The sequence below is a fragment of the Pinus tabuliformis genome, chromosome J, assembly GCF_031772625.1.
Source record: "Pinus tabuliformis cultivar Carrire ecotype Pingquan chromosome J, CPIR1, whole genome shotgun sequence".
Taxonomy (NCBI): Eukaryota; Viridiplantae; Streptophyta; class Pinopsida; order Pinales; family Pinaceae; genus Pinus; species Pinus tabuliformis.
The window spans coordinates 1,362,394,137-1,362,466,225 of NC_142295.1; positions in this window are offsets into that span (position 1 = coordinate 1,362,394,137).

Here is a 72,089-nt window from a genome sequence, read left to right on the forward strand (position 1 = left end):
TTCTGAGAAAACCCTTTTGCAACCAGTCTCGCTTTGTACCTGTCTTCCGTATCATTCACACCCCGTTTCAGCTTGAACACCCATTTACACCCCACAGTTTTCCTGTCTTTCGGAAGCTCAACCAGATCCCATGTGTCGTTCTTACCCAAGGCCATCATTTCGTCCTTCATGGCTACTTTCCACTTATCACTCTTCGAACCTTCTATTGCTTCTTGATAGCACAGAGGCTCATCGTCATTAGCAGTAAATGCAACAGAAGTGACATAATCATCATACCTTCTCGGTGGCCATTTGATTCTTGTCGACCTCCTTAATGATGTTTCTGGCGCTTCCTCGATTGGCTGACTACCATTTGTAGGAACTTCTTGATGACCAGTATCTGAAACCTGTTCATGATCTATACCTGAACCCTGTTCATGTTTTGATTCTGAAACCTGTTCATGAGTAGTATCTGAACTATGGTCATCATGACTATCATTAGAAATGCTATCAAATTGAATGTGCTGAAAATCAGATACATCATCCTGTTTCAATCTACTATCTACATCTAACCGTACAAGAGAGGATTCATTAAACTTTACATCTCTGTTGATGATGATTTTGCGGGTAGTAGCATCCCATAATCTATATCCCTTTGTTCCAACACCATACCCAACAAAGATATACCTTTTTGACTTTGGATCTAATTTATTTCGCTGATGTTTAGGCACTAGAGCATATGCATCACAACCAAACACTCTGAGTTTAGAATAGTCACAAGGGTGTCCTTTCCATACCTCTTGTGAAATCTTGCAGCCTATCGCCGTTGATGGAGATCGGTTTATCACATAACAAGCTGTTGCCACTGCTTCCGTCCACAACTCCTTTTGCAACCCGGCGTTACTCAGCATACTCCTTGCTCTCTCTAGAAGAGTCATGTTCATGCGTTCAGCAACTCCATTCTGCTGAGGAGTATAAACCGTGGTCTTATGTCTCTCGATACCTGCATCCTTGCAATAGCTGTCAAACTCCTTGGAAGTAAACTCACCACCATTGTCAGTTCTTAAACGTTTTATTGTTCTACCAGTGTTGTTTTCTACCAATGCTCTAAACTGCTTGAAAACTGAAAAAACATCAGACTTCCTTTTCAACATGTAGACCCACAGTTTCCTAGAAAAGTCATCAATGAATGATACAAAATAAGACGAACCACCATATGAAGTTGTAGGGGCTGGTCCCCAAACATCAGAATGGATATAATCAAGTATGCCTTTACTAGTATGTTTGCCTGTTTTAAACTTTTGTTTACTTTGTTTTCCAAACAGACAATGCTTACAGAAATCTAACTTTCCATATTTTAGATTTGGAAGTAATTTGCGATCAGCCAAAATTTTTAACCCTCTTTCACTCATATGCCCCAATCTTTGATGCCATAAGTGAATGGAACTACTGTCATGTTCAGACACCGTAGACACATAATCTGACCCTGTACTTCCTTCTAACTGAAATAGATTTCCTACCTTCTTAGCTTTCATAACTAGTAAAATACCTTTGTAAATTTTCATTACTCCACTTTGAATTACAGTTTCATATCCATTTGAATCAAGTGCTCCTAATGAAATCAATTTTTTCCTTAAATCTGGTACATGCCTCACATCAGTTAATATTCTAGTTGTCCCATCAAACATTTGTAGTTGTATGCTCCCAATCTCCACAATATTACATGTTACATCATTACGCATGTACACAACTCCATCATTAATTGATTTATATTCCTTAAACCATTCTTTATGGATACACATGTGGTTTGATGCACCGGAATCTAACAACTAATGTTGACCATGATTTGACACATTAACTGATAATACTTCATCACTCATACCTGAACCAGATGTCGAACCTGTATCTGTCGTATTTGCCTCCTTCTTTTCTGTCAAAGAATCTGCTTTAGAAGTTTGCTACTGTCGCTTCCAACAGTCCTTTAAATGCCCTGATTTGCCACAAAACCAACACTTTAGCTTACTCTTCTTCCCTTTTGACTTTGAACGTGAGTCGCTCGGCCTCCTGGAGTGTCTTTCTTTCGAACGACCTCTAACCATCATAGCTTCTGATGTAGAGGTTTCAGAATGCGACCTTCTCCTTGTTTCTTTCGATAATAAGGATGCAACTACATCATCAAACTCAATAGTTTCTGATGAACTAAGACTTATAGAAGTAACAAAATGATCCCATGATTCGGGCAACGAGCACAATAAAGTAATAGCTTTATCCTCGGATTGAATATTTACTTCTATACTTTGTAATTGCACAAGAAGAGTATTAAAAGCATTTAAATGATCAACAATCGATGTGCCTTCCTTCATTCGCAAACTGTACAATTGTCGCTTCAGGAGAATCCTATTGGTTAAGGATTTGGTCATGTACAGTTTCTCCAGTTTCGTCCACAAACCAGCAGCTGTTGTCTCTGACACGATATTAAACAGGACATCATCAGCTAGACACAGTCGAATAGCACTTATCGCTCTTTCATCCATCTCGGCCCACTCATTATCTGTGACGTTGTAAGGCTGTTTGGATTTGCCCAACAACGCCTTTGCCACACCATGTTGGACAAGCAAATCGTACATTTTCACCTTCCAGATCTCGAAATTATTCTTGCCATTAAACTTCTCAATTTCAAACTGGGCACTTTGAGTTTTCGCCATTTTGTATCAACAAAAAACACAATAATCTCCAAAATCAACTTTAAATAAATGAAGTTTGTGTTTGAAAAATGCCTCTGCCTTTAAAAAAACAAACAAATATCTGCCCTTTGTACTTCACATACAAATTTCTGCCATATGCACTTATATGCCTTTTCTTTCAAAAAACAAACTTTTTGCTGTGAATTACAATATATAAAACTCAATATCAAATTCTACCAATTTCGAAATTTGTGGCTGTCGAAATACCCTTTCGGTTTTCAACGCACAATGTTCAACACCACACCACAAAAAAAAAATAAACATACAGTTTAAAAAAAAAACTCTCAGCGAGCCATTCTTCAAAGTTATCGCATGATAGAATTTTCCTTATTATAAGATCTTTTAAAGGAACTCCATTTTCATCTTTAAATTCATGTGGAGTAATTAAAAACTGCGCTGGCAAATAAAAACGTTGTAGGTGTAAAAAGAAAGGTTTCAAACCACACTCACCAGCACCACGCAACAGCAGTGTTTAAGACACATTACCAGCAGTCTCCATGCAATACCACGCAACAGAAACATTACCAGCAGTCTCCACGCAATACCACGCAACAGCAGTGTTTAAGAAACATTACCAGCAGTCAGCAGTCAGCAGTCTCCACGCAATAACACGCAACAGAATACCACAGGTTCTGGAGTCCGTATGCTTCCCACGCAGCACCAACAACGCTCCACGCAGATGAACAACATCACCAGCGCTCTAAAATGCTTGCTAACGATCAGTTTGCTCCACCTCCAGTACGCAAATCAGTTTGCTCCACCTCCAGTGCGCAAATCCAACGCGACTAACAATCACACATCAAAGTTTTAGTTGCTGCAAATCGCCACGCAGGTGCAGCAATACAACAGTCTCTTATACTCCTCAGTGCTGTCTTATCTCATGTAAACCTCCACGCAGGCGGACAGCAACAGCAGTCCAACAAATGATCCACCACGCACGCACGCAGAGAATCCTCTCAGCACCAGCACCTCCACGCCTTTGCACTCCACCTCCAGCACGTGCTCCACCTCCAACTGCTCTGATACCACTTGTTGGAGATCAGATGCACAACAAATAATAAAACATATACACAGCCATAAAATCATGCACAGGCAACACAAGAATTTAACGTGGTTCACCCAACCAATCTAGGCTACGTCCACCAAACATAGGCATCGGCAATTCTTTATTAATTAAACAGGAAATTACATAAATCAAATCCTCACAAACTCTCACACTCACACACAATCCGTATGGATACCTGTTTTATAGCAAGGAGAATCTAACTGCCTCATAAATCCTCTCAACTCAAATTTAGGATGCATTAACTCCCTCCCAATAACCTGGAGCTAATCTAGCAACAAATTCCTATTGTTGTCACACATTAGAGATTTTTGCCTAATTTATGAAACAGAAAATCTCAATAGGATCTACACAACACAAGCCAATCACACACTTAGATACTTTTATTGATCACCATAGGTGCAAATATATAAGACATAAATTACATACTTCGACACATCTAGATCAAGACTCCAACTCATTACATAGGAATTAACACCTTCTAAATTGACACTTAGGGACTCACACTGACAACTACACATGACGTGGAAGCATTATACCCAACATACCCATCAATGTTCTCTATCCATAATTGTAATGAATAAGGGCGTCTTTGCTTATGAGTGGAAATATGTTTCACTTGCCTTTGAAATGGAAAATTATTTGTTGATAGTGTAAAACATTAAGTGAATACCATACTAGAGAGTTTATACAAAAGCTCCATGCATCCGCTCGTTCATTAGATGATGTAGAATTATAAAAGTTTGTGTCGTTGGCAATATAAGAACCATAATTTGAATAGTTGTCACATATTATATTGTAGGTGACAAGAAGATCTCATTTCTCATTGCTAAGTAAAGTGTGAATGTGGCACCAAGGCTTGTTTGATATGTATAGACAAACTATGGATATTTCAATTATTATTTTGATTCTTTATTACCAACTTAACAAAAATACATTAAAAAACCTAAATCTAATACAATAATTATTATTTCAAACCAAAGTCTAATTCAACAATTCAGATTTAACAATCCTATCTACCTCTCTTTACACCTTTTGAGACAATTGCTCTTTACACCTTTTGAGACAATTGCTAATTTAGATCTACCTCTCTTTGCACTTTTTGATACCATTGCTAATTTAGAAATATAGACCATACATATGAACTTTTGTGCTAGGTATTCATGGCTTCTGTGAGAGAGACACGCACGCAACACCTATTAATTAATCACACAGCCGAAACACAAAACTTTAAGACGTGTGGAGGAGTTTAGAAATCTGCAGCCATATCTTCTTGTAGAACCCTTTATATAAATCATGAAGCACCAAAATGGAATTTCTAATCACATGCAGTGTAAACCATCTCACAACATAACATGCCAAGGAAAATCATACACTTCCAGTTTCTTAATAACTTATTTAGGCAGTCAACGAATGAAATGTTAATGCGATAAACATATCGTGTCCTTGAGCCTACTAACAACTAATGTGGTTGCAGTTGATTCTTTGTGTATGAGCTACACATAATATTATGTCATTTTGAATATTGAAATATATCCTAAAAAGTAAGAAAAGATATAGAAGTTATATCCATACATTATTTGTGTTTCACACATTATTTGTCTTGGTAAAGAAAGTGGGCGATAAGTTATGTGTTTACGAATTAGTTATCTAAGTTTCCAAACTTTGTTAATATAATGTTAATTTCAATCATTCCATCATTACTATTTATATTTACATTGTATTTCAATGACATTGTATTTTAATGAGTCAACAATTGTTTAGATTGGACTTTTTCAACAATTTATTTTCGTTTGATGAACTATTATATCATATTTCTTTCCAAATTTTTATTCCTAAACAATAATTCTAATGTTAGATAAACCAATTTGACAAATAAACTTTTATATTTTCAATAAAAAACTTGGAATTTATAGCGATTGCTAAGTCATCAACATATACAATACATTTTATAGCTAGGGTTCAGTTTATGCAAAATACTCTTTTATTAGAAAATACTCAATTTCAGTGACTAGATGGCTACCTCTTTGGTGTCATCGTCATGCAAAGGATAGTCATATGGACAAAAGAAATTTAGTTATCAAGAAGGGGAAGGTTTTACATACACAACTATTCTCTTCCCAGAAAAAGGCCTTATGTTACCCCAACAAATCAAATATAAATGTGAATCAAACACTCCAATCTATTTTTGATCTAACAAAAAAAATACCAAAAACTCCAATCTATTTATGATCTAACAAAAAATTATACATTTCTCGAGGTTGAGTATTGAGACTGTTTATTGGATCATTTAACTTTTATGGTGTCGTCACTTGAAGGAAATTTCCATTGGAGCAATCACGAATGGACCCTGAAATATATTCATCCTTTCCAAATTAAAAGAATAACATATAACTCAAGATAAAAAAAACAAGTTACTTTAAAAACATATTATTACATATCATACAATTGAATATAAAAAAATATTAAGAGTATGTCAACACATATAAAGTCATAAGATACCAAGTTGAATTGACAAAATCAAAACATGGGCTTGCCCAACTAGGAACATCCCAATACATATAAATTCATAAGATACCAAGTTGAATTGACAAAATAAAAACATGAGCTTACCCAACTCCTTGTATAGGAAAAAAAACCGGTGGAGGAATATGTAGGTCACCTTTCTGCATGAATTACATGAATTCTAAATGACAAATGAAGGAGGTTGTTTAAAGATTAACTAAAAGCACACATTTTGCATTATTCCCATATAACTTTGGCAAATCAGTCTTTATGGAAAATTTTATCAATATGATCAATGGTTTACATATAACACTAGCTTAAGTTGAAAATGGTACAATCCATTTTATCGCTTGGATTGAGTGTCTCCAAAAGACTCTTTTTCCAAGAAATCATTAGTTTGGACATATTACAGACTTCACAAGATGATTACCTCATTAGTGTGATCCTGATGGTCAAGATTGTTGAATGCACAAAAGAAATTTATCTATCGGACATGTTTCACATACATAACTATCCTCTTACTAGAAATAGGCCTTATTTTTTCAAACTCTAATCTATTTATGATCTAACAAAAAAAATAACTTAGATGAGGTTTATTATTTAGATTCCATGGTGACATCGCTTGAAGGAAACTTCCGTTGGAGCAGTCACAAATGAACTCAACAGTCTCAAATATATGCATCATTTCCAAATTAAAAAAACAACATATAACTCAATATACACAAAAATAAGTTACTTCAAAAGCATATTACTACATATCAGTGAATTGAATATAAACAAACCTTAAGAACATTCTAGTACATATCAAATTATAAGATACAATGTTGAATTGACAAAATCAAAATACAAGCTTACCTAGCTATTCGTCTAAAAAAAACTAGTGGAGGAAGAGGTAGGTCGCTTTTCTTGATGAATTACATGAATTCTAAGTGACAAATGGAGGAGGTTGTTTAATCTTCATGAATTACATGAATTCTAAGTGAAAAATGGAGGAGGTTGTTTAAAAATTCACTAAAAGCCAAAATTTTGGGTTATTCTCATATCACTCCAACAAATGAGTGCTTCTCGACAATGCTATGAATTTTATCAATGTTATACATATACCACTAAAAAAAACTAGTGGAGGAACAGGTAGGTCACTTTTCTTCATGAATTACGTGCATTCTAAGTGAAAAATGGCAGAGGTTGTTTAATGTTCATGAATTACATGAATTCTAAGTGAAAAATGGAAGAGGTTGTTTAATCTTCATGAATTACATGAATTCTAAGTGAAAAATGGAGGAGGTGGTTTAAAAATTCACTAAAAGCACATATTTTGGGTTATTTGGGGTTATTCTCATTTAACTCCAACAAATGACTCCTTATGGACAATGTTATGAATAAGATCAATGTTATGCATATACCACAGTGTTGAAGTTGAAAATCGTACAATCCATTTTATCTCTTGGATTCAATTTAGACAAAAGCCTCTTTTTCCAAGAAAGCATCAATTTTGACATACTGGAGACTTCACAACATGATTGCCTCTTTGGTGGGATCTTGATGTAGTTACACGCAGAAAAAATTTATTTATCGAGTAGGTTTCACATACCTAACTATCCTCTTACTATAAATAGGCCTTATTTTTTCTACTTTCGCAAATCCTCCAAGTCATTTCCAATAAAAATACTATCATGACTAATCAAATGTAAACAAGGAGTGAAAACTCAAATCCATTTATGATCTAACAATAAGGAACTACCTTTTTCGAGGTTGAGATTTGAGATGAATGATTGTATCGTTTTAGGGTTGATCTTGCAAGCATTTTGAGACCAATATCCATTGGTGCAGTCACAAATTGACCCAAAGGTATGAAAATATTCATTATTTCCAAATCTAAGCAATAATTTGTAGGTGAATATAAACAATTTACTTAAAAATCATATTATCACAAGTGAATATAAACAAGTTATTTTAAGAACATGTTAAAATACATAGTCTTACCTAGCTCCTAATATGGGCACAAAGATGGTTTGTGGAGGAAGAGGTAGGTAGATTTTTTGGATGACTTACATGATTTATGAATCATAAATGCAGAAGATTTTTTAAAAATTCACTAAAGGAACAATTTTTAGATTATTCTCTTACAATGCTTGCAAATTAGTGTTATGTAAAGTGCTAGGGGATCTGTAACATGCACAATGCTAATGATTTTTGTGGTCATAGAACAAGAGGAAACAATTACCAACCCCACCATATCGAGTGATATTCAAATTGTATTCCCCCCCATTGGTGCTAGTTTCCATTGTGTTGGCATGGTGATTAAAGTCCTCGAAATTTTCAATGTGTAGAACTTGGAAATGGAATGGGCCAACAACAATTGTTTCTTCTCATCGGCTGTTGAATTGGTGAGAATTTTCTTTGGGAGAGAAGAGAATGCAGTATTAGATGTTACAAATATTGCAATACCTTTCCCTATGTTGTTTTATTATACTTGTAGAACTGTAAGCATGTTGTTGGATTCCAAGAAACTCAAGAAAGTCTTGAATGCCCTAACTAATGATAGAAAAGTTGTCATGTTGACGAAGACCACTGCCAACATCGGTGTTGGTGTTGGGGTTGGGTTCAATGTGGATGTTAATTTACTCACTAGAACTACAATGCCTCCATTCTCATTACAATGGCTACCTCCAAATTACCATGTTGAAGGATGTTATGCCAAGCGTCGCTTCAACCTTGTGAAAAAATCTAACAAGGTTGTCACAGAGGTTTGTATGGACTTCTAAGTCTTGTTACATTCAATATGTATTCTCAGAGTAATTCATTGGGCTGTAGTCATGCCAAGTTCTGAAAATATTTATTGCTTTTCACGTGAATCCAAAGCAAGTAAGATTAGATATAAGCTTGGGAGGAGATGTGTTCAATCTGATAATGAGCCATGTCTATGACCAAGCTTTCATTATGGGGTTTATTATGACTCTATATTAGATCATGTCGTCTATCTAAATTCCCATCCTTTATAAGGGATACTCGAAAGAAATAGAGAGAAGGATTATTTTTTTGGCATTCCTCCTCTCTCATGGTATTAGAAATTCCAAATCCCACTGAAGATGAATTAAATGTGCAACTTCCCACTTCAGAATATGAAAAAATTATGGAATCGAATCTTCTTTCAGACTGCGATGCCACGTGTGGTGTGTGTTATCTTATCCTTTTTGCATAGGTTTTTACAACACAAAGTGGAGTTTGTAGACTCCCTTCGTCCCAGGATAAGAATTCTTAACCCTCACCATCTACAATGTGTCTTCATTAATCACACCAGTGTAGCCATATTTTACCAAATACGACAAACATGGTGGCGCAATCCCATGTGAATAATGTAAATTGAAGAACTTGAACTTGATTCATCCCCATGTGATTTGAAATTGAAGTTTATGATGAAAATCGTACAATCCATTTTATCTCTTGGATTCAATTTCTACAAAAGCCTCTTTTTCCAAGAATGCATCAATTTTGACATATTTGAGACTTCATAAGATGATTACCTCTTTGGTGTGATCCTGATATAGTTACATACAGAAAATAAATGTATTTATCAAGTAGGTTTCACATACCTAACTATCCTCTTACTATAAATAGGCCTTATTTTTTCTACTTTCCCAAATCCTCCAAGTCATTTCCAATAAAAATACTATCATGACTAATCAAATGTAAACAAGGAGTGAAAACTCAAATCCATTTATGATCTAACAATAAGGAACTACCTTTTTCGAGGTTCAGTTTTGAGATTAATGATTGTATCGTTTCAGGGTTGATTTTGCAAGCATTTTGAGACCGATATCCAGTGGTGCAGTCACAAATGGACCCAAATGTATGAAAATATTCATTATTTCCAAATCTAAACAACAATGTATAGGTGAATATAAACAATTTACTTAAAAAGCATATTATCACAAGTGAATATAAACAAGTTATCTTAAGAACATTTTAAAATACATAGTCTTACCTAGCTCCTAGTATGGGCACAAAAATTGTTTGTGGAGGAAGAGGCTGGTAGATTTTTTGGATGACTTACATGATTTATGAATGATAAATGCAGAATATTCTGTAAAAAATCATTAAAGGAACAAATTTTAGATTATTCTCTTACAATGCTTGCAAATCAGTCTTATGTAAAGTGCCAGAGGATCTGTAACATGCATAGTGCTAATGATTGGTGCGGTCATAGAAATAGAGGACACAGTCACCAACCCCACCATCTCCAATCATATTCAAATTGTATTTCCCCCAATTGGTGTCATTTTCCATTGTGTTGGCATGGTTATTAAAGTCCTGGAAATTATCAATGCATAGAACTTGGAAATGCAATGGGCCAACAGCAATTCTTTCTTCTCATCGACTGTTGAATTAGTGAGCATTTTCTTTGGGAGAGAAGAGAATGCAGTATTAGATGTTACAAATATTGTAATTCCTTTCTCTATGTTGTTTTATTATGCTTGTAGAACAGTAAGCACGTTGTTGGATTCCAAGAAACTCAAGAAAGTCTTGAACGACAGATCTAATCATAGAAAAGTTGTCATATTAATGAAGACCACTACCAACATCGTTGTTGGTGTTGGGGTTGGGTTCAATGTGGCTGTTAGTTTAGTCACTAGAACTACAATGCCTCCATTCTCATTACAATGGCTTCCTCCAAATTACCATGTTGAAGGATGTTATGCCAAGCGTCGCTTCAACCTTGTGAACAAATCTAACAAGGTTGTCGCAGAGGTTTGTATGGTCTTCTAAGTCTTGTTACATTCAATATGTATTCTCAGAGTAATTCATTGGGCTATAGTCATGCCAAGTTCTAAAAATGTTTATTTCTTTTCGCAAGTAAGATCAAATATAAGTTTGGGAAGAGATGTGTTCAATCTAATAATGAGCCATGTCTATGACCAAGTTTTCATTATGGGATTTATTATGACTCTATATTAGATCATGTCATTTGTTTAAACACCCATCCTTTATAAGGGATACCCGAAAGAAACAGAAAGAAGGATTATTTTTTAGGAATTTCTCCTCTCTAATGGTATTAGAAATTCAAAATCGCACTGAAGATGAATTAAATGTTCAAAATTCCACTTCAGAATATGCAAAAATTATGGAATCAAATGTTCTTTCAGACTGTGATGCCATGTGTGGTGTGTGTTAGCTTATCCTTTTTGCACATGTTTTTGCAACACAAAGTGGAGTTTGTAGACTCCCTTCATCCCAAGATAATAATTCTTAGCCCTCACCATCTACAAGGTGTCTTAATTAATCACACCAGTGTAACCCTATTTTACCAAAGACGACAAACATGGTGGCGCATTCCCATGTAAATAATGTAAATTGAAGAACTTGAACATGGTTCATTCCCATGTGATTTGAAATTGAAGTTTATGATTTTTCTCATATAATTTTAGTGGCAATGTCGAATGAACCCCAAACTAATCTCCCAAATGATAGTAACCAATAAAAATCCAATAATTTATCTCTACATGCCTTAAAAAGGAAAAGACTACCTTATGTGTAATTGAAAATTTGAGCAGAACTCAATAGTGACCATCCCCTATTTTATGACTTAGTGATTAATAACGCTGGAAAGATTAATTCATTAATGAAATTTGGATCATTTTCAATTTAGAGTTCCTATGAAATCAGTGTAAGTCTTTTGTTTCATTTACTTGGAATATGATCTATATATATTTGTAGTTTTTGGCTGAGAGGACTCTCAATTGTTGTGTCACAAAATTGACACTATTTTCTCTTACCCTACACATTCTTATAGTTTCCACAACATTCTCACTTCTCCTAGAGTGTCTATTGAGTATGTCAACCATATCCACTTTGGCAGAGTCCTCTTAATTTTGTTTTTTTTTTAATTGAATCAATTGGCAGGATGCAAATCTCATGCACTTTCAAGTGATTGAAGGAGAGATTCCCCACATTTGACGAGTCTAGGTGTACAAACATCCACTAATAGAAATACATCTCCTCTCGTACAATGCACTTTTCACATGCGCCCAATTACAATACGTTGGCATGTCAATCTCAACTACAAAGAGTATTGGAGAGTGAAAATCCTATCACAGACTTCAATTACATGATGAATTACAGCGATTGTAATGTTTTTGCTCAACATCTAAACTTCAACAACTTGATGCAATCTTTTAGGTTCAACTACAAGCCACTTGATCCACGTACATCCTTGACTAAGTAACTCAATCCTTTTCCCCTATGTTTTCACACTTCATTGTTTCTAACAAAACCTTATCAATTTTTCATTTAAATGCTAAAAAGATAAGATACCCCCAATCTTGTTTATGTCTTGGATGGTGCCTTTACAGATGTCATTGCATTGTTTTGGGGAATCAAATACTACAATGATATGCTTTTGGAAGTTGAACTAATGGGGAATGTCTAGTCTGAAGCACTCCTTTAGAATGATACACAAGAATTGCCTCTAAAACAGTGGGTGTTCCCTCAAAAATTCTACTTCTATGGCGATGAATCACTCTACATCTATACTATTTTTTCATATGCATTTCTATTGCAACATTTGGTGCAATTGATGATTATTTCTATCCTTTAAACTAGAAACACTTCCTTTATTATTTATTTTGATTAAACAATTAGTTCGAGTAGAATCTATTTTAATTAAACAATTAGTTTGAATAGAATCTACGTAAACTATAGAAAATATTTTAACTAACTAAATAAATCTAGACAAACTTTCATAACATTTATCCCTTCTTAGATTTTATTTTTATTTACATGTTTGTCGACCGATCATTCAAAGTTGTTCTTTTTTTTATTTCTTTATTGGTATCTCATACAACTTGTGCGCCTCGCCAAATTTAATTATACAGCTTTAACAAATTATGTATATTTAAAAAATAATTTTTAAGTTAAAATAACTTCTAGATTTGTAAACGTATGTTTTTCCTAAGTTAATTAATGAATGGGTCATCAATAGAAATGCGAACTTTGTTATTGAAGGAAATATAATTTAAGGTAAGGTAAATATTCTTGTTAGTTTAATACAATTATGTATTTTAAACATAAATATGTTTATTTATTTTGATTTTAATTTTAATTTAAAAAAAAAAATTATTTAATAAAAGGTTTATTTAATAAATTGATGGTTAGATGTGTAATATAAGTCATATTGTTATAACTTTTTACCAATCTATTGGAAATAATAAGTAGAATAGTTGAATTATTTATATATATTTAGTTTGACAAGTAGTGAATGCATATTGTGTTTAATTAATGTCACATATTTTATTAAAGAGAGTTTACTAGTGTAGATTATAGTAAAATTAGTTTTATAATTGTGTGGATATGTATGTTTATTTAGAAATAGGGGTTTTATACTTTTAGTTTAGTTGTTAATAATTATTAGGTGGATAATAAAAATTTAAAGTTTTTGGAATATTTTAAAATATTTTTAGTAGTATTTACATATAAAAGATTTAGATTTATCTTCAAAGTTATTATGTTTTTTCTTTTTTCTTTTTTGATTAATTAAAACAAAATGAACAAGTATCATATGAAATGAGTAATGGTTTTTTGGACATGTGATATTGATATGTTATTGTATTGGCTCATTTTATTATAAAAAAACATATCTAGTTATTAAAAATTTCTATGATAAAGTGAGGTGAATCTCGATATTAAGAATCTTGCGACATGATTTGTTAAATGTATATATAGATATATTAACTTGTATATTAATTATTTTAATAATAATAATAATAATAATAATAATAATAATAATAGTATTATAAAATAAAGTTATGGTTTAATTATTTTAAATCATTTTCTAAATTTTAACACTTTGAGGACATCGGAGCGGCTCTCATGGCGATACTGTATGCCCTGGTAGCTCGTGGTTCCACAGTTTTAGCGGAATTTGACGTGGCTCACGGCAATGTGAAAACCATAGCGTGTCAAATTCTGGAGAAAATTCCAGCCGAAATAAGGAATGAATTAATTAGTACAGAGGAGAGCTCGCGGTGGAGGATGGAGAAGGGCGGCTGCATGGTGGGAGCTTGGGTTTTCGACCAAAAGCCCAAACGCGATGGGTGTCTTAGGACTTTGATGAATGGATCTTCCGCAAAGATTGGCCTTCCCCAGGAAGTCCTGTATCTCTTCCATCAGATGACAGAAACAGACGTCTTGCAGAATCTCTTCACCTTCGTCAATGTTCTTCCGGCTTGTATCGCTTGGCCATCTCTGCATCTTAGTATGGAGATCCATGGTCGAATCAGAAGAAGAGGGTGTAAGCTCCATGCGGCTGTGGAGAATGCCCTTCTGGACTTGTATATAAAATGTGGAAGGGTGAAGACTGCACGTGAACTGTTTGACGAAATGCATAAACGAAATGTCAAGAAAATGGCTTCATGGAACGCAATGATTTTGGGGCTCATGCGGAATAGGCATGCCGAGGAGGCAGTGATTACAGGATATGCACAGATTGGGCAAGCTGCGGAGGCAATGAAAATCTCTATCCAAATGCAGGCAGCTGGAGTGAAGCCAGTCATGAAGACATACCCAGTATGTTCCTGGCCTATGCCAACTTAGCAGCTCTGGAGCAAGAAATCGAGACAGCCCGCTTTTCTGTGGGGAAGATAAGCGATGGAAAGCAGCAGTCGGATCTCTCAGCCTCGTTCCAGATATAGACCGGGCTCCTTTCGGGAAAAACTCTGCTACAATGGGTAAGCGCTTCAGATCTGGTGCAGAACCTCAAGAAAATTCTGGAATTTAGGCTGGGGATTCCCTCCGCTTCTCAACGACTCCTCCACGAAGGTAAACAGCTTGAGGACCTTTATCCCCTTTCTTTTTACAGCATTAGGAGAAATGCCTCCATCATTCTTTACCTCCGTTTGAGAGGGGGAGCTGTTGGACAGTCATCTTCAGATGCGACTTTTTCTTACAAAGATGTAGTCGATGCTCAGAAACCCAAGAAAGATGCTCCACCAGCTCAGGCTCCTAAACCGTTTTTGGTTGACAAGCTGGAGGAAACCCCCTCCATTGAAATAATGCATCCTTCGCTGGATGACTAAATCCAAAAATATGCAGAGGATGCCATTATTTGCAGGTTCAATGGCCTATGGCCTCGCACAGCGGATCTCTACCAATGGATCCACTCTCACTGGACCAACAACTGCAAGGTTCTTCTTTGCTCAAAGGGTTTCTTCATTGTAGTTTTTGCTTTCAATGAAGATTACCAAAAAGCATTAACTGAAGGCCCATGGTTTTGGGGCTCAGCAGGACTATTCCTCACCACTTGGTTCCCATATTTTGATCCTTCTTCAGTGATCATCACCAAGCTTCCCATATGGGTCAGAATTCCTAACCTCTCGGCGCATCTATGGCACTTTGCTGTATTCCAAGGAATCGACGACTCTCTAGGCTACTTTCTAGCAACAGACACCTCTAGGGGGGAAAAAGGCATATATACCTTCGCCAGAATTTGTGCAGAAATAGACATGAGCAAAGGTCTACCGGATCAGATTAATCTCAAAATTGGAGACTTCCATTGGACCTAGTCTCTAGACTACGAGAACACAGCCTTTCGCTGCCGAAATTGCCATCACACAGGGCACCTTCAGATCTCTTGTCCCTCGCGGCCTGCCCAAAAGAAGAAAGCCAATCCCAAGCCGAAATCCAAAAGCTGGAAGCCTCATGATCCTCCTCCTATGGATGATTTTGATTCCAGCTCAGATGAAGAGGCAGGGGATGCAGAAGGAATGGAAACAAAGCAGGCACAGGATCCGCCTTCGACTGGTCATGAGGAATCTTCTGTCCCTCCTTACTCACAGAAAAGAACTCATGAATCCTCTCCCTCGGATTCAGACAAGGAGTCCTCTCCGTCAGCCCAGCTTAGTTTGCAAATCATGCCAGTTTAGCAGAGTCATCTTGATTGGGTCAAAGTTGGTAAAAAGAAAGGGAAAAAATGCCAAATAGTTGATCCTACCCACGCTGGGTAGAATCCTCTGTTTCTGTGCCTGTTTCTCTGTTCCTCTTGTTACTTCTTGTTAAGCAATGTTCTCTTCCTAGTTTCTCTCAGGGGCCGAGGTGGATAGTCAATCCTTTCTGGCTGCCCACTCTCTTGCTTCTCTTGGATGTAACTTCATATTGTACCATATTTCCTCTTAATAGAATTAGTTTTTACTGAGAATTTTTTTTTTTACACTTTGCGATGTATAATAAAATAAGTGTTTGATGTTTATGATGCCTTGATGTTTATGGTATTTAACCACCATTCACTGTGTATAGCTATGTTAGTTATGTCTAAATATATATTATTGTTATTTGATAATTTACATAATTTATTATTTGACCATTTTTATTTAAAACTTCATTAGTTAGATAATATATATAATTTTATTTATTTTTTGATAATTTCTATTATAATTTTTATATTAAGTAAATATGAAAAACTAAACACAAAACTGAAAATACAACAAAGTAATTATTTTTTTCAGTACTGAAAAGCCCTGGCATAGCCATACATAGAATCCATTTTTCAAGATTTTTTCAACATAGTCATGTCTTGTAAATGGAACCTGGGTGGGGAAGTACTAATTAAACCCTCCCAACCACCCTGGCTATATATCATTGACAAGTAGTTAACACTTCACAATTCCATTCGATTAATTAATGGAAAAGAAAATAAGTTAACAATATCAAGTTCTAAACATACAATAATTAAGTAATGACACAGCCGAAACACAAGACTTTAAGATGTGTTGAGGAATTTAGAAATCTGCAGTCATATATTCTTGTAGAACCCTCCATCCCATCTGCGTCTAGCGACGAGCGTTAACGTCTCCACTCATTATTCTATGTCATGCCACATCAAAACAAAAAAGAAATGTCATTGATAAACAATCATTTACATAAATCATGAAGCGCTGAAATGGAATTTATAATCACATTCAGTGTTAACCATATCAAATAACATGCCCAAGAAAATCACAAGCTTACAACAATTATAAAACTGACGTGTCCCATTTAAAAAAATTGCAAAATTCCTCTGCCTCGCTCTGCTTGTGTGATCTGATGTCTGAATAAGTTATTTAGTCAAAAAACCAACAAAATGTTAATGCGATAAAAAGAGTACAATATGCCATTGTTACATGTAATATTGTTGGAACTTACCAGGTACATAAATTAATGAAAGAGTTTCCTGAATGATTTGGGGTTGTGCATATCACCAGAAGCACCTGAACGAGAAGAGAGAGGGAACCTATATGTTCCTTCAAGTCAGCGTGCCAATATGATTTGGGAGGCGAACTATGGTTGGGTCACTGGACATTTCAAAGTAGAGAAAACAATGGAAATGTTGCAAAAGTATTTTTATTGGTAGAACCTTCTACAGGATGTTGGGAAGTACATCAGATCCTGCACTTCTTGCACCATTTCAAATATATACTTCTCTACCTACTCTTAGTCGTCCTTGGGAATACATGTCCAAATATTACATGTCAATCCTTCCTTATAGTAAGCATGGAAATGAATGTGTTTTCATGGTCTTTGAAAAATTCTCTAAGATGGCCATTCTGGTGGCCTAATAGAAGAGTATCATAGCAAAATCCGCTACTAAGATATTCTATGAATGAGTGCAGGTACACTTTGAGGTACCACAGTCGATTATTTGAGATCAGGACAATAGTCTCCTGAGTACATTTTAGTTAGTCCCCTGGTCAATGTTGGATACCAAAGTCACTAAGTCCACAACCTTCCACCCCCAAATTGATGCCCAAACATAGGTCATCAATAGGATGATCGTGCACATTATTTGCATGTACAACTCAAAGCATCCATGCACATCAAATCAAATCCTCCCCTATGTCTATCACAACTACAACCAAGCTCTCAATAGATCAACTAGCAACATCCCCTTTTAGGTGGGGTTGGGATTCTAGTCAGTATGACCCATTGATGTGGCCATACCATTTGTAGCTACTCAAACATATTTAGATCATTTCTAGTCTAAATATGACAAGGATGACAAATTCATTGAGCGCATTCATAACATATTCTAGTAGTTCCATGACATATTAGACAGATCCAATACTATGCACAATAAGTGTCATGATCAACATCAGGTGCCACACAAGTTCGAGTTGGGTGACAAAGTTTGGTTACATTTGTAGAAGGAGTGCGTTGTTAGGCCCTACTACAAGCTTTGTTTGCTTTGATATGGGTCATACCCCATGACCAAGATTTTAGGGTACAATTCGTTCAATCGCAACATTCCACCATTCCTTAGTCTCCACCTCATATTCAATGTGGATTGGTTGTGATCATACTTTCCCCCATTGTTGTACACATTCGACATTGTCGGGCAGCTAACACCAACATAGCTCAACCAAATTTGCATCAAACAAGACACAAATTACAAGATCATGGACACACGAATATATAACATTCACCATTATAGGATCCATCTATATCTAGTTGTCAAAGCAGGTCAACTCCTTCACTAGGGAAAGTGATTCACGAGGGACCAGGCTCAACAAAATTTTCCTAACGTCATGGAGGCTCTACACACAATGGGGACCATCACTTCCTAAGGGGGGAGGACTAATCCAAGTAGATATTGGTGGCCACCCGCCTATTCCACCTAGACCTCCAGTTGGTTTCATTAGTTTCCTTGATTATCACAACATTTACTATTTTTAGCAGTTTTTTGGGTCCTTAAATTCTAGAGTTATTTTGACCCTCTAAATGGTAGTATTTTGCAGTTCATAGTAGGTCGATAATAGTTGGGATGTTGGTTGCCCAACTAATCCCAATAGGGCCCACAAACTCATGGTGTTCCATCTCAAGGAATTAGTGTTTTGGTTGTGTAGGTTTCCCTTTGTTGGTCGATAATAAAAGGGCCCTTGAGCCTCATTGTAACACATTTGACAAGCATGTAGCAGCCACATCTCTTCTTAGAGATAAGCTACCATCACCAAAGCTAGTTTATTTCCAATTTGTATGTAAGCATATTCTGGTTCTTTGATGTTAATGCAATGAAGTACTTATGTTTCTGTATTTTTTTTATTGTGTTCTTGCATAAGTCTGGATTAATCTACATATGAGAAATAAATAATGGCCATATGACATGCATTAGAAACTTGGTGAGCATAATTATTGGGGTGTCATTTCCAAATCCACACTGAACATCATAGCCTAAAATATTTCCTAGAGCATCATCTATCGTCACCACAACAAAATAAATGGCTCACAAAAATGTTGGGATATGATTATGAAATAATTTACAAGAATGGGTATGACAATGTAGTGGTTGATGCCTTATCATGCCATTTTGACGAAGAGGGCACCCTATTATCCCTCTCTCTATCCATAATAGATTGGATTGAATCAACCCACCATGAATGGTTCTTCCACCCCTCTCTGTCCCAGCTCATTAACAGATTATCGGCAAATCCAAATTCCTCATAGGATTACTCTTGGAAGGATGATTTTCTTCGACATAAGGATCAAGTAGTGTTATCCCCAACCTCCACCCTCAAACCCGACATCTTGGAAGAACTTTACTCCTCTCTAGTTGTTGAACATTCATGCTTTTAGAAGACTTATGCACCAGCTCCCCACTCTTTTTTTTGGACTGGAATGAAGATTTTTTTAATTTTTTTTTGTAGTTGAATGTGAAGTATGCCAACCCAATAAAGGGGAAACAATCAAGCTATCAGGAACATTGCAACCCTTTCCCTCCCTTCTTTCATCTAGACAGATGTTTCCACAAATTTCATTACAAGTCTCCCAAAGTTAAGCAATAAATCGGTCATGATGGTGGTTGTGGAAAAACTTTCCAAATATGCTCATTTTTGCAATCTACTGCACACATTTACCCCAACATTCGTGGATTAGGTTTTCATGGACCAATTATTCAAACTTTATTGCATGCTGACTTCCATTGTGTCTGATCAAGATCTCACTTTCACCAACAGTTTTTGGCAGGAAACTTTTAATCTACAGGGCACGCAACTCCAACTAAGTTAAACTTATCATCCCCAAAATGATGGTCAAATAGAAGTAGCTAACAAATATTTCAAGACCTATCTGCGGTGCTTCACATTCGATAAGCAGAATTAATGTGTACAATGGTTTCATTTAGCAGAATTATGGTATAATATTAACTATCGTGAAGCCACCAAGATGATGTCATATGAGGAAGTGTATGGCAACTCCCATCTTCACTAGCTTATTATATCCCCGGATCTTCCAAAGTACAGGAAGTTAATCACCTCCTTTAGAACTGTTCCTTCATGATTGCTCATCTCAAATATAATCTACATCAAGCTTATAATTGAATGAAGCAAGAGGCAACCAACACCATTCAGAGAGGTCATTACAAGTAAGTGACCAGGTGTTCCTACGAATCCAACCATATAAGCAAACCTCTCTCAAAGAAAAGGGTTTCTAGAAACTAGCCCCAAAATTTTATGCGCCTTAATTGGTAGTTCACTGTATAGGAGCAGTTGATTACAAACTGGCCCTCCTAACTACTTAAAAAATGCACCTAGTCTTCCATGTATCCTGCCTCAAGAAATTTATGTGGAACAATTGTAGGGTTCAAACACGTCTCCCAAAATTGAATGAGGAAGGGTCGCTTTGGATTCAAACTAAAATGGTCCTTGATACTTGCGAAAGAAATATCTAGGGCCGCATGATCAAGGGAGTCCTCATAAAGTGGAAAGAAACCCCTCCAGAATATGCGACATGGGAAAAAACCACTATTCTTCAACAGATTCCACAAATTCCACCTCGAGGACAAGGATTCTTTTGATGGGGGAGGGCATGTTAAGGTCCAGCCATAACCGCTTATTTATGTAACAAGCCCAAGGGGCCTCATCATAGTCATAGTTAGTTAGTTGAGTCAATAAATCCCATAACTGGTTCGCATGTTATCGCTGCGATAAACACCCTCCAGAATTTTGTCTACACTTGAATTTTGGAGCCTAAAGAGGATCTTACAATTTGTCGCTCTATGGTTACTCCATGATTGTTTGATTTTTTTCAAAGTGTTTAAGTCTTGTTCCTAGTTTCAAATAGTCAAATCATTTGCACTCATATGCACAGTCTTCCATGAGTTCATGTGAACACCCCCTTTATGCAAGCTTGAACAGGGATAGCACCACCTGTTGCTTGCTACAGTGTTTGTGTGATGATCAAATCATGATGTCACCTTGGTTTCTTTTGTACCTTCATTTCGATGAGTTCTCTCGACAATCTCATTTGTGCACTTTCTGTTTCACAAGTGACGTTTTCACATTCACAATTCTCACTTTTTCTCCTTTTCAATTTTATAAGTGGAATTTTCATGTTATCTTCGCTTTGGAATGTGTTTCTTTCAAGGGCGTTCACATTTTTCAAGTGTTGTCTTATGTTTTCCTCATGTTGCACAAGTCACTCTTGTGATTTTCACTCGTACATGTGTCACACCTTTTCAAGTCTCCAATGTTAGTTATGGTGCACTATTCTACATTATTTGGTGCTATATATCATTAGAATATATGGTAGACACATTCCTACATCTTAGCACAACTTTTGGTTACAATTGTCATAGCTGTCATAACTTGTGTTCTAAGTGTCGTAATGTGGTGTTTCAACTTTCACAGTTAGACATAAGTGTTTCTTTGTTGTCGTTTCAATGTGTGATTGTAATTCATGAGTCTTGTGTATCTTTATGGCTTTTATTGGTGCTTTTGTTTGTGTGATCCAAGTTTGAGTCAGGTCCAGATGCATTTCCCTCTTTTACTCCATCTATCCCACACTTAGCCAATTTGGAGACCTTGTTGGTCCTTTAGCGTAGTGAAAGTTGTGAAGCCATAAGCCCTCTTACTGAGTGCATAGATCAACCTATCCATGGCCCTAAATTATGAAATCCCAATCCCAAATGTTGGTGCAATAAGTCCCTCTCAAGATCACCCCCAATGTTTTCCACATTATGATCCTCCCAAGGGCGGTCACTTGATCCTTCTTACTTATACTAACTCATAACACTAATTTTTGGTCATCTCTACCATGCATGGCACAAAGAGCGCCCTTAGATGATAGCATGGACCTCCTCCACCATTTTTTAGAGGCAAAACATGCAAAGGGGGAGATTGATTAATGATTAGTTTCTCATAAGAAAAGGGGGAGAGTGAAAAATAGTAGCATTGGAGAGTGAACAAATAGAAACAATGGAGACTGAGAAAACAACAAAAATCTCTTCAAAAACCTGATAGGGGGAGATTTTTCAAGTGGTAGTGTTTCCATTAATGACTAGCGATGTTTGGTGGTGTTTCCATCAATTCGAAAAGGAGACATTGTGGAGAAAGTTAAGAATTGGTCCTCATTGATGTTAAGTATAGCTGTTGATGTCAAGTGAATACAAGTTTAGGGGGAACTTGTTGATATTGATATTAAGGTTTCTTTGTGTTTTCTGAATACTACATGTGTAGCCTAATAACCTATATTTGAAGGAATTTTATCTATAAGTAACTTTTTCAAAACCACATGCAAATTTCTTTGTTGGATAGCAATCTAAGAGACATTTCCAATGTTATATGGAATTAGTTCAAACTCCCAAGGGATGAAGAGAAAATGTGGTTTGAATTGAAGGTAGTATATGTGAGTTAAATAAGGATTCAAGGAAATTGGGCATCTTGGCCATCTGGGGTGCAACCAAGTTGGCACTTAGAAGAAAATGTTGGATTCTAGATACATCCAAGTGTATTTGGGGGTTCAAATATCTAGGCCTTCATGTATTTGAGACTGGCATAGTTCTTAAGAAAAAGTAGATCATTTGTATAACTAGATATCTAGACATATGTGAATGCACAAGAGATATATTAATTCAAATAAAGTAGCTAGGGAAAGATTTCATTCAACAAAGTTCTCTATAGGAAGAAATATCCAGGCACACGGGCATCTAGGTGCTAAATAAGGAAACCACTTAATCAAAGACCCAGATTCATATTTATTTTGAAGGTTGTTGGGTCACAATTCCACTTTGGTTATGGTTCCATACTAAAAAACATATCTAGATATCTAGGTCTCTTGAATGTATAAGAAAGAATTACTTAAAAGATCAACTAGATAGTGGATTTTCTTGGATCAATGATGATGTGGAAACCACATAGAATAGATGGAAGATGGTAGATGTTGATTGGTTGACTCTAATGAATTAGAAATTGAGTAGGCTAGGTGACATCATAAGGAATTGGCTATGAGTGGTGAGCAGAAGGTGGTAGGGTGATAAGCCTACAATCACAACCCCTAGTCACAAGGCACTGATAGTTAGCACCCAAGAACCAAACAACATGCCAATCCAGTTGGTCTTCACTTGATGAAATGTCTCACAAGGATTGTGTGCTAACCAATGAGACTCCTAGTCATAGCCCCTTGTTATAGGGGGTTAGGTATAAGCACATAAGAACTTATCACATTGCCAATCCAATTAGTGATCATTCATTCAAATGGGTACCAAATGATGGTAATGAGGCTCGTAGCCATAGCAGGCTAGGTTTAAGAAAAAAAGTTCTTATATAACTACCAAGTCCAATGAAGTATACATAAGTAGTGAAGAGAAGTGAGTAGTGGGTGGAAACCATTTACACACTTTTTAATGTGACAAGTGGTAGCATGAGGTAGTAACCAAGTGGAAATGGGTGGTAGTTATGTAACAAAGGTGATGATGTGGCACTCTATCAGTGCGACATTTGGCAAGTGTATTTGTCCCTTTTAGGTGGCCAAATGGTGCCCCTTTGGGTGACACATGGAAATGACATGCAATGATAGATGGCAGAAAGTTGATGTGTAGGTGAGGTAGAAAAAAAAATGAGATTTGGAATAGATTTAGTTATGTATGACTTTATAGTGTTAAACAAATTAGCCATGTATATGCATTAGTGGCAGTTTAGTGGGATAGGCTAAGTGATATGGTGTCATTTTAGATTGGGGGCATATATGAAAAATTACGAATCCCCCTCGTCGAAGCTCAAAAAAGAAGCAAAAGCCCTAAAGTATTGTCCTATTCATTAGATCCAACTGGTCTATGGATGTTGTTTAGTGCATTCAAAGGAGATAGGGTGATTTAAGTACCATATGTGATAGGTCATGGATCAACCCCCCTATGTTAATCTTTTTATAGATGGGGGGGAGTTGTGGGGGGGGGGGGGGGGGGGGTGCGGGGCGTAATGAAGTTTCAACCATTAATCTCAATCGAAGAGCTTGACACACCTATGAAAGATTTTTGTTGCTTAATTATTTTATGAACTGCTCTCCTTAAATTTCCTTATGGTCTAGGATTGTGGTTCTAACCTATGGTTACATTCATCTAGGATCTATCTAGGATTGGTGTTCAAGTGCCAAATTATTTTGAAGAATTAAAGTCTTGTTAATGAAAAATCTAATTCTTTTGAAGAATTAAAGTCTTCTTAAAGAAAAATCTATTAATATCATGTATATAACTAGATTCATGGTGACACATGTTGATTGAGAACTTATCAAAAAACCAAGAGAGAGACAGACGTGTTCAATACACCATAGAGCAAGAAACATGTGTGGAATGAATAAATGAGCATTGAGTAATGGATAAATATACATATCACTGCAAAACTGGAGCTATAGTAATGCTCATAATGGAAAATTTGATGTGTGTATAATGTAGTAGATTCGAGATTCAGGGAGTTATGCTATGAAAGCATGACGTAGATGTAGTGTGAAAATGGCAACAAATATGAGCACCAAGGTTGAAATAAACACAATATAGAGATTTAAGGCTTTGTGTGAGAAGACAGATTGAAATTAAAGGGATATTTATGGCAAATTGTGTGTATTTGTGAGAGAGAAGGAATATATGCACAATGCTAAGCATACTTGAATAATAGGTGTAGGGATCCAATTAAGGATCGATTAAACAAAAGACCTAGAGATATAGAGTCTATTATTTAAAGGAAGAAAGTTTAATGCAAAGAAATAAAAGAAAAGAGAGAAGATATAAACGTTGATATCAAATTTTAGATTGAGGAGAAGAGATGTAGAGTAGATCTACATGTTATGTTCAAATTTGGTCCAAACGTGAAGTTCAAATATGAAGAACTAGTAAAGAGTTGGGTTGTAGAATAGATCTAAGAAGGAGTTGAATGTTAGAGCAATGTACGATTGGTATATATGAGGGCTATACAATTGGTTCAACGGTCGTTTATGTAAAGAGCTTATGGATTTGTTTTAAAATGAATAAAAGAGGGATAAAATGGTTGGAGAAAGTAGGTTCTTGTATATGACGGGTTTGGAACCTCCCAAGTTGGTGCCTGCAAAGAACAGGGGGTTAATGCCTTCAATGACTTGGTACTGGTAAACATTGGGAGTTAGTTCTTCTAGTAGGTTGGTGACTGCAAAGAAAAGGAGATTGAATTTTCTATTAGGTTGTGGCCTACATAACTTGTTGTAATATGAAGTTGGTTCTTTCATTTAAATCATAATGAACAAGAATTTATATTTTTATCTTGCATGGGTTTCCATGTAAATGTTGTGTGTTTAAATGTTGTGTTATTGGTACATTTCTATACTATTGATTGTGATTGTTTGAGTAAACAATTGTTAAAATATTTGAAATATTGGTTCACCCCTCCTCCCAATATTTCCCTAGTCTCCAACAACATTCACATGATAAATAATATGAAGAGTTGCAAATGAAGAGGAATAATCATCAAGATTCGAAAAGATGTTTTACAAGATGAATAGAAAGGTCATGGGTCATTTATTTATATGTGTATTGTATTATTCAAATGAATCATATGATTATGTCCATTTCATTCTACCATGATATATACATTATATTTCTATGCCTCCTTTGTCAACATTGATTCAAATCATTAGTAACACTCCAACATATCTACTTATCATTATGCTATAAGATATGGGACATAATTCTTGGAGTTTTATTTCTATTTCCCATTTGGACATTAATACAAACATAGAATTTTTTCTAGTCATCTATGAAAATATTATCTACTGCATCCATAATGACCTAATAGTAAAAGGAAACACGGTTTCATAAATATCTTAGATAATACACTCATTATTGATTATCCTAATTAAAAGTTTTTTTTAACATGTTGTATCATGTACAAGTTCTTTTATTCTAGCATTAGATGAACCCCTTAATCAAGATTTTGCACAACTTATATCGGTACTTAATGTAGATAGTTACAAACTCAAATTACAAAACAATACAAGTACTTAGATAACATCCTCTTTATTTGACAACTTGAAAGATATACATTTATAATATAACAATCATGGCTTCCAATGTCTATCTAGATCTAGGGCACTTGCAAAATTTGTATAATTCTACTATCTATGTTTAAAGGAAATCCAACTTAACCTTTACATTAAATAAAATACACATTGCTAACTTTTGCAAAGTAATTCAAAATACATCATTCTTTAGTCTATCCAGGTTGTCTATCATTGTTCTCTATTTTTCTACGTACCTCATATGTTTACTTCATCTCTACACCAAAGTATATCTTATGGCTGAATTTCTCACATTGTATATCAACATACATGTTCTAGCACACCCACATAACACTAGGTTCAACATTCTTCCATCATTAACTGCAATGCATAATGGCGAATGGATAGATCACCATGATGATAAATGCTCAATCTCTAGCACTAACATCAAAATCCGTCCTACTCCACATCTCATATTATATCACTAGTCAACATGGATGGAAATTCATTTTAATATTTTCCTAACTCAAGATCCACCCTAAACAAAAAAAAATAAGAAGGTAAAGGAACTTTTGAGCTATAACAAAATGGACTAATGAGATACATAATGCACTTTCAATTAGCATGCCTCTCTTAAAAAAATTATGCTACCATGCACTGTGTAAGAAATTTTATAATAAAATTGCTTGCATCTTTCATTCCTTAAGTTAGGTTCATTTATCAATTATTTAACATTTTAATGGTGTGGATTTACATTATTTATAATTATTTCCATCCTTTAATCTCAAACACTTCATTTGTTATTTATTTTACTGAAACAATTAGTTTGAGTGAAGTCTTTCCAAACTATAGAAAATCTTTTCACTAAATAAATAAATCTAACCATTTTTTCTAACATTTATCCCTTTTATGTTTTATATTTTTATTTATAGGTTTCTCAAAAAATTCATTTAAAGTTCTTCTCTATCTTTATTTTATATTGATATCGCATACAACTTGTAACTCCCCAAATTTAATTATCCAGCCTTAATATATAAATAATTAATTCGTTTATTTAATCAAATTATGCATACTTTGAAAAAAAATATTAACTACAAATGTTTATTAGATTAGTAAGCATATGTTTTTCTTAGTTAATTAGTGAATGGGTCATCAATATTATCTACAAATGTTTATTAGATTAGTAAGCATATCTTTTTCTTAGTTAATTAGTGAATGGGTCATCAATAGAAATGACAACTTTGTTATTGGATTTGTAAGAGTATTTTTTTCATTAAGTTAATTAATGAATGGGTCATAAATAGAAATGAAAAAATGAAAACTTTGTTACTGAATGAAATGTAAAATTTAGTGAATGAAATATAATTTAAGGTAAATATTTTTGTAGTTTAAGATATATAAAATTATGTATTTTAGATGTAAATATGTTTATTTATTTTGATTCTAATTAAGAAATTTAATAAATGAATTGTTAATAAAAATGATAATATGATGGTTAGATGTGTAATATAAGTCATATTGTTATAACTTTTCACCAACACATGGGAAATAATAAGAAATATAGTTGAATTATTTATATGTATTTCGATGCACAATAGTGAATGCATATTGTGTTTAATTAATGTTCGATATTTTATTGCATAGAGTTTATAAATGTAGATCATAGAAAAATTAGTTTAATAATTGTGTAGATATGTATGTTTATTTAGGAATAGAAGTTCTATAATTTTAATTTAGTTCTTAACATTTATTAGGTAAATAGTAAATATTTAAAGTTTATGGAATATTTTAAAGTATTTTTAATAGTATTTACAAATTAAAGATCCGTATATTTTCAAAATAATTATGTATTTTTTTATTGATTAAAAAAATGTTATATAAATCAGTATGATATAAAATGAGTAATGGTTTTTTGGATATGTGACATTGAAAAGTTATGGTATTCACTCATAATATTATAACAAAATATATTTAGCTATTAAAAATTTCTATGAAGGTGAATCTTTATCATCAAAAATCGTGGGACATGATCTCTCTCTCTCTATATATAATTAATTAATGATAATAATAATAATAATTAAAATAGAATATGGTTTAATTATTTTTAATTATTTTTTGAATTTTAGCAACTTGAGATGTATAATAAAGTAAGTATTTTGATGTTTACTGTATATGGTTTTGTTAATTATGTCTAAATATATATTATTGTTATTTGATAATTTGCATATTTTATTATTTGATAATTGTTATTTCAAACTTTTTTAGTTGCATAATATACATAATTTTATTTGGTATTTGATAATTTCTGTTAGAATTATTATAATTTTTATATTAATTAAATGTGAAAAATTTAACATAGAACTTAAACAATGACAAAGTAGTTAACACTTCAAAATTGCATTAATTAATGAAAAAAACAATATGTTAACATCTTTAAGTTTTAAATACACAATAATATTTTAAATTCAAATTATAAAATAATTAAAATGATAATCATACAATAATAATTTGAATTAAAACAAGTGCTTAGTACCTACATATTATGGAGAAAGTAATTGATAACAATTATTCAATGTATGGGCAAATTCATAAATCTAATAATGAAACAAATTTGATGAAACACATTTGAATACTACAAAGTAACGAACGTAATTAATGGACTAGATAAACCTTGGAGCAAATTAGAGAGAGGTGCATAGATAGTGTTGGATGAAACCTTGGCCCCAACATCATTTTTGTTACAAAACTTAGTTTATAGAAATGTGTTTGTGCATATTTCATTCCATCTTTAACTTATGGGATCAAATAACGAGGAGAAATTATAATGTCTAGTATATTTATATTAAACTGTGTTTATATATATTATAAATAAAATAAATAATTTTTTTAAAAGCTAATTATTATATCAGATTATTTATTTAACTTTAAGTTTATACTCATCCTGATTTAGGGGCAAATAAATAATCTATGGTAGTATTTCTACATCAAAAAAATCAAATTGATTTGAAGTATCCAATGTCCTCTTAATCACCTGGCAAATAATTCATATGTAATAAAGTGTCTATTATAAAAAATTAGAATGTCTAGTATATTGAAATAAAAAATTTAGTTTTGACTTAATTTTATTTTATTTTTATATAGCATCATGATTTAAAATTGAATTGTGAAAATATATAATATAGATAAGGTTTATTAAGGAAAATGATTGAACCAAGTCTATTCAATAATAAAAATTAGCAAGGGAAAAATATGAAGAAATGTGAGGGAAAAACCATTTCAATAAAATAAATAATTTCTTAAAAAACTAATTATTGTAACAATTTATTTATTTAACTTTAAATTTATACTCATCTAAATTTATAGAAAGAATCAAATTAATATGAAGCATCCCTTGACAAAGAATTCACATGTAATAAAATATCTAATATAAAAAATAACAATGTCTAGCATATTAAAATAAAAATACTAGTTGCACAAATTATTCCTATTTTTTTTTTTTAGATAATGATTAAAATTGTGTAGACAAAAGAGAAAAATCTGATTTATTGTAGTGTTCAATTAGATTTTATTTTCTATATTGTATCATGATTTAAAATTGAATTGTAAAAATAAATAATATAGGTAAGGATTATTGAGGAAAATGATTGAACCAAGTCCATTTCATAATACAAATCAAGGAGGACAAATTAGTATATTTTGTTGCTTTTGTTTTTTAAATTGGCCAATTTGCATGGTTAGAGAAAGCTCAAAACATAATGGCAACATTTTTTTTTGGAAAATAAAATGTTAATTATGTAAAAATCCATAAATTTAGATTGTTTTGAAAATTAATTTATGATGAAACTTGGCAATTAGAGGTTTTTTTTCTTATTTTTAATATTTTAAAACAACTTTTAATTATGAGAATTTCATTTAAACCATATAAATTTTAAATTTTAAAATTTCAAACCACTGTTTTTAATTTGATTGAATTTAGGCTTGTGTCATCCAAATCTAGTATTAGAGAAAAAAATTAGGTGAAAATCACATAAAGTTGCATTTATGGTCCAGTGTGGTTCTGGTCATGACAAGATGATTTTGTATGGTTCATCCTCCGGACATATCAAGGCAGCAAGTTAAATAGAGGTAAATTCTTTCAACCTCAAAATTTTTCATTGGAAGAATTTACCTCTCTATTTAGCTTGATCATGTCTTGGCCATGAACCCCACATCCTGGTTAGAAAGATATCCACAAATAAATCTTTATGTTATTTTTACATAAATGTTTTTTTCTCTAGTATTCAATTTCTAAAAAATTAAGTTTAATATTTAACTTTTCAAAAAGTTTAATAAATGTTGAAAATAATTTCTAAAAAATTTCAAATTATTCAAGATCCAAATCAAAATCTTTTTAGCAAGTATAAAAATAAAATAATTATTTTTTAGCGAGTATAAAAATAAAATAATAAATAAATTTTTTATTCTCAATGATGTGATTAATCAATTTCATTTAATAAAAAAAAGGAAGAAGAAGAAGTCTAAAATCTACTTTATAACTTATAAAAAGTAAAAATAAAATATATGTGGACGAAATGGGTAGTGCATATAAACTGATGACTGATGGCTCCTGTGAGAGCAGCACTCAAGGGAAACCTATCTTCTCATAGAACCCTCCATCCCATCTGCGTCTAGTGATAAGCGTTAACGTCTCCACTCATTATCCTCTGTAATGCCACATAAAAACAGAAGAATAAATGCGACTGATCAACCATCCATTATATAAATCATGAAGCGCCAAAAGGGAATTTTTAATCACATGCAGTCGTAAACAATGTCAAATAACATGCCCAGGAAAATCATTCACTTATGTTGGAAATTCCAAACACACAAAAATAAATAACACAGAGAACAACGCTCTGGTTTTCTACAGGATCTTTATTATAAAACAATAATAAAAACTGTTACAGAATTTGTCTTCCTCAACTCAGAGGGATTTACAATAGGAACTACAGTTCCAGAATCTGATTCCACTATCAGAAAATTATATCTTCAGCACTGTTGTGCGTTGCAGAGAAGAAAGAGTTCTTCTTGGCTAATACTCTCTTTACGTCTCTACTCTTGCATATTTTTTTTTATATATACAATGAACAATACAAAATATCTTTTACAATACGTGTTGCTTTTCCCCACTTCCGTGAAAATAAAAAAATAGTAAAATTTAAGATTTCACCTACATTTACCAACCCTAGTAAATATCATTTATTACACGGTTGAAAATATCTTGCTGGAATTTAATGCATGGCTTATCACACCATCGCATCGCAAGAAGAGAAGGATGTGCCACCGCCTCTATAACTTTTAAATCATGCGATCTGCGATCTGCGATCATGCGATCGCATCGCAAATATCGCATCGCAGACAATCAAGCATGCAGCGAAGGGTGACGAGGGAAAAAATGCGATATGCGATCAGATCGCATCGCAGGGAAAGTCCAATCGTTGTTCAGCTGTCGGCAGATTAAAATTATCATTCCAACACTCCCCCTTAATTTTAACTGCTGGGTTTTTCTGCATACCCAGGCATTTCCTGAAATGATCAAAGCTTTTCTTTGCCAATGGTTTTGTCAGGATGTCAGCTAGCTGATCCTCTATTCTGCAGTGCTGCAAAACAATCTCACCATTGTTAACCAATTCACGTATGAAGTGAAATTTGGTGTCTATATGCTTTGTTCTTTTATGAAAAACAGAATTTTTAGACAATGCTATTGTTGAGCTATTGTCGCAGTAAATGGGTGTGCCGTTTTCTTGTTCATGACACAAATCTCTGAGAACTCTTCTCAGCCATACTGCTTGGCATGCTGCTGCTGTTGCTGCCACATATTCTGCCTCTGTTGTTGACAAAGCTACGACTGGTTGCTTCTTGGAAGCCCATGAGATGGCTCCCGATCCCATATGAAACACATATCCCGATGTGCTTTTCCTATCATCAACACTTCCAGCCCAATCACTGTCATTGTAACCTGTCAACATGAAACTTTCAGAAGAGGAGTATAAAATACCAAACCCCTTTGTTCCATTCACATACCTTAGAATCCTCTTGGCTGCCTGCCAATGAGTCTCTTTCGGTCTTTCCATGAATCTGGAGATTAAACTCACAGCATGCATAATGTCCGGCCTAGTTGTAGTCAAGTACATAAGGCTGCCAACTATGCTCTTGTACAATTTTGGATCAAAATCCTTGCTGCTGTCTTCTTTGGTCAATTTCAACCCCACTACAGTTGAAGTCACAGCTGCTTTGCTGTTCTGCATGTTAAATCTCTTTAACACTGCTTCTACATATTTATCTTGAGAAATGAAAACGCCATTTTCACTTTGGTCTACTTCAATTCCAAGAAAATATCTTAAGAAGCCCAAGTCAGTCATTTCAAATTCACTTTTCATGACTGCTTTAAAATCAACAATGAGAGAAGCATCATTGCTTGTAAAAATCAAATCATCTACATATAAAACAACGATAAGAATCTTACCGTTATTCTCCTTTATGTAGAGTGTGGGTTCACCATCACACTTGTCAAACCCATTCTCAATCAGATAAGCATCTATTCTGTTGTACCAAGCTCTTGGAGCTTGCTTCAACCCATAAAGAGCCTTCTTCAGTTTACAAACTTTATGCTCTTGGCCTTCAACTTCATAGCCTGGAGGTTGTTCAACATAAACCTCTTCTTTTAACACTCCATTCAGGAATGCAGATTTAACATCCATCTGATAAATCTGCCATTTCTGTTGTGCTACAATAGACAACATTGTTCTGACTGTTTCCATCCTTGCTACTGGTGCAAAGCTTTCATCATAGTCTTCGCCTTGTTGCCGCTTGTAGCGTTTCACAACAAGTCTAGCTTTGTGCCTGTCAATCTTGCCTTCAGCATTGCTTTTGGTCCTATAGACCCACTTAACTCCAATGGCATCTTTGCCTACAGGGAGGTCCACTAACTCCCATGTTTTACTCTTCTCAATTGCACCAATTTCTTCATTCATTGCTTCAATCCATTTATCTTCATTTACAACATCTTCAAAATGGACTGGGTCATCAACATGACAATATAAAGCGAATAATGAATTCATACCGGTATTGTTACTTACCTCTCCTTGTTCATAAATCTCATTCAGATTTCTGAATCTTGGTCTTCTTGGTGTGCTTGGAGTTCCATCCAAACTTGAGGGTATTTCTGATCCCCGTGGTGTGCTTGGAGAAGCACTTCCTTGACTTCTTGAGGCTGTTCGAATTCTAGATTGTGGTGTGGTTTGTTGTACTTGCTGTGGTGTAGGAGGAGCCATTAAGGAAGGATTATTTGCTGTTGTCCCTTCCTCTTCTTCTTCGTGAGACACAATTGTGTTCACATTCACTGTCTTCTCTAAGCTTCCATCCCAGGCTTCATCTTCAATGAACTGCAAATCTCTGCTTACTATTAATTTCTTGGTAGATGGATTATAGAGTTTGTATGCTTTTGACTCATCACAGTAGCCAATAAAGACACACTTCTCCCCCTTACTATCCAGCTTCTTCCTTAGTTGATCCGGTACATGTGCATATGCCACATAACCGAATACTCTCATGTGAGTGACAGTTTGCTTTTGACCACTCCATGCCTCTTCTGGTATTCTGTTCATGACAACTTTAGTTGGGCATCTATTCAAGATGTAAACTGCGCAAGTGACAGCTTCTGCCCAATACTCATGCGGCAAGTGCTTTGCCTTCAGCATACTTCTGACCATGTCAAGAATGGTCCTATTCTTTCTTTCAGCAACATCGTTTTGCTGAGGTGTATACCTTGCGGTGAACTGCTTTTGTATGCCATTTTCTCTGCAAAAACGCAGAAAGTCTTGGGAGATGTACTCTCCTCCTCTATCTGTTCTGAGCACTTTGATATAATGCCCACACTGCTTCTCAACAAGAGTTTTGAAGTGGCGGAATTTCTCGAACACTTCACTCTTCTGTTTCAGCATATACACCCATGTCTTTCTAGTGTAATCATCAATGAAAGTTAAAACATATTTATTTCCAGAAAATGATGGTGTTTGCATCGGTCCACACACATCGGAGTGAACAATTTCCAATGGTGCTTTTGCCCTTATACTCTTTCCTGCTGGAAAGCTTTCTTTGTGTTGCTTGCCCAAGATGCAGCCTTCACAAAGGCTGTCTGGTTTTTCAATCAATGGTAATCCCTTTACCATTCCCTTTCTGTGCAACAGATTCAGGCCTCCGAAATTGAGATGTCCAAATCTCAAATGCCACAACCAATTCACATCTTTCAATTGTTCCTGAAAGACTTCTTGTGTTACAGCCGCAATAGTTCTGCCTTCCTTCAAATCTGCCCTGAGTTTGAGAGGAAACATTCTATTGCTGGTCATCTGCACCTGTGCAATGATCTTCTTACTTGGAGGTATGTCTCTGATTGTACACAAATTATCTTTGAAGAACACATTGTAACCTTTGTTAATGAGTTGTCCAATGCTCAAAAGATTACATTTCAGACCAGGTACATAGTATACCTCTGGCACAATCATCTGTTCTCCATTTGTTGCTCGGATACTGACTCTGCCCTTACCCTTGACAGATATCGTATCATCAGTCCCTGTTGTTACCTCAGATTTCACATTTTCATCCAGATTGGCAGACATTGCAATATTTCCAGTCATGTGATTACTACAACCTGAGTCTAAGAACAAAAAATCTTCTTGTTTGTCTTGTGCCATGTTACATGTTAATAGCACGTTCTTTGGGTTCTTATCTTCCTCATTTGCAAAACTAGCATTCTGCCTATTATTCATGTCACTTTGTTTTTTCCTACATTCATTGGCATAGTGCCCATATTTCTTACAATAATGAAATTGGACTTGGGATTTGTCATACCTTTGTCCATGAGCTTGCTGTTTGCTTGAACCTTCATCTTGGTTCTGATTGCAGCTCCTTCCGCTTGTGCTTGCAGGATAATTTATGCCTCTGTTTTGGCTTCTTCCACGACCTCTGTTATTTGCTCTGCCTCGACCTCTACTTTGGCCAAAAGACATCTGAGTCTTGAATGCTTGCTCAAAAGAGGAATCTGTTCCTCTATTCAGTCTATGTTCATGAGACAACAGAGAAGCACTCAGCTCATCTACTGTGAACTGTGAGAGATCTTTTGTTTCTTCTATTGCTACCACAATAGATTCAAACCTTGAGGGTAAACATCTCAAGATTTTCTCTACAATCCTTCTTTCTTCAAGAATGTCACCATGAGATCTTATCTGGGTTATTAGGCCAATAACCTGAGTGAAGAATGAATCTATTGTTTCAGATTCCTTCATGCTGAGATTTTCAAAGTCTCTCCTCAGCATCTGTAACTTTGCAGTCTTCACCTTCTCCATGCCTTGATAGGCAGTTTTGAGAGTATCCCATGCCTCCTTGGATTTTGTTGCTACTGCAATCCGCGGAAAAACACTTTCATGTACTGATTGGAAGAGGAAAAAGAGGGCTTTAGCATCCTTCTTCTTGTCGCCCTTCAACTGGTCTCTTTCTGCTGCTGTCAAAGCAGCCAACGCTGTTGCATCTGCCGGTTCAGCATAGCCAGTTTCAACCAGCTCCCATATTCCTTGAGAAGCAAACAATGCTTTCATTGTTATGGACCAATAACTATAATTTTTCCCATTAAACTGTGGCAGTTGGGGATTTGTCAAACCAGTTCCAGCATCTGCCATCTTAACTTGTGAAAAATAAAGAAGAGATACTGAACTGTATAAATAAAAAAACAAGCAAAAACTTTCTCTGCTGGAGAAAATCTGCTCAGTAAGCTTCTTACAGCTCCTACAGTGAAAAAACCACCTCTGTTTTTTTTATTTATTCACTGAGTGCCTAGACTAGCTCTGATACCATGTTGGAAATTTCTGTTCATTTCAAACACACAAAAATAAATAACACAGAGAACAACGCTCTGGTTTTCTACAGGATCTTTATTATAAAACAATAATAAAAACTGTTACAGAATTTGTCTTCCTCAACTCAGAGAGATTTACAATAGGAACTACAGTTCCAGAATCTGATTCCACTATCAGAAAATTATATCTTCAGCACTGCTGTGCGTTGCAGAGAAGAAAGAGTTCTTCTTGGCTAATACTCTCTTTACGTCTCTACTCTTGCATATTTTTTTTTATATATACAATGAACAATACAAAATATCTTTTACAATACGTGTTGCTTTTCCCCACTTCCGTGAAAATAAAAAAATAGTAAAATTTAAGATTTCACCTACATTTACGAACCCTAGTAAATATCATTTATTACACGGTTGAAAATATCTTGCTAGAATTTAATGCATGGCTTATCACACCATCGCATCGTAAGAAGAGAAGGATGTGCCACCGCCTCTATAACTTTTAAATCATGCGATCTGCGATCTGCGATCATGCGATCGCATCGCAGACAATCAAGCATGCAGCGAAGGGTGACGAGGGAAAAAATGCGATATGCGATCAGATCGCATCACAGGGAAAGTCCAATCGTTGTTCAGCTGTCGGCAGATTAAAATTATCATTCCAACAACTTCTAGCCATTATAAAACGGACGTGTCCCATTTAACAAAAATGCAAAATTCCTCCGCCTCGCTGTGCTTGTGTGCTCCAATTTATGAATAAGTTATTTAGTTAGTCAACCAACAAAATGTTAATGCGATAAAAAGAGTACAATATACCATTGTTACATGTAACATTATTGAAGCTCACCAGGGACATAAATTAATGAAAAAGTTTCCTAAACGATTTGGGGTTGTGCATATCGCCAGAAACACCTGAACGAGAAGAGAGAGAGCACCTCCTCTTCCCCACTCCAAATATGAGAGATGGATCACTGAAGATTGAATATTAGAGGACGTGCTCTCTCTCTTCTGGTTCAGATTCTGGTGAGGCATCTATGATCTAATAGGCCAGGCCTATAGATCTATGAGGCATTTCAATTCAATGTGTGGAAATGGCAAAACAAGCCTCACGTATATATAGGACTTTAACTCACTGTATGGAATTGTTTAGGTCGAAATGAAATCCCTTTCGATTGTGTAATTGCGATGGTCAATTATTGTTTAATTCAAAAATTTCGGTTGCACGTCGACGTGTTCAGCCAATTGGAGTTTCTATCCTGCCACTTAATTCAATGTTTGTGATGAAATTTCTGGGCGATAGTGCCGTACACAAAGAATAATGGAGAACTTGTTGGCAGTTACTCAGATTAAAAATGAAAAAAGTGCCCAAATTGTTTCAACGATGACGTCAGCGCTGCTATACACCTAATTTGGAGAGGGCACCGACAAAATTTGTTTATGGTGGCTCTCAAATTTTCTCCCCCCGGACATATTGAATTTGCGGTCAACTAAATCAATGATGATCCACTGCATCTTAAAGTTAACTTAAGAATCCAGTCGCAGTTTTAACATTTGTGCGTGAATAGATTTACTTCTTTCACATAGATGGATCTCAAAAGCTTCATTACAATTTAGTTATTATATCAGTATTGAAAACTTATCCTAACACTTGTGCTAACATAGTTATCGAACCAACACTAGAATACTCATTAATAACATTTAATGTAAGCTAAGTTATTGAGGATAAATGGAAAAGGATAAGGGATTACATTTTTTTGCAAACTAACTCTTCCCCCAACAAAATCAGTTTAAACTTATAGACCAAAAGCTTCATTCCCTTGAAAATCAGTGAAAGTATTTTTATCATATTTTATTTTATATCCAAAATAAAAGATAAATATTATTTAAAAATATATCATATTATTATTATATTTTTAATCATTATTATTATTATTATTAAATTAGATATTTACATAAGATAGGTTATTATTATCGCTGTGGCATATTATTACTATCTCCTACTTGTTATTTTTGAAACCATCAAAGAAAGTAATAGAGTCAGATACTTGAGAATGTTAAAAGATATTGTTACTCCACTATGGGAAACTATTAGCAAGAAAAAAAGAGGAAGTCATTGGAAACTGCATAGTTTGAGGTAACAAGAAAAACAAACTAAACAAAATATATAGACATCCCAAAGGAGCAAGCAAGAAGAGCAAGAATTGAAAAGACAAAATGCATGACATTAAGGTTTAATTTGCTATTCCTCAACCTTGCATGGAGGTGGAATTAGAGAGTCTAAGGATTGATTCCTTCTTGAGCTTGGCATGTCAACCTTCCACATCAAGCATAAATAATCTAAGCTCATCGCGTTTATGCATGAGATTGACATGGGGTTATATCCTATAAACCATAATCTTCTCGAGCAACAACCTAACGTGCCAGCATAAATCAACACTATGCACATAGTGATTTTGGTGGCGTCACTAATTTCCTATCTCTCAAACAAAAGAGGTTATGCCAACCATGACATCTAAATATAGTGTGACCTTATACAAGACGGATTTCGTTTGGAGGTGTGTTGGCATGGAAGCCACAGGATGAAGACTCTTCTTGTAAGCATGCCCTAGAGCTCCATTAAGCACCATGACCTCCACTTCGATTCTGACAACGAGCTCATTGATGATTCATGATTCATGGATACTGGTGATACCAAGATTCCATAGAGACTAGGATAGATATGGGATGGGAGTTGCATAAGATGGCCATGAAAGTGGGAGGCCATTGAAACTTGTTAGGTAAGGTGCAACAACAACATGCTCGGGACTAGGCCTTCGCCATCAGAAAAGGTTGTTAGGGTAGGGGGGAAAGTCAACAAAGAAGATGGAAGGAAACCCACCTTATCATGTTGCATGGTGGGAAAAGGAAGCAATGGGAGGAGGCAATGAAGGATGAGACAGAGCTCAAGCTAGTATCCAAGGATAAGGAGTATATTGAAGTGATCCATATTCACATAGACATGTATACAAGAATCGTTCCAAGGGGCCTTTTCCTCCCTCCTTGGGAAGCAAGGTCCCATAAATTTTTCTTAAGGTGGTAGCGTGCATAGGGGAGAGGTAGCCATAAGGCATGTCATATCCATAGGCACATTAAATTCATGGGGAAAGTTAAGTTGTTTTTTAATTTTATAGTAAAAAACTAAATTAATTTATGAAAGACAATGTGAGATGTATTATGAGGTAAGTGTTTTAATTGTATCCACTTTTACCATCCATTTAACTTATATGGATCCCGTAGTAATTACACTAATAGGCATGCCTATTCTCCAATAATAATTACGTAATTGTAATTTAATTATCAATAATTACACAGATATGTGCATCTATTTTGGAACAGGGATTTCATAATTTTAATTTAATTATGAATAATTATTAGTTGAATGGTAGGGATTTAACAATGCTTGTTTACATATTAGGAATTTCCATGTTAAAGTGATGGTTTAAGGAGCTTGTTCCATGTTTTTTTTTAAATGTATATATGTCTAACTTATATATTAATTATTTGTATGATTAATAATAATTTAAAATAAATTTATAATTTAGTTATTTTTAATGATTTTTTTTAATTTTAACAACATGAGATGTGTCATGATGTAAGGGTTTAATTGCCATGAATATTCTAAAATATTCTTAGTAGTAGTCACAAGGTGAATGGGTGCACTATTAAGGCATGTGATAGGTCATTGGTTCAAATCCCCCTGTTTGATATTTATCTCCAAAGAAGTTTGATATTTATCTCCAAAGAAGTTATAAGCTTTTAATTAAAGTGATTCATTAAAATAATGTCACCAAAAAAAAGATTGATATTTATCTCAAAAGAAGTTATGTGCTTTTAATTAAAGTGATTCATTAAAATAATGTCATATAAGCACGAGTTATGACCTTTTTGGGCATGTGGTATTAATAATCTATGGTATTGTAACAAAACGTATTAAAAGTTAAGCATATTCATGTTAAAGCAAAGATAAATATCCATGGTTAAAAATATTGTTATATTAAAACACTTACCTCATGATACATCTCACATTGAGAGAGCGTATATTTCCACATCTATTCATATTGAGAGCAATTTTTTCGGATAGAATTGTGTGGAGGATGTTTAATCTTGTCAACCTTTCAAGTGGATACCCCACCCATCATGGATCTCAGAAATTTGATTGGGTAGACACTCCACCCATCATCATGGACCTCAAAAATTTGATTGATTGCAAAAGAGCATTGTGAATTAGCCATTAAAAAATACTAAAATAATCAAATAAATTAACTAATGAATAATAATAATAATAATAATATAATGATAATAAGATGTTAGGAAGAATATTTCAAGTTAAATTATTTAATACAAAATGAATTATTTAATTAATTAAAAGAAAGAAAAATAAAATATAGAAATTTGTAAGATTAAGAGGAAAATAAGAAAAAACAGTGAATGACATGTAAATTATATATATATATATATATATAAAACTTTATCTATTTTATTATTCACCTTTGTCCCTTAATTTCCTAATAGCCATCCTAATTTCTATATTTTATTTCTCTTTCTTAATTCATTATATACTAAATCATTTGACCTGGTATATATATATATATATATATATATATATATATATATATATATATATATATATATAGATAGATATTCTTTTTATTATTATTCTATTATTATGGTTCATTTGTTAATTTATTTTATTATTTTAATAGTATTCTTTAACTACTAATTTTATAAGATTTTTCTTATTAAATGATTCACAATGCTTATTTGTAATCAATTAAATTTCTGAGGTCCCTATGATGAGTGGAGTATACACTAGAAATGTTGAACATAATTAAACATCCTCCACAGAATTAAAAATCGTTGAAATGATCTAAATCATAACTTTATTTTAAATATTTTTATTAATATTAATTATGACTATACGTATTTGAATTTTCAATTTTAATTTAATTATCAATTATTAGGTTGATTGTAAGAATTTAACCTCCACAGAATACTCTAGAATATTGTTCAAAGCAGTTGTCTTTTTTTTTTCCTTTTAATTAAATTCATTAATTAAAAAATGGCATATGAACAAGTGTCATATAAAATGAGTTATGGTTTTCTGGCCATGTGGTGTTGGTAAGTCATGGTATTAACCTATGGTATTATAATAATGCTTATTTATAGATTAAGAATATTTATGATAAAAGGGGTGAATCTCCATGATTAGATCTCTTTACAGTAAGCATAAAGCAAATTATATTTCTTTACAGTAGGAGAAAAATTATTTGGATTAGCCCAAAGATATACATCTCACACAAGTTAGTTGGGTGAAACCCATTCCAGTTAAGATCAATGGTTGAGATCAATTGAAGGGTCCCCACATAGTTGATGTTTAATGAGCAATAGTAGGGCCATACCTGGGATTAGCACCAAACCATCGACCTTTGTTCTATGGTTGATATTCATTACGAGCCCCCTGTCTCCACATTTTAAGATACCATTGAGAGGCATACATTAATACTTGTATTCGGTTGAGGCGGAAGCATAACAATTAGGCACAAAAAAGAGGAGAGTGGGATGAGGGTGGAACCTTGTTTATCGAACCATGATATCAAACCATTGGAACTTTAGGAGATTCATGGAAGTTAACATGTGTAAAGGCATTATGTCGATGGGTCGATAACAAACCTCAACCATCAACCCAAAGCGATTGATCACAAAGAGGCAATGAACCTCGATTTCTAGATCTCACTAGATCTCGGACCTTGGGCCTCAACCTAAGTTTGCAGGAGAGGGAGTCGAGGGGGAAGATCCTTAATATGGAGGTGTTGAGATGATGTGGGTCAACAAGCTTCACTAGGCATATGTGGGTGTTACATGGCCTTTATTGATAGGCCAAAACTTCTAACAATTATAATTTTTGATTTAGATTAGATTAAGGTAAATTTTATATTATCGAAAAATTCTTAACAAGCTAGCCATCTTATCCATCATGGTGATATCAGAATTAAATTCTAAAAAATAGAAAAATGAAGCTTTTGATAACCCATCTCCTTAATAGAGCATGAGGAGGGTCAACTAGGTAATACCTTCCTCAACCCTTAAAGTTTTAAGGGGTAGAAGGGAAGTGGTATTAGAGAGATAATTCAACACTAAACATGAGGAAGTTCACACACATGCACAAAATTTAATATGAAAATTTAATTATTGTATATGTTCAATTCTCTTTATATCTTAAATGGTTATTAACTTGATAGAATAATGACATGTATTATTGTTCTAGCATCGATAACTAACATGAGTTTTGATTTTGTGAAAAACTTTATATTAGTATGTTTAGCATAGATAAATAACCTAGGTTTCAATTTTATGAAAAGGTTTATATTAGTATGTTTAGTGCTAACAGACCAAGGTGATGAATTACTATATTCATTCCATGTTTAAGTAATAACTCTGTGTGTATGAAAACAAATTAAGATAACCAAATATCTATATAAATTGCTAACATGACTGTCCAGCTTTCTCTCACGGTAATCTCAGATGCCATTGCGATTTGTTTTTTCTCCATGGAAAACAACATTTTACAATTTATTCTGTTCTTGTGGTACTCGAGGTGTCTTCTTACAATGTGAATGGCTCTAAATTATACTGTGGCAGAATGGGTATAATACAGTTGCAATAGATGCAAGTATTGTGGGCATGGCTGTTGTAATGACACTGAGCAGAGGAGATAAAACATTTTCACGGTCTGAAATGGTATGTCTTACATCTCTGCAACACGTGTTAATGTGAGTGGCGTCAACATAATTCTTCTGAGTTTTAAATTTCTGGTTCTTTCTTTCTCCCACTGTTTAGTTATGTTAGTAAACCCTCATTTGATTTTATTTGAGATAGTTGTATGTGATTAGAGTTTAGTTATGAATGTAGGGATAAGGTTTAGATGTGGCATTTAAAAAAAGTTGACCATCAGTTGAGCACCAAGTTTCACATAGTTCCATACGATGTCTACAAACCCTATTTCTAATGTACACTTTTGTAGTCATGGATGTCCCGGTGGATAGACATGGTGTTGATGTGCAAAAGTGTCTACAGGTGGAACTTTGGTAACATTAACATAGATCGAGGTATCTGTGACAATTTTATCTCGTGATTAAGGTTTCAATCTTACTTGTTGTAACAACTACCCTTACCGATGCGCTTATCTGCCACATATTCATTTTTGTTAACAATATTCCACCAAGCGTTTTTGTCAACAATATTCCACCAAAAGTTCTCTTATTGAGTTTTTCAGAATGGCATGAAGATGTTAAATTGAGAGCAGGAACTTAATTCTCTTCTTCATCAATTTATTAATGTGTGGCCAACGATTCAATATACAGTTTTGATCATTTATAAAAGGTGGATCATCTAGATAACCAAATATCTAGACTTATCTGAATGCATAAGAGATATTTGGATTCAATTCAAAATAGCCAGGTTAAGATTCCTTTCAGCAAATTTCTGCTTAGAAAGAGATATTTGGGCATCCAGGTATCTAAGGGTTGCATAAGGAAACCATTTAACCTAAGACTCAAATGCAAATTTATTTTGAAGGTTATTGTATCACAATTCCACATTGGTCATGGTTCTACACTAAAAAACGTATCCATGTACCTGGTCCTCTTGGAATTATAACAAAGAATTACTAAAGAAACTGACTGAATAATGGATTTTCTTAGGCCAATGGTGATGTGGCAACCACGTGGAAGAGATGAAAGGTAGCAGATCTTGATTTTTGACCGTGTTTACTTGGTAGTTGAGCTGGCTAGCTCATGTGGCAAGGAAATTGGGCGTGAGTGGTGACTGGCAGGAAGTAGGGTGGTAAGCCCATAATTGCAACCTTAGCTGCCTATCAGGTTGTTGGATGAATTGGTTTTCTCTCAATGAATGGATGGCGAGTAGTGGCTAGTGAGGTTCTCTTTCATAACGCCAATTCACATAGGGTTGGGTATAAGCACCCAAGCACTTGTTGAACTACCAATCCAATTGGTGTTCACTCAATGGAATGGGTGGCAAGAAATGAGCAGTGGTCAAAGGGGGATTGGTATAAAAACCTAACTGGTTATCGTACCGTCAAGTCCAATAAAGTGCACAAAACTAGCATAGAGTGCTGAGCGGCAGGTAGCAAACTTTGGCATACATTTTGAGGTTCCAAGTAGTAGCATGAGGTGGTAGCCAAGTTGCAACTTGGATAGTGACGTAGCAAAGGTGATGATGTGGAACTTTATGACCATGATACATGGTAGGAATATTTTTTTTAGATGGTCAAGAGGCAATTTTTTAGTGACACATGCTAGCATGTCACATGACATGCGGCAAAATGCTAATGTGGTAGGTGAGGTGGCAGAACCTCAATATTTTCACCAAGGTGAGGTCTATAAGGCTCCACAATGTTAAAAAAATCGGTCATGTATATGCCAAATAACAGTTTAGTGGGCTAACCTAGGTGATGTCATATGATGCTAGATTGGGGTCACATATGACAAATAATAGATCCGCCCCTCATTAAAACCCGGAAAAGAAGGGTCCCTGAAGTATTGTCCTCATTGTTAGATCAGATCAGTCTACTAATTTCCTTTGGCGCACATGGAGGAGGTAGGTGGGATTCACGTCACATATGTGACAAATCGTAAACTACCTAGGCCCCCCACTTCGTTAATTCTTGGATAGAGAGGGGGGCCACAATCAAGCTTCGAATGTGGATATCAATTGAAGAGTTTGTATAAAATTTGATGATGCACACTTATTCGTTTATTGATCATATATATATATATATAGATATAGATATAGATATATCTGAAGTATTGTTTCAAGATATGTAAACATATTTGGATGTGCAATCACGTGGTTGACAAAATATCTCAACCACACACCAATCTAGGAAACATCTAAATCTTAACAACTCCTAAGGAATAAGAACATAATTCTTCACATAGAAAGAGTCACAACTGAGACAAGTAGGAGTTAAATTTCCAAGTGACCCCTTTAATGACTACTTTTTTCAATCTCAATAGGCAAAGTTTAGTTGTGGTCAAACACGAAAAAATAATATGTCAATGTCCATATAAAGGAACAACCATCAACCAGAATGCATGGGTGCCCAACTGTTGCAACCACTAGTATACTAGGATGTCCTTCGTATATAGGGTTCTGTTAACCATTATCTGCATACATGTACATGTACTTGCAAATCCCCCTCCATCATCATCATCATGGGTTTTATCGGATTACCCTCAACCATGCCCATAAGGGCTCTCAGCGACCAAGGCTCGACACAACTACCAAGGCCCAACTTAGTAACCAAGTCTCACAATCTAGCCACCAAGCCTCACCACAGACCCAACTCAACTAGGCCCAGGTTTTCCTAGGCTCACCCTTAACCATGGAAAAGGTTTTTTCGGTTCATCCTAAATAATGCCTACAAGAATCCATGTCCACCTCACTCTCACGTGTGGTTTTTGTCTTACCACAAACTGACACCACATAGTGGTTTCCAACTTACCACAAACCTGCCTCATTGGGCTTCCCGTTTACACACTCCAAATCTTGGAGTTACCAGGTATATACATTACAAAGACCAGTACAAAACATCGTAGACTTTCTTACTAATAAAATGTGTGACTCATAATACAACATGCTAGTGAGTCTATCTCACAAACTCTAATTTCCATTGTCATTGTTGCACAAAATCAATATTTGATGCAATTCAACCTTATTATCCACCATAGAGTGTCTTTGCATCCTCTTTCTTTTTTTGGTTTAATTGTTGTCTTTGATTCAACTTTGCGATTTGTTAGAGTAACTAATTTTAACACAACCACTCGATTGAGTTAGCTAGGCTCAATGTAAATACTTCTAATTCCAAAACATTTTTAAACACCATTATTTACTTTTCTTTGGAATTTCTAAGCATACAATCATAATCATTTTAATAAATTACATTTCTACATTGAGTTGATCAGACTCAACCTATTTATCTTTCCAAACTCCAAAAAAAAGGGGCCAAAATAGTGAAATAATGTTCAAAACTGCAAAGATGCTCAAACTACCGAGTGGTTACATGCTCAACGCTTCACAGCTCCTCATGTGACTCATTCCAGTGGTGAGTCTACTCCCATAAACAAGACACAGGCAATTTTCCGACATATGTTTTCTACACACGTAGTTTCTGGTCCACTTAAAAAACAAAGAAAACTCGTGTGGAAATCTTCTCACCTTAGAAGACGAAAATCAATTTCTTTCTAACATGCCTGAAGATTGCATTTCATCTCATCTTGAGATGATTCTCTTTGTTTAATTTTTGCCACATATGGTTATGTTGCATAGTTGCTTGCAGTTTCAAACGATCCTTCGACTTGTCCGGCTTTCTCCTCTGTCTCGTCTTGAATAAAATCAAAAAAATATGGAGAAGAGAATTCATAGTTCGAGTCGATTTTGAAATCTGGAAGCCACTCTTCCATCACAACATTCTCTGCATCTGAAACCTCCATTTCAATCATAACCTTGAAAACCCAGAAAGAAAGCTTAAAAATCTACAATCTAAAACCATGCAACACTGCCTACTTCTCTATGCAACTATGTGCTACACAAAGGTCCTCTCCGTAGGCTGAGTCTCTGATGGTGACAAAGGACTCCGTTGACATAGTAATTAGCTCCCATCCATCATTCCAAAGCAACCTGCCAGTCAAAAACTTTTCTATGCGTTGTCCTCAATGATTAAAGGCAGGTTCAGTGGCACCTTTTACATCATAGAACTCCTTCTGCCAACCTCTTCACAGGTATACACAACACCAACAAATATTTTCTAAACATCATAAAATTATCATGGTCCGCAGAACTTCAAATGTTTTCACTGAGAAACACAATGGATCCACGGCTCCAGTAAACGCTCTTCAAATGGTTGCCCCAAGAAACACAACAAATCCACGACTCCAAGAGCTCAACGTATATAGCACGCCACAATCACCGTCAACCGATCTAGTTCACAAAACCCAGTCAAAGGTTCAATTCAAGAAAGTTGGTCTTAGCGTTTAAATATTCATGCATGCATCAAGACTGCAGCAGGATCCGTAGGAAGGCACCATCGATCCTTATCCAAGCACGCAATCACAGATCTCTTTAGTCAGCAAATAGGTCGATACACCACAGACATACTCAGCTAACACACATCGTCTCTAGCCACACAGCACCAACACACGATGGGCAAACAAACGAAAAAAGCAAACAAATACTCATCAATCTCTTTATTTCCCTTGGCCCTCTAAGCCCATACGGGCTTTGATACCAAGATAAAATGTGATGATGCACACTTGATTCGTTGATCAAATACAATTACAGATATACATGAAGTGTTGTCTCAAGATATGTAAACTAACTTGGAGACACAATCACTGGGTTGAGAGAATATCTCAACCACACACCAATCTAGGAAATATCTAGATTTTAACAACTCCTAAGGAATAGGAACAGACTCCTCTACATAGAAAGAGCCATAACTGAGACAAGTAGGAATTAAATTTCCAAGTGACATGCCCGTGGAACGTTTCCTCTATTTAATTATTTGGAGAATTACTCGAGTTAAAGCACCTTATGGTGTAATACTATGGTTATGTCCAATTTTAACATGCATCAGGAGCTAGCAAACAAGGTTATGAAATAGAAGATTGGTTTTTATGTGCCAAATTCTTTTGAAGAATTAAAGTTTCTCAATTAAAAATCTATCAAGGCAACAAATATAACCAGGTTTAAAGTGACATAGGTTGACTAAGCGTTGATGCAAAAGAAAGAGAGAGAGTATTCGTGAATACACCATAGAATAGGTAGCGTGCATGGAACAAAGAGATGAGTCTTGAGTAAAGGATAAATATATAAATCAATTAAGATGTAGAGTTGCAGTAATGTTGAGAATGGAAAATTTGAAGCTTCTCTTATATAGAAAATCTGAGAGGCCGAGAATTATATCTCAAACCTAAAATCAACGTTATATATCTCTCAAAGATAAACCCATCATGGAATCAACAAACCATATACTTAATTGCAGATTGTCCCGAGGTACTAAAATAATTTTTATGATAATCATTTTTCATGTACAAATTTTGGTCATAAATTTGTCCATTGTCAGGCTTGTCTAAGATAATTATGCTAGAAATGAGCTTTAACAATCCTTAAGAGTTATAGACAATAGATTTGATAATATCCATAAGAGATGTCTTAGAGGCAATAATTATTTTTCTCCGTTGATTACCTACACTGAATTTTATAATTGTAAGAGTGTGGATTTTCACTCTATCCTCGACATCAACGAAATCGATGGCATATTGACAATGGGTATTTGATGCACACGAAAAGAGATAAGTATACTAACAATAGAGATAAAGATCAAGCTAAGGACTAGGAATGATATATTAATATCTGTAGGAATTTACAGGGTAAGTTCCACAGAAGAATACCAAAAGGACACCGCTCACAACCAGATCTCAAATCAATACACCAGTATTTTTGACGTGGTTAAAACCCTCAGAGTGCAAGGAGGGAAACAGTCCACGGCCTGTCCCAACGTGGGTACAGACAATTTATTAATCAAAGAATGAAAATTTACATAAGCTTCTCTCATGCACGGATTACCCGAACAATGACCCTCCATGCGCTTTAAATAGAACTCATGGACCAATCGGGTGTCAAGCCACGGATCAAGTGTCGGTAATACCGAGGTGAGAGTGAACCGTCGGATCACTACATATCGTGACCGTCGGATTGTAAGTTACAAAATGTACAACGGTAAAGAAACACACTTTACCTAACTCTAACCTAACTCTATACTAGACCAAGTTGAACTTAACTATATCCTATGTGTCGGAATATCCTAACATCCCCCCTTAAGAACAACTTGGGATAGGATTGAAGGATTTACAAATATGACACAATAGGAGAAGGAAGGAGGCACTAGAGCCTATCCCCCCTTAGTGACAACTTCCTGAACTCCAAGCATATATCGAAGTTTAGTGAACTTCGCCTCTGTGAGAGCCTTTGTGAAGATGTCTGCAACCTGATCATCTGTTGGACAATATTGCACTTCAAGAACATGGTCATGAATGAGCTTTCTGATGAAGTGCATGTGTAGTTCAATGTGTTTGCTGCGCTGATGCTGGACTGGATCTTTGCATAGCTGAATGGCACTTTGATTATCACACCAAAGTGTGGTTGGATGCTGCTGCTCAAAGCCAAACTCTGATAGGATCTGACGAAGCCACAAGGCTTCCTTACTAGCTTCCACGGCACCACGATACTCTGCTTCTGCTGACGAAAGAGAAATGGCAGCCTGTTTCTTACAAGCCCATGTAATAGGTCCTGAACCAAGAGTGAAGACATAACCGGCAGTAGACTTCCGATCATCAAGGTCACCAGCCCAATCAGAATCAGTGAAACCAACTAACAGAGGAGCTGCTTTGGCACTGTAATGAATCCCAAACTGTACTGTACCTCGAACATAACGAAGTATTCTTTTAGCTGCTTTCCAATGACTTTCACGGGGGTTTTGCATAAAACGAGCAACAAGGCCAACAACAAAGGAAAGATCAGGACGAGTATGGGTTAAATACAAGAGTTTTCCGACAAGTTGACGGTATAAGGTAGCATCAACTTCAGGAGAAGTACAAGAGACTGAAAGTTTGACTCCAGACTGAAAGGGAGAAGGGGCTGGCTTACAGTCTTCCATGTGAAAATGACGAAGAATATCACAAGCATACTTGGACTGGGAAAGGAAAATACCCTCTTGGGATTGCAAGACTTGAAGACCGAGAAAATAGTGTAAGTGTCCTAAGTCTGTCATTTCAAATTTCTTTTTAAGGCTGGACTTCACATGGTTTATAAGGTTGGGATCACTACCAGTAAGAATAAGATCATCAACATAAAGAACAAGGATGATAAGAGAGTTGCCCACTTTCTTGGTGTAGACAGTATTGTCAGAATGACACCTAGAAAAGCCAGATTCTAAAAGAAAGCTATCCATTTTGGCATACCAAGCCCGAGGAGCTTGCTTGAGGCCATAAAGGGATTTCTTAAGTCGACAAACGAGGCTGGAGTCTGTTTGTATGAAGCCAATGGGTTGTTCCATATAGATTTCTTCCTGCAAGTCCCCATGCAAGAAGGCAGATTTAACATCCATTTGATGGACTTCCCATTTTAAAGAGGCAGCAAGGGAAAGAACAAGGCGGATAGAGTTCATTTTGGCAACTGGAGAGAAGGTTTCAGTGTAGTCAATGCCTTCAACCTGTGAAAAGCCCTTAGCAACTAGACGAGCTTTATGTTTATCAACTTTCCCATCTGGTCCATACTTGGTTCTGTAAACCCATTTGCATCTAACAAGTTTGCGTCCCTTTGGTAGAGGAACAAGATCCCATGTATCATTTGTCATCAATGAATGATATTCTTCATTCATAGCTGCTTCCCAATGTGGATGGCCTGAAGCTTCTGCAAAAGTGTCAGGATCATGATTTACTGGAGCTTGAGCCAGTAAAGAAGAGGCTCTTTCAAACTGAGAACGTGTACGTCGCTGATCTGTAGGATCACCGGCAAGATCACCTGCTGCATCCCGAGTAGCACGGACCCATCTTGGAAGTTGAGGATCCTGAGAAGGTGGGGGAGGATTATCATCCTCGCTTTCATCATCAGAAGAAGAAATGTTTTCAAAGATAGAAGAGATAGGAAGAGGTGGCACATCCGCCGGACTAGGCTCGCAGGCCGATTTATTTTCATCAAATTTTACATCTCTTCTAATGATAACATTTTTGGACTTAAATGGAATAAGTCTATAACCTTTTACATCTTCAGAATATCCAACAAAAGTACATTTCTCACTCTTAGGTTCTAAAGCTTTATGCTTTTCATCTGGAATATGGGCCCATGCTTCACTTCCAAACACACGAAAGTGACTTACATCTGGTTTAATGGAACTCCAAGCTTCTTCTGGAGTGATATTCTCTAGAACCTTAGTAGGAGTGCGATTGATTATATAATTTGCACAATTAATTGCTTCGGCCCAAAAACTAAGACTGAGTCCTTTAGATTGCAGCATACAATTAGCCATTTCCTTTAAGGTGCGATTTTTCCTTTCAGCTACACCATTTTGTTGTGGAGTGTATGGAACAGTATGTTGCATTTGAATTCCATTTTCGGTGCAAAAGTTGATGAATGTGTTTTTAACATATTCTCCACCATTATCAGTTCTTAGCTTAAGAATTTGATGTCCAGATTGTTTTTCAACAAATGCTTTGAAGGCCAAAAAGGTGGTAAATACTTCGCTCTTGAGTTTTAAGAAGTATACCCAAGTGCGTCTGGAGAAATCATCAATGAAAGTTAAGAAGTACTTGCAGCCAGAGAATGAAGCAACAGGAAGAGGACCACATAAATCACTGTGCACAAGCTGTAAAGGGGCTGAGGCGTGCCAAGAGGCACGTTTGTCAAAACTGTCCCGATGATGTTTTCCGAGTACACATCCGGAACAAACACCATCTTTGCAAGATACCATAGGAAGACCTGTCACCATATTTTCTTTACATAGATGCTGAAGGGAGCGATAGTTTAAGTGACCAAACCGCTCATGCCAAAGTTTGCTCACTTCATCATTATGAGCAACAAATACTGAGGGAAGATGGGATGACCCAAAGTTGTGAAACTTATACAACCTTTTGGAATCATCAGCAAGACCAGTAGCTAGAATCTGTTTAGGATCTTTTAGATCCTTGATTACAACATCATGAGGTGAAAATTCAACAATTTTACCTTCACCTGAATGAGTTATCTGATAGACAGATAGAAGGTTGCAGGATAAGTTTGGAACACATAATACATCATTGAACTGACCATTGTCTAGATGAACAGTTCCAGTCCCTACAACATTAAGAGATCTATCATCACCAACATATATATTTTTGGTGTTACAATCATTTAAAGAAGAAAACATGGCTTGGTTTTTGGCCATGTGACAAGAGGCTCCAGAATCAATGAGCCACTCATGAGAATGAGAAGAAGAAGAAGATACATTTAATGCATAACCAGACTGAGATGATTGACGATGACATGCAGAAAGTGCCATTCCGGAAGTTGAAGTTGAAGTAGGCTCCACATGGATGTTATGTTTCTTCATTGCGGCTTCCAAGGCTTCCATCTTCTTAAAGCATTTAGATTCTAAGTGGCCATCTCGATTACAAAAGTTACAATGTCTATCAGTCTTCTTCCATTTGTTTTTATTGGTCTTATCATTTTGCTGAAATGATCTTTCATCTTGAGGCTGAGTTGGTTTAGGACCATTCCTTTGAGGATAAGACTTCTTAGGATTCTTTGAATTTGGTTGCTGCTGGGCGGCTAACGCTTTCGTGGAAGAGTTTCCAAGATTAAGAAGACCAAGGTGTAAGAGTTTTTCTTGTTCTCTTATTAAGGAATCACAAAAGGAGTCAAAGGAAGGGGCTTGTAGTCTTTGCCTTGACAAATGAAAGCTTCCCTTGTAGAATGGAAAGTGGAAACAAATACAGAGTAGGCTGGTCCCAACTTAGTAAGGATGGAATAAATAAGGTTACCATCTTCTTTCTTAACTTTAACACCTTCCAAGAGATATCTAAGGGTCTTGAATTTGGACAAGAAATCTTCAATGCAAGAAAAATTATTAGGATCCAAAGTAAGCAGCTCATTTTCAAGTTGATGGGCTCTAATTTCATTTTTAATCCCAAAAACTTTAGCAAGTTTTTCTAATGCTTCATGAGGAGTTTCAATTTCTGCAATGTGGAATCTAAGATCAGGAGAAACAGACATTCCTATCAAACCACGTGCTTGATCTTGTCTATTTTCCCATTTTTCGGCCTTGTCTTCATCTTTGGGTTTCTTCTCTTGGTCTGTGGCTATTCTGAAGAGACCTTTACTTCTAAGTAAATCTCCCATGTAGGCTACCCATTGGAAGTAGTTAGTGCTGTCAAGAATGACTTGGCATGGACTTTCCATTTTTGAAAAAAACTGAAGCTGAAGATGCTGAAAGTAAGTGGTCCAATGGATAGATCTCGAAAAAATAGGCGGTTTTAAAAAAAACGGCTCTGAAAAAGGCTTCCGGATGAAGAAGTTATGGCTTTTTGAAAAAAAATTGTTGACGTTGCCGGCAAAGTGCGCGAATGTGCGGGAATGAAAAAATCCGCCCCCACAAAATGGAGACTTGAACCCAAGACCTCTACTCTCTTAAAAGGTCTTTGAACCAATTGATCTATACAAAAATTTGAGAGAGAGAGAGAGAGAGAGAGAGAGAGAGAGAGGGGGGGGGGGGGGGGCCTCGATTTGCGTGCTTGCCTTGGGAAAGCTCTTTTCCCCTACAAAACACAAAACACAAAACCCAACACGAATATGCAAAGAAAAACGAACCTTACGGCTCGAAGTTAGCTTTAGCCAAAAAACTAGAAATTTTAAAAAAAAATCTCAAAGTTAGCTTTTAGCCGAAAAACTAAATATTTTTCTCAATGTTTCTGATTTTCCGAGATCACACTAAGGTGCAGGGAAAAGAGCATACGCATGAGAAAAATCCTTTCTTTCTGTTTCTGATTTGCCCAGATCGCACAGAGTCGCAGGGCAAAGAGCATACGCAGAAATGAAAGGTATAGATCCGGAAAAAAAAAAGGCTAAATAAACCGAAACCGAAATAAGCAGAGAGAAAATGACAGTAAACTGCAAAAAAAACACTGTATACCTCCCGATCTGAAAAATGACGCAGCTAGGGCTACCGGAAACCTTTTCGCGTGAAACGAAAGGGGTTCCTCACTGAAACAGATGCTCCGAACGCAACAGAGCAGTCCTCTCGGCCCGAAAGCAGTCAGAAACAGCAGATCTAGGAAACGACAGCCGCATGCAGTTCTACCGGCTTCAGATTTGGATCACCAACGGACGCGGCCCTCAAATAGCTCTGATACCATGTAGGAATTTACAGGGTAAGTTCCACAGAAAGAATACCAAAAGGACACCGCTCACAACCAGATCTCAAATCAATACACCAGTATTTTTGACGTGGTTAAAACCCTCAGAGTGCAAGGAGGGAAACAGTCCACGGCCTGTCCCAACGTGGGTACAGACAATTTATTAATCAAAGAATGAAAATTTACATAAGCTTCTCTCATGCACGGATTACCCGAACAATGACCCTCCATGCGCTTTAAATAGAACTCATGGACCAATCGGGTGTCAAGCCACGGATCAAGTGTCGGTAATACCGAGGTGAGAGTGAACCGTCGGATCACTACATATCGTGACCGTCGGATTGTAAGTTACAAAATGTACAACGGTAAAGAAACACACTTTACCTAACTCTAACCTAACTCTATACTAGACCAAGTTGAACTTAACTATATCCTATGTGTCGGAATATCCTAACAATATCAACAATAAAGGATGCATGCTGAATATCATAATAAATAATAAATCAATAGAGATGTTATATTTCTCATAAGGACCATTATAATAAGGTTGGAAGAACAATTGGTAAGAGAACAAATTCCTCAACAAGGATCCCCTCATAGAGCTATGAAATGAATAAATCAAATAACTCTCATGAAGGTGGTATAAAAATTACAACTCTTTTTCTCCCTTAATGTATAACTAGGAATGCTTCCAGTATGATAATATTGGACACCGAGAAAATTATTTTAATAGTAGCTTAATAAGTCCTTCAAAGTGAAACAAGAAAGAATAAACCACAAGGATATGGAAAAAGAAACCAGAAATAAAGGAGAAATGAAATTAAGCTCCATGTAGTCAAGATAAAAAGTACCAATGGTATATAGATTGTAGAAGTTCAAGATCACATTATAGGAGGCAAAAAAAAATTATGACACTAAAAGAAGTCACAACTGGTAGTGTAATTCCTGGAGACAATACATTAGCTAGAATAATGGGAAAAGGACTATTTGGTCTTGACAATGAGAGGAGTAAGGAAAACTATGTGATGTTTGTTGAAGGTTTAAAGAAACTTCTTTTAATTATAATTCAAATGGTTGATCACATACATGAGGTCACATTCTTGTCTAAAGGATGTAAAATAAGGAAGGAAGAATTTGTTATACTAGAAGCAACAACAACCTGGAACTCAAGCAATGCATAGGTCCTTAATAAAGGTCAATCATAAGATTGGTGTATGTCAATATTAACTCACTTAGCATATTAGTAAAAGATGAGTGAGGGACATCTGCAGCTCAACTCACGTAAGGAAGATAGAAATCATTAAGGATGAGCTACAAGAAAAGAGTTGTGAGTTCAATACAAGAGACATATTAGGGGAAGTAAGTAAAATTCATTTTACTAGAAAGAAATATCAACAAGTGTTTTGAAGTAAAGATGGTGTGAAAAGTAAATACAAGTCCTTAGTCTAACAGGAAAAAGGAAAGAATGCAAATGACAAGTGTTGTCAAGGATAGTTATATGTTTGGATGTCATAGAAAAGAATAGTGAAAAACCTCAGGGGAAGCTATAATATCAACACTAGCATGCGTTCAAGGGGAGTTGAGTGCTAATGAAAAAATGAAATGAAAAGTTTTCAAATCATATGTATTATGTCTTATTTCATCTAGGTAAGTGGTTGAAACAATTAGGATTAGTGGTCATGAATATATGTAGCCCTTAATGTTAAGGAAACGAAAGAATTTATCTCTTGGAGCAATAATTTGTATGCTTTGGTTCGGTTGAGAAACAACTGAAATTCATCCAGGTCAATTGGTATAAAAAGGGACAACTCTTGGCATTTGGATCAACCATTTATATGAGAGTATATTTGATCCTGGATCATCTTTAAGTGTTGATTTATATAGTACTACAACTCTTTTATAATATATGTTAGCAAAAGAATTAAATCGAGAGGAGAAGCCCAAGATTAGGGGGAGAATAGTGTATTACATTGCACTATGAAATGGAAAGTTTGCATGTTTCTTAAGTCTATCGATTTTTGTTTTCAATGGGTATATGTTGACTTTAGAGGCAACACTAAGTATGTTGAGCAACAATTCATATCAAGAACCTGCTATATCTAGGGTAATGAATAAATCTCTTTAAAGGGGATAATTATCAAATGACAATATCAATCAAACATTGGCTTCTCAAATCCCATGCATCAATGAGGCATCACAAGGAAGAGTGGGTGGATCATGTAGCTCTAGTTGCTAGAACCCATTTCCATTGATGTTAAAGGGGGGGCGGGGGGGGGGAATTGGAGATGAAATGGAAAGGCTATAAGAGATTTTGAATATGGAGAGTGAGGAAGGGGAAGTGATAAACCATTAGTTTCTTAGAAGAAAATGGGGAGAGTTGAGAAAATAGTAGCATTGGAGAGTGAACAAATAACAATGATGACGAGTGAGAAAATAGAAATCTCTTCAACAACTTGATATGGGGAGAGTTGTTAAGTGGTTGTGTTTCCATCAATGACATGCAATGTTTGGTGGTGTTTCCATCAATTCCAAAAGGGGAGATTGTTGAGAAAGTTAACAATTGGTTTTCATTAATGTCAACTATAGTCATTAATGTCAAGTGAACACAATTTCAGGGGGAGCTTGTTGATGTTGATATTAAGGTTTGTTTGTGTTTTTTGGCTACTACATGTGTAGCCTAACAACCTATACTTAAAGGAATTTTATCTATAATTAACTTGTTCAAAACCACATGCAATTTTTTGGTTGGATAACACTCTATGGGACCTTTCCAATGCTATATGGCATAGGGTCAAACTCCCGAGGAATGAAGAGGAAATTAGATAAGGATTCAAGGAATTCGGACATCTTGGCCATCTACGGTGCAACCAAGTTGGCACATAGAAGAAAAAAATGGATTTTGATACATCTAAGTTTATTTGGGAATTCACATATCTAGGCCTCCATGTATCTGTGACTGGTGCAATTCTTAAGAAACGGAAGATCATTTGGATAACTAGATATCTAGACTTATCTGAATGGATAAGATCTATATTAATTTAATTAAAGTAGCTAGAGAATGGTTCAATTAAGAAAAATTTCCCTAGAGGAAGAGATATCTAGGAATATAGGTATCTAAGTGTTACACAAGGAAACCACTTAATCAAAGATCCAAATCCATATTTATTTTGAAGGTTGTTGGGTCATAGTTCCACTTTGGTTATGGTTCCATACTAAAAAACATATCAAGCTATCTAGGCCTCTTGAAGGTATAAAAAAATTACTTAAGATATCAACTTGATAGTGGATTTTCTCGGATAAGCGATGATGTGGAAACCATGTAGAAGAGATGATAGGTGTTAGATCTTTATTTGTTGACTCTAGTGACTTGGGAATTAAGCAGGCTAGGTGACATGGTAAGGAATTGGCTATGAGTGATGAGAAGAAAGTGATAGGGAAGTAAGCACACAATCAGAGCGCCTGGTCACAAGGGACCGAAATTCAACACACAAGTAGTTATCAAACCACCTGTCCAATTGGTGTTCACTTAATGGAATGCATCAAAAGCAGTGATCGATGACCGATGAGACTCCTAGTCATAGCCCCTGGTCATAAGGGGCAATGTATAAGCACTTAAGAACTTATCAAAATGTTAGTCCAATTAGTGATCACTCATTTAAATGGGTGCCAAACGATGGTCAGTGAGTCTCCTAGTCACAATGGGCTAGGTTTAAGCACACAAGTGTTAATCTAACTACCATTTCCAATGACGTGTACATAAGTAGTGAAGAGTGTTGAGTAGTAGGCAACAACCCTTCACACACTTTTTGATGTGACATGTAGTAGCATCATGTAGTATCCAAGAGGCAATGGGTGGTAGTTATGTAAAAAGGTGATGATGTGGCACTCTATGAGCTTGACCTTAAGTAGGTGGATTTAGCCTATTTGGGTGGCCAACTGGCACCCCTTTGAGTGGCAAATGGAAATGCCATGTAATGACAGATGAAAGAAAGTTGATGTGTAGGTGAGGTAGAAAAACCTCAAGCTTTGCACCATATTTAGTTATGTAAGGCTCCATAGTGTTCAACAAATTGACCGCGTATATGCATCAGTGGTAGTTTAGTGGGATAGGCTAAGTGATGTGGCATCATGTTAAATGGGGATCATATATTAAAAATTATGGACCCCCCTTGTTGAAACTCAAAAGGAAGGGGGGGTCAGAAGTATTGTCCTCTTCGTTAGATCAAACTAGTATATGGATTTTGTTTAGTACATTCATAGGAGATAAGGGGGATTTAAGTAAAATATGTGAGAAATCATGGATCACCCCGCTATGTTCATTTTTGGATATATGGGGGGGCTGAAATGAAGTTTTTACCATCAATCTCAATCAAAGAGCCTTTCGCACCTATGAAATATTTAAGTTTTGTATATGTTTTGTGAATTTATCTACTTAAATATCCTTATGGTTTAAGATTGTGGTTCTAGCTGATGGTTACATGCATATGGGAGCTATCTAGGAAGGGCTATGAAACAAAATATTGGTGTTTGTTAGGTCCCTATAATACTAGTGTATTCCCCTTATTGTTATTAATATATCCCCCTATTGTTATTGTTGTGCCCCATAAAATCCCACTATTGTTATTGTTGTTCCCTTACATTATTATTGTTATGTAGGCTCTAATTATATTGTGACTCCTTAGACTCCCATATATACCAAGGAGGTCCTTTCATATGCATCATCCAAGAAATATTCATTTATGTAATGTAAATGAGGTTTCCCCCTCAAAGAGGATAATTTTACAGGTGTTGATCCATCTTTCTTATGAGATGGTTGCATAACATTAGGTATTAGAGCTTTGGTGATCCAGTGGATAAAAAATATGCTCAAAATTGAAAGTTGTTAGAATGGCTCGAAACTAGAATCACTACGTATATCTCATCATTTTGAATCTGACACAATTTGTTTCACAAAAAACAGATGCAATATGCTCCTGGAAATGCAATCTGTTCATTTGTGGAAAGAGCTAAAATTTCAAAAAGGCAGTTGCAAGATTGCTAGTCAGTACTCTATACAACTAACTGGACCTGCTGATATGGTATGTTGATGGTTCACCGTTGGCCTATGACTTATTAACACTTGGCACAATTTTGTTGACTGCGAAATGAAGGATTTTTATTGGTTGAATGGTGTTTGAAGTGGCCCAATGAATGGGTGCCACATGGCCCAATGGGAAGCCACCACATGGCATCTCGGTAATGGGCTAGAATTTTGTTAAGGCTGAGAAGAAATGTCGGGATTTGAAATTGTGACCTCAACCACACTAATCGGGGGTCTTACCAACACACTGCCAATGTTCTTTCTTAATTATTAGTCAAAAAACATTATGTAAATGTTCATGGATGCACGTTTGGGGAGGGGGATAGCCGAGGGTCATATGATCCCAATGTGACTGAGGGCATGGAGGAGACAAAGGCCATACAAAAGCCCCAAATATAGGCCCCCAACGTGGTCGCATGGGCGCCACATGACTGAGATTTTCAGAATAAGGGGCTAATGGCGAATTTAATGAGGCCACAAATTGCGCCTTCTATTAGACAAATTGTTGCTCCGTTAGCTATTTTTGGGGAAAATTGTATCACGGTTTGTATATAGGTGCATTTTGTAGAGCAGATACCAGAAAAACTTGGGGAGATCATAAATTTCTTCATTTTCGGTATTTTTGCGAGTAGAAAGATGCTAACCAGGGGTTTTTGACAATTATGAAGCCATTGGAGCTGTTGTTGAAGCCATTGGAGCATTATAAATTTATGTAAACATATTTTTTTGAGAATAATGAAAGAAGCCCAACCTTTGGAAGCTGTACTAGGAGATGTAGTCCAGGAGAGGTGAATTCCATCATTTTTTGTGTTGTGTTTGCTATTATGGTGATCTTGTCCCCTATTTTCTGCAAAAACTAAACTTTTAATTCATGTTTATTTGTTTATGATTTGACATAAGACACTTAAAACTTTAATTTAATCACTTGCAATTTATCATAATAATCAAGTAGTTTCATATACAAACAAATTTAGTATTAGAGCTTAGGTTCTTTGTTGTTGTGATGGTTTAATTTGTTTGCAAGTGTTTCTGATGCTTACAAGGTTGAAGCTCAAGAGAGGAGAAGCAAATATTGTGGTTGTAGGTCCTCAAGTTGGGACAATGACAAGGAGAGAACATTTTCCACAATATCCACCACAAATTTCACCTCACATTGTACCTGAAGCTTCAGTAAGCATGTCACTTGAAGGAGGGATTGATAATATGTCAGAGGATGAGAAGTTTTTCATAAAACAGTTCTTTGACATGACCCAAATGGTGAAATTTCTCTATGAAGAGAGAAACACAATATTGCAAGGTGGGATCTCTAAGCCTCCAAAGGTAGAGGGTTCTTTAGGAGGAAAAGGAGGAGATGAGGAAAAACCTCCAAAAGGGAATGGTGAAAAAACACCTTTGACACCACCATTCTATTCACCTCCATCCTCAACACCATATTCACCATCTTCATCTTCCACAAAAACCCCTTCACAAACACCTCCACATTCTCCAAAGGGACATGGTAAGATTCCCTTTTTGAAACTTGACATAAAGTTTGATTTTCTATGTATGATAGAGAGTTAAATGCTAAAAGACTACATAATTTGGTACATTAGCTTGAAGTGTATTGCAAGATAAAACGGATGAAGGATGATGACACCAAGATTTAGCTTGCCTCATTAAGGTTGGAAAGTGCAACTCTTATTTCGTGCGAAGCCAAAACACAAGAGGACATGAAAAAACATGGTAAGGTCTTAACCTTGTGGAATAATTTTGTTGCTGCATTGAGAAGATAATTTTATCCTTTAGTATACATGCATAAATATATAATGGATTGGAAAAAATTTAGGCAAGGAAAAGGACAAAGTGTGCAAAACTATTCTCAAGAGTTTAAGAGAAGAGCACTAATATTGGGTGTAGATTTCACATCTCAAGAAACTTCGTTAAAATATATTGGAGGTTTACATAGTTACCTAAGACACAGTATTCTCGTTTAATCCCACAAATTTAGATGAAGTTTGTGTACAAGCCATAGATCTAGAAGAAAGAGGGAAAAAATATTTATGATGATAAAAGTGAGGATTCCTTTGAATATTGAGAAATGGGAAAATGTAAGTTTAAGGGAAAAGGGAAGAAGAATGCTTCCATTTAGATGGAAAATAAAAAATCACATAAAAACACTAGTTGAAAGATGGCCATGATGAAGACCATTGTTGGAAACATCATCCAAACATGAGACCCAACAAACTTAAAAACAAAGAGAGGGAAAAAAAACTACAATTATAGAACATGATTTAGGTTCTGATTCCAGAGATGAAAGCGAAATTATAGCAATGGTTTTGAAAGGTAAGAACATAGCAAGAACTAGTTCTTCAAGTTGTTCCAATGATACCCAAAATGATGAAACAAGAATTGAACTTTTCCACATTAGAGTTGTTTCAAAGCATACCAAAATTGACACACTATTTGATAGTGGGTCACAAGAAAACCTTATTTCTGAAGACTTAGTCAAGAAGTTAAATCTAGAAACCATTCCACATCCAAGACCTTATCCTTTAGGTTGGATATGTAAGAATGAAAATTTGCAGGTGACAAGGAAGTGCAAACTTAGATTTGCAATCACTGCAAACTTTCTTGATGAAGTTGACCTTGATGTAGTTTCGCTTGAGATTTCTGGTATTGTTTTGGGAAGCCCATACCTTTATGAAATGAGAGAAATATTTCATCAGCATGAGAATAAGTATCAATTGTTCAAGAATTGGATTGAGTATATAGTTATAGTGCATAGAAAGAAGATGAGTTTGTCTCTTATGAATGCTGGACAAATGAAGAGAATTTTGAATGCAAGTCAAAATTTTACTTTGTTAATGTTCAAGCATGAAGATGTTGTGAATGAGGCCTTTCAAAGAGATGAATTAAATGAAAAATATGACTTCATTAAAGTTTCTAATGGTTGTGATAATATTTTTCAGTGATGTAATATGTCTCCTCCTAAAAGTGGTAAACAAGATGAAGGAAATATTGTAGCAGCATACATCATTGTTGACCAGTGATGGGAACAGGATGTTGATGCTAAAGAGTGCAAGGGTCAAAGAGAAAGTGCCAAAGCAATTTGATAAAAATGGAATTGTTTTAGAATTTATTGTCTTCAAAAAAATATGGTGTATGGCGATGGTGATCGCATTTGGTTAAGAGTTGAGCCAAGCGCAAGGCAAGACAAACTAAGCATCATCTTGTTGACAGTGTACATGGTGAGAAGAATTTGAAGTTGTTTAAGTTTCCTTTGATTGACAAATGAGGATGGAATATGTTTTTGATATGAAAATTTTGGGAAATTGCAACAATATTGTATCTACAATAGTAAGAGAGGGTCTCCAGAATCAAGGAAAAAGATGAATTTTCATGAAAATCTTAAATTGTTGAATTCAGGAAAATTCCAATGGATTGAGACTGGAAGGGTGAGGGGGTTGTACCCTCATATATTTTTTTAGTAATAAAGAGTTTTTGGGGTCCAAAATATTCCATTTGGGAGGAGTGATCTGGTGGATTAAAAATATGCTCAAAATTCAAAGTTGTTGGAATGGCTGAAAACTAGAAGAATTGCGTAGATTTCATTGTTCTGAATTCAATGCAATTCGTTTCATGAAAAACAGACACGGTATGTTCCTGGAAACACAATTTGTTCATTTGTGAAAATAACTAAAATTTCAAAAAGACAATGACAGGATTTCCAGTTAGTAGTCTGTACAACTGACTGGACCTTCTAACATGGTATGTTGATGGTTCACCATCATCCTATGACTTCTTGACACTTGGCATAATTATGCTAGCTACCAAATGGACAATTTTTATTGGTTGAATGGTGTTTGAAGTTACCCAATGAATGGGTGCCACATGGCCCAACGGGAAGCTTCCTCATGGCATCTCAGTAATGGCTGATTTTCTTTCTAAGGATGAGCAGTAGTGTCAGGCTTTGAAACCATCACCTCATCCACACTAACCAGGGCTCTTACGAACAGACTGCCATTACTGTTCTTTGTGAATTATTAGTCAAAAAACATTATTTAAATGTTCATGGGTGTGCATTTGGGTAGGGGGTCAACCCACAAGGAGCTATCCCAGGGTCATATGACCCCGATGTGACTGAGGGAGCGAAGGAGACAAAGGCCAGATAAAGGCCCCAAAACTCAGCCCCCAACATGGTCGTGTGGGTGCCACATGACCGAGATTTTCAAAATAAGTGGATAATGGAAAATTCAATGAGGCCACAAATTGCTCAAGATGTTAGCCAAATGGTCACTCCGTTTGCGATTTTTGGGGAAGAATTGTAGGACGATTTACAAACAGGTTTGTTTTGTAGAACGAATAGAAGAAAAAATTGGGGAGATCATAACGTTCTCAGTTTTTGGTTTTTTGGGAGCGAAAATTGGCTAGACAGGGTTTTCTTTACAGTTATGAAGCCATTGGAGTTATTTTTGAAGCCATTTGAGCATTGTCACTTGACGTAAACACAATTTTTTAGCATAATGAAAGAGGCCCAACCATTGGAAGATGGACCAGGAGATATAGCCCAGGAGGGGTGAACTCCTTCATCATTTTGTTGTGTTGTGTTTGCTGTTATGGTGATGTTGTCTGCTATTTTATGCAAAAACTAAAATTTTAATTCATGTTGATGTGTTTGTGAGTATGACATAATAGGTTTAAAACATTAATTTAATTACTTGCAATTTATCATAATCCTCAAGAAGTTTCATATACAGGTCATTTGGATTCTTGAGTTTCACTTCTTCAAACAGGGCATCTTCGAATTTTCACTATAATTTTGTTTTCTATAAGGCTTAAGAAACTGAAATTTTGACCACATGGAGCCGAAATATTTATGAAATTCATGTAAAACATTCATAGCTTGGTCCACTATATTTTTAGAGATATGATCCGAGGAAGTTATGGTTTATGCAGGCTCCAAATTTCAATCACAAAAAGATGTCCTAGGGAAAATCATCATAGCTTTCTCCCCAAGATTCGGATTTGAATTACGTAAAATGTGATAGAAAGTGCATAGATTCTAGTTTCTTTTGTATCATTTTCAGTCCTGAAGGTCAAAATAGTGACACATGGCACTCCGTATGAGTTCAATCTACTGAAATACTCTAGAATCAGGTCATCATGGGAGATCAGGAATAACTCTTTCTTGAAGAATCTAATGTCAGTCTGAATTGTGAGTTTGGGTTACTAGAGAAGAAAATTTCATACCTTGGAGATTTAAAATTACAGAGATATAACAGATTAAATATCGAGCTCCTAAAAATCAAGAAAAGGGTGTATTTTTTTAAATTTCACATAACTTTTGTTTGAAAAATCAATTTAAAGTGATTCAAGGGGCATATTGAAGCATAGATACTAGTATTAGGTTGTAAAAGTCCTCCCAAAAAAAAAAAAATCTAAACCCATTAAGCCCTAAAAAATCTCTACTATGACACATGAAGAGGAAATATTGGAACATGATATATCAAAATTACTAGACCAAGTGCAACACATTTCACTCTCACAAAGAACAACCAAAGATGAACTAAAAGGGGACATGGATGACTTAAAAGGGGGCATGGAGGGTTTAAAATTAGACATGGAAGGTTTGAAGGATGCCATGGAAGCTAAGATGGATGGTTTAAAAGAATACATGGAAGGTTTTAAGGAAGGTTTTCCTAAGTTGTTGCAAGAAAGGCTTCCCAGTGGTGATAAGGTAATCCATGAAAATCATGATGAGGAAAAAAGGAATATGAATTATGATTTTAGAGGCTCCAATGTGTGGTTTAAGAACCACCACATTCCAAAGATATATATGAGGAATTTTGATGGCAAGGATCCAGTAACATGGATAGTACAAGTGGAGCAATATTTTGATTTAAATGATGTGCAACACACACAAAAGATACGCATTGCATTTCATATTTAGAACCTAGTCAATTTGTATGGTATCGATGACTTTTTTCTCCTAAACCACTTTTCACTTAGTCAATTTTTACGAGGAAATGATAGCACATTATGAGGATACAAAGATAAATACCTTCTTTAACCAATTGCTATGTATCAAACAAAAAGGTTCAATGGTGAAGCACATCAAGGACTTCCAAAAATTTAATATTAGGGTAAATGATATTCCAGAGGATCATATGATTGATGTATTCATAGTAATTTTTGAAGGAGAACATCCAACATGAGGTTCACCTTTCGGAACATGATTCATTGGAGAAGGCATTCACGGTGGCAAAAAAAGTTGAAACCAAAATTATGACAACAAGGAAGTCTACCACAAACAACTATAAATATGGAAGTCTTGTTGCTACTAGACTTCCACAACCTATAAGGTTGACTCCACAACAATTGGAGGAAGAAAGAGAAAAAGGGCTTTCTTACAGTTGTGATAGAAAATACACTAAAGGACATAAGTGTGTCTAGAATAAATTATTCTACATATATTTTGAACAGGAGGAAGCAAAGGGAACAAGAAACATTAAAAGAGGAGGATATACACTAGGAATCCACCCCAGAGAAAGAAGAAATGAATCCAACCATATCTTGCAAGGAATTGGCAACAATTACCACTCCTCATTCTCTGAGGATAAAAAAGTATATATCAATAAGAAAAAGGTAATATTGTTTATTGATTCAGGTAGTACATAATTTTATTCATCGTAAGATAGCCAAAGAATTGAATTGCTTCCTATATTCAGCACTTGAGTGTCAAGTGGCGGTTTCAGATGGAGGAATTATAAATTGCTTTAGAAAGTGCCTTAATATCAAGCTAACCATGGGGGAATATGTATTGAATAGTCCAATGCTTTCAATTCCAATGGGTGGTGTTGATCTTGTACTAGGTTTCCAATGGTTATAATCTTTGGGAATAATAAATTTTAATTTTCAAGAACTTTTCTTGAATTTTTTTTGGGAAGGAAAGGAATTTGAATTAAGGGGTATAACAGGGAAAACAAGAAATATAATTAGCTATAATGACATGAAAAGTCTTCTTAAAAAAAGAATGTGGTTGTGGAAGCATTTCTCTATGCCATTTCTATTATCCAGCTTGATTGGATAACCGAAGCAAGGGATGACTAGAAGAATGACGAAGAGTTGTGGGTACTCATTCAAAAGTTGTAGTGACATCTTAGTACATTTGATACATTTATTTTGAAAACTGATTCATTATGGTACAAATATCGCTTACATCTTTGTAAGAATTTCCAACTCAAGAAACATATTCTTTTGGAATTGCACACCCCCCCCTTATGAGGGCACTCAGGATTTTTGAAAACTTACGACAAGGCAAAGAAGGAATTTTTTTGAGATGGCCTTAAATCTAATATTCAGAAGCTTACGGTAGAATGTTTGGTTTTACAACAAAATAAAGTTGAGATAATTAGGACACCAGGTCTCTTACAACCTTTAGCCATTCCATGTCAGCGTTCAGAGGAGGTCTCAATAGATTTTATCACAGGTTTACCCAATTTTGAAGGAAAGTGTGTCATCACGGTGGCAGTTGATAGAATTACTAGGTATCCACACTTTTGTGCATTATAAAATCCTTCTAAATCCAATACTGTTGCTACTACATTTATGGAAACAACTCAAAAGCTACATGGAAACCCAAAGAATATTGTAAGTGAGAGAGGTTCCATTTTCACAAGAAATTTTTGGATGGAAATATTTTCTTTTATTGGTACTCAACTAGCTCATAGTTCATCTTATCATCCTCAATTTGATGGGAAAACTGAGATAATGAACAAATGTTTGGAAGGATATCTTTGTTTCTTCATATTGGATAAACAAACACAATGGGTCAAGTGGTTACCTCTAGTTGAATGGTGTTATAACACTTCCTTCCATACTGCAGCAAACATAACCCCATTTATGGCACTTTATGGATACCATCCACCATCCATCACATCATATTTAAGAGAAAATTTTAAGTTTCAAGAAGTGAAGATCACATCGATCATTAACAAGTTCTCCAACTCTTAAAGGATACCTCACTCTGGAGCAAAATCAAATGAAATAATAGGCATATCAAAATTGCAATGAAAGATGTTTTGATGTAGGTGACCGGGTATTTTTATGGCTACAACCAAACAAACAATTGTTGCTCATGAAAGATAAAAAGGATAATAAATTATCACCCAAGTATGACGGTCCTTACAAGGCATTGCAAAATATTGGTACTATGGCATAGAAATTGGAGTTACCTACATCTTCCTGAGTACATGCAGCTTTCCATGTTTCATGCTTAAAGAAGTATACCAGTTAGAAGCTCTCAATTCAAACAATGTTGCCATAACTTAATAACGAAGGAAAATTCATAATTGAGCCTAAAGAGGTCATGGAAAAAAGTACCCAACAACTATGAAATAGATTAATTTCAGAGTATCCCATTGAGTGGAAGAACTTACTTGTTGAAGATTCGACATGGGAGGATGAGAATTTTATATAGAATCATCTAAAACTACTCAAGTGTTGAGGAAATTTTTTTTTTTTTAAGGAGAGGGGCATTTTAGGTCCCTATAATACTAGTATATTCCCCTTATTGTTATTAGTGTAGCCTCGTATTGTTATTGTTGTTCCCTTACATTATTATTGTTGTGTAGGCTCTAATTATATTGTCACCCCTTAGACTCCTATATATACGAAGGAGGTATTATCATTTGAATCATCCAAGTTTTATTCATTTATCTAATGTAATGGAGGTTTCCCCCTCGAAGAGGATAATTTTTAAGTTATTTATCCATATTTTCTGTGAGTTGGTTGCATAATAGTGTAGTTGTTGATCTATCTTTTTAGTGAGCTCGTTGCATAACAATGTTCAAGTTCCAAATTATTTAGAAGAATTAAAGTCTTCTTAATGAAAAATATATTGATGCAATGTATATAACATTATTGGAGGTGACATAGGTTGATTAGGAATTGATGCAAAACTAGGGGACAGAGAGTGAGTGAGCGAGAGAGAGAGTGAATAAATGAATAGAGTAAGAAACCTGTGTGGAATGAATAAATTATCATTGAGTAATGGATAAATATATGTATCAATACAAATATGGATCTACACTAGAGAGAGAGAGAGATGGTGAATACACCATAGAGAAAGAAATGTGGGTGGAATGAATAAATGATCATTGATTAAGGGATAAATATGTGTATCACTCCAGATATGGAGCTACAATAATGTTGAGCATGGAAAATGTAATGTGTGTACGATATAGTAGTTTTGAAATGCGTATAATTATGTCGTGAAATCATGATGGAGATGTAGCGTGCAAATGGAAAAGAGTTGCAAAACAAAATATTGGTGTTCAGGTGCCAAATTATTTTGAATAACTAGAGTCTTCTTAATGAAAAATATATTGATGTTGTGTATATAATAGGATTCAAGGTGACATTGGTTGATTGAGAACTACCGTAAAAATAGGATAGAGAGAGAGAGAGAGAGAGAGAGGGAGAGAAAGAGATGGTGAATACACCATAGAGAAAGAAAAATGTTTAGAATGAATAAATGATCATTGAGTAATGGATAAATATACGTATCACTATAGTTATGGAGCTAGAATAATGTTGAGAATGGAAAATCAGATGTGTGTATGATATAGTAGATTCGAGTTATAGAGAACTATGTTGTGAAAGCATGATGGAGATGAAGTGTGCAAATGGCAACAAATACGAATAAATGAATAAATCATTAAATTAACAAGAAATATGAATAAATATCAATAAATGAATAAATGAGCAAGCAACGTGTGTGGAATGAATAAATGATCATTGAGTAATGGATAAATATATGTATCACTATAGATATGAAGCTACAATAATGTTGAGAAAGGAAACTCCAATGTGTGTATGATATAGTAGATTCAATATATAGAGAATTATGTTGTGAAAGCATGATGGAGATGTAGTGTGCAAATGGAAACAAATATGAGTGCCAAGGTTTAAATCAATGCAATATAGAGATTTGAATCTTTCTGGTAGAAGATAGCTTGAGATAAAAGAGATATGTATGCCAAATATAGTGGATTTGTTAGGGAGAAGGCATATATCTACAATGCAAAAGTGAAGAGACACTAACCATACTTGAAAAAGAGGTGTAGGGATCCGATTAAGGAACAATTGAATAAAATACCCAGAGATATAAAGTCTATTATTTGAAGGAATAAAGTTTAATGTAGACAAAGAAAAGAAAAGAGGGAAAATCTAAATGTTAGGATCAAATCTTAGCTTGAGGAAAATAGATGTAGAGTAGATCTACATGTTGTGATAAAATTTGGGCCAAAAGTGAAGTTCATATATGAAGAAGTTGTAAGGACTTGGGTTTTAGGATAGATCTTAGAAGGAGTTTAATGTTAGAACAAAGTAGGATTGGTAGTAATGATGTCTATACAATTTGTTCAACATTTTTTTCTATATAGATCTATCGATTTGAGTTTCAAAATGAATAAAAGAGGGATATAATGGGTAGAGAAAGTAGGTTATTTTATATTAGGGTGTTGGATCCTCCTTAAGTTTGTGGTTTGGAAAAAAAACGATCAATTCCTTCAACAACTTGGTGCTAGTAAGAAATGGGAGTTGGTGATTCCAAAAGGTTGGTGCTTGCAAAGAAAAGTGGATTGGAGTTTCTATTAGGTTGTGCCCTACATAACTTGATGTAATATGAAGTTGGTGCTTGCATTTACATCAAAATAAAAAATAATTTATATTTTTATCTTGCATGGGTTTCCATGTAAATTTTTTGTGTTTAAATGTTATGTTATTGGTGCATTTCTATATTGTTGATTGTGATAGTTTGCGTAAATAATTGTTAAAATTATTGAAATACTGGTTCACCCCTCCTCTCAATATACCCCTAGTTTCCAACAATATTGACATGATAAGTAATATGAAGAGTCACAAATGAATAAGAAAGATTCCAAAATATCTCTTGCGAGATGAATCGAAAGGTTATGGGTCTTGTATTTATATGTGTATTATATTATTCAAATACATCATATGATTATTCCATTGCATTCTAACATGATATGTGCATTATATTTCTTTGTCTCCTTTTTCAACATTGATTCAACTCAATAGTAACACTCCAACATATCCACTCTTCATTATGCTATATGATATGGGACATAATTATTGGAGCTTCATTGCTATTTCCCATTTGGACATAATGCAAACATATAGTTTCTCTAGTCATACATGAAAATATTAACTAGTGCATCCATAATGACCTATTGGTAAAAGGAAACACGGTTTCATAAATATCTTACACAATAGACTCATTATTGATTATCCTAATTAAAAGGATTTTTTTTAACATGTTGTATGTTATACAAGTTTTTTTATGCTAACATTGGATGATCCCCTTAATCAACATTTTTCAGAACTTATATGGTTCTTAATGTGGATAGTTGCAAACTCAAATTACAAAATAATACGAGAACTTAGATAACATCCTCTTGATTTGACAACTTGAAAGAGATACATCTTTAATATAACAATCATGCCTTCCAATGTTTCTATCTAGACCTATGGGACATGACAAATTCCTATAGTTCTACCATCCATGTTTAAAGAAAATCCAAGTTAACCTTTACATTAAATAAAATGCACATCACTAACTTTTACAAAGTAATTCAAAATACATCCTTCCTTACTCTATCCATGTTGTCTATCATTGTATCTCTATTATTCGACGTCGCTCATATTTTTACGTCATCTCTACACCAATATCTATCTTTTGGTTGAATTCCTCACATTGTATGTCTTTAGTTTATCAATGTTGTCTATCATTGTATCTCTATTTGTAACATCAAAATCAGTCACACAATTAGTTTGAGTGGAGTCTTTGTAAATTATAGAAAATCTTTTAGCTAAATAAATAAATCTAGACAAACTCTTCTAACATTTACCCTTTTAGGTTTTTTCTTTGTTATTTATAGGTTTCTCAACCAATCATTCAAAGTTCTTCCCTTTCTTTATTTTCTATTGATTTCTCAAACAACTTGTGCCTTCCAAATTTAATTATACAACTTTCCTATATAACTATTTTATTTATTTATTTAATCAGATTATGTATATCTAAAAAAATTATTAACTTAAAATATTTATTACATTCACAGAAGTATGTTTCTTCTTAAGTTAATTAATGAATGGGTCATCAATAGAAATGACAACTTTGTTATTGAATGAAATATAATTTAAGATAAATATTTTTGTTCATTTAAAATATATAAAATTATGTAGTTTAGATGTGAATATGTTTATTTATTTTAATTTTAATAAAAAAATTAATAAATAAATCAGTAATAAAAATGATAATTTGATGGTTAGATGTGCAATATAACTCATATTGTTATAACTTTTCATTGACCAATGGAAAATAATAAGCAACATAGTTGAATTATTTATATGTATTTCTTGTGTATGCATATATTTCATTGAAGAGAGTTTATAATTATATATCATAGCAAAATTAGTTTAATAATTGTATTGATAATCACGTTTATTTAGGAATAGGGGTTTTATAATTGAGGGGAAAGGCTTATTCTATAACTCAGTATGAAGGGAT